At 36.1% G+C, this 65,021-nt stretch overlaps 1 protein-coding gene across 1 annotated transcript; it reads left to right on the top strand.

Moving 5' to 3' along the window:
- The first annotated feature begins 8,962 nt into the window (after positions 1-8,962).
- On the top strand, positions 8,963-64,371 carry LOC131439498 (paramyosin, long form). Its single transcript, XM_058610587.1, has 10 exons — positions 8,963-9,343; positions 10,341-10,397; positions 29,830-29,916; positions 30,002-30,168; positions 30,855-31,854; positions 31,922-32,034; positions 62,321-62,840; positions 62,906-63,001; positions 63,062-63,343; positions 63,406-64,371. The coding sequence occupies exons 1-10, from the start codon at positions 9,227-9,229 to the stop codon at positions 63,613-63,615; spliced, it is 2,649 nt and encodes an 882-aa protein (XP_058466570.1). The 5' UTR covers positions 8,963-9,226; the 3' UTR covers positions 63,616-64,371.
- The last annotated feature ends 650 nt before the right edge of the window (positions 64,372-65,021 follow it).

The following is a 65,021-nucleotide window of genomic DNA, read 5'->3' as shown; positions in this document are numbered from 1 at the left end:
CAGATTCAAATCTGAAAATGTCAAAGTGTCTACTGCATTTCTCCAAGCATCATTGCAGTATTCTGGTCAGAGCTCTGACTGGACATTGCCAACTCAATTATCACATGGCTACTACGAGGTCTGTTCAAAAAGTACCAGGAATTCTCATTTTTCTAAAAAAATTTTTATTTATTCGTCTACATCTATGTGGTCCCCTTCAAAGTAATCCCTCCTAGATATAATACACTTATGCCAGCGTTTTTTCCAGTCTTCGAAACACCCCTGATAGTCACTTTTTGTAATGCTCTGTAGCACTGTCAGCGATTCTGCCTTTATCTCTTCAATCGATGAAAAACGCTGTCCTTTCATGGGTCTCTTCAACTTTGGGAACAGGAAAAAATCACACGGAGCGATATCTGGTGAATAAGGAGGTTGGGGCATGATTAAAGTCTTGTTTTTAGCCAAAAAAACTAATCAAAATTCAGCAGTTTTGGAACGAATTTTGCTGCCACTCGTTTCATGCCCAAAATATTTGAAAAAATATGATGGCATGAGCCAACTGATATGCCATCTTCATCAGTAACTTCTCTAATAGTGATTCGGCGATCATCCATAATCATTTTTTCCACTTTTCCCACATTTTCATCGATTATTGACGTGCTGGGTCGACCGGAGCGTTCGTCGTCTTCAACGTCTTCGCGGCCATCTTGGAAACGCTTATACCACTCGTAAACACTTGTTTTTTCATTTAGGGGTTAGCCTATGTTTGTGCTTAGGGCACATAACCGTTTTTACTATTCAATTTGAACTGCTCTGCACTGACGAGTCAAAGACGAAACGTAAAGAATAGTAAAAACGGTTATGTGCCCTAAGCACAAACATAGGCTAACCCCTAAATGACCATACCTGAATCGGCCAGTATAATCCGAAAACAACGTTTTCGTTCGGCACTTGACTCTTCAATTCTTCCATTGTTTATACTAACAAAAATCGCCGAGCTCAAAAAAACTCGTCTACACCAGCCGCTACAAGACAGAATGTAAACAATGAATACAGCTGAAAATTTCACCATACATTAGGGACATATGTACCAACACAATAAAAAACATTTTGACCACCGGACTCTCCAGACGCGCGCAATTAAAAAATTCCGGGAACTTTTTGAACAGACCTCGTATTCAACGTGCTGAGTATTATTCGTGTGATTTGTGTGAATGCGATTACGGTACTTCATATCATCTGATATGTAACTGTCCCGCATTGACGCAGCTTCGTATCCGGGTTTTTGGTTCTCCATACATGGTTGAGTCTGTGTATGTGGAGCTAAAATTGAAGGATATTCTCTCGTTTCTCACCCAATGTGGTAAGGAGCTATAGTCAGACGGGTTCATCGTTCTTCCTGGAGTGAATGAATCCCTTCTGTATTCACCTTAAATAGGGTTTAGCAGATTGTTTGGCATCCTTTAGGGGGTACCGAATTTACTTCTGCTCGTACATACTGCGAATCGTTCTGCATTCTTCCGGGAGTGCAGAATAGTGTCGCTTTTGTAAGATCTCTAAATCCTCTCGGGGGTTGGAGGTTTTATTAATAGCAGACTGTTCGGGACCTCGTAGAGGTTCAGAATTTACTTCTGCTTCCACTAAATGTGATCCTCAGCAGATTGTTCAGCATCCCTTAGGGGTGCAGAATTTACTTCTGCTTTTATGTGTTTTTGTGTCGTCAATTTTTCCCATCCTCCTAGTCCAACCCTTACCATTTCCTTTCAATCCTTCCCTCTTATATATCGGGAAAATGATGCTAAAAACAAATCGATGGCAAGGCACAAATCTCCAAATATCAAGGGGAACGTGCCATTTGAGCCAATTTGTTCTGATTCCTGATTCCTGATTGAACGAGTTTTTCTCGAAAGCAGGTTTTGAAAGTCCGTGTCCATCGCCATTCAAAAACTACTGCACCAATTTTGTTTAAATTTTGCACACACTTTCTACATATAAAAAACCAGACTCCAACGTTTTCCTTTTCGTTGTTTGTTACTTTGGGGAGGTTTTACAGCTACAAAATGGCGGATTTTTTCGAAAAAAAATCGTAGTTTTCACTTTGAACAACCACCAAAAATAAAAAAATAAAAAAATCAAACAGAAACGTTGGGGTGTAGAAAAACGTGTATGCTATCTAGAGCTGGTGTTGGTAACTCGAAAAACTTGTAGAACTTCCTCAGAACACACAGTTGTATCTGAAAGGAAATTGCAAATGAAAGGACTATAAATTCAATCTTTGAACCAGAGGTGGAAATAAGCCCATTTTGCGCACGAAAATGTGAATCAAGATTTCCGATTGACCAAATAAAAACCATTCAAATATGATCAATAATTAAATACAGTAATCACGTTAATAATTTTAATTATATTAAACTACTTTTCAAACCTGATAATATCGATAATAGGAGTAATTTTGCACATTTTTAATGAATTTAGATTTTTTGAAAATAAAAATAGACATAATAGACAATTAGATTAAAATAAAAGGTTCGCCACCAATATCTAGTTTTAAAAAATAATTTAGCTCTCAAACAACTTGTTGGTTAAATAATGGGTTGCAAGCGCATACATTTAATTAGTACAGCAAACGAATTTGAATCTATTAGATACAATACATAACATTCAATATGTGTAATGAATCTAAAATTATAGTGGTCGATAATGAACACAAAAAGGCTATAAATTTTCATAACTGTGGTCTCACACATACATTCAAATTACCTATTATGTCGAATATATAAACAAAATCAGGAATATATTAAAAAATATGCTCATTTGATAGAACGTTTTGTTGAGAATATACGAATAATTAGAAAGCGATACCCATATGTAGAAGATACTGCAGTTGAATTCTGGAACTTTACAGGTAGTGAAACTGTTAACTTCTAAAATGCTCCTAAATTCAGGGCTGGAAAAATCAAGTTCGAAAAACCATCAAATCATTATCACTAGTGACGATTATCGCTCGTTATCTAATCCTCTTAAGATCAGTTTATCAGTGATCTTTGGATCACATCGATCAAAATCAATACTGATCTTCCGTCACACAAAATCGGTAGTGGTTTTGAGCTACTATTATCACTGATTTCTGTAAGATCAAATCACTGGACGATTCGATCAGCTTTGAGCAAAGAAAATCCACATATGAGCAAGATCAGACATGAGTGCCGATTGATTTACGTCTAAAATCGTTGATCGCAATGAGGGGTGTGAAAATTAGTGACAACAGTAATCCTACAGGAATTAACCACCGCGTGTCAATGAGACTTTCAAAATCTTGGAAAATTTCCAATTTTCTATCTTTGGGAAGTTTAGTGATGGGTGATAAGAAATACTAAAGGAGTATGTACGTCAATGATTTTTGGCATTTTATATTCTTGAGGGTGCTCAAATTGGGGAAAGTTGTCAATTTTTACTTTTAGGAATGCTCCTTTATCACCAGAGTTGGGAAAAATACCGGTTTCGTTACAGCACGGTTTACGAAGTTTCAACGCATGTCCTCGTTTGATACAAACCGTGTTAGATTTCGCAACCTGTTGTTTTATTCTCAATGAAATAAACACTAGATGAAGGGAAATGAATGCTAGATGATGGTTTTATGAAAATAATCAGTTTAGATCGTAATCACATTGATAATGTTAGTTTAGCAGTTTTCACTGCGCAATAGCAATACGGAATGCAAAAGTAGTACAAAAAAATACCACACCAAATAGTGATTATAGCGACAAAAGACTTTGTTTTACTTCCATCTAATTGATGCTGAGGATGATGTTCCTGTACTGTTTAGATTAAACCCAATAAAACGCTATTTCACAAGAATATGGTTTATAAAAGTAACAGGAGCGCAGCGTTCGAATTGGGCCTTTGAATTGGCGTAGAAAAATCCTGCACTCCTGTTACTTCTGTGTATGATATTAAAGCTAAATGGGGTATCATTATTCAGCTGCATAGCACGCTTTGTGCTTGGGAATGTTTTTCTTATCATTATGATTGTTATTCATCGCAGTATGTATGTAAATATTATTAGTTGTTCTCATTGATGATATTACTCCACCACGACTGTATTGCTGAATAAATTTCAAATACATCACGAAACATGGAATTTCGATCCGACCGACGAAGTAAACTCACAAACGAGTCTAAAATTATTGATATCGGATAGTCCATATCCGAGAAAATTGAGCGGTAATCAGTTTTGACGTTTACTTATACTATTATATCACCGGAACCGTAAGTGATTTCATTATAGTAATTCATTATAATATCTACAATAAATATGTTATCTGAATAGATAATACTGACTGTTTTTATTTACTGTGAATCAAAACATTTGCTTATTTCCACCCCTGATTTGAACCTTACAAAAACTGATACTAGATATGAAATGCTAATACTCATTTACGGTACAGATATGTAATGTGCCGTTTTCTGTTTTTTTTTCCTTTACCCCAAAAGTCTTTATCTGTTTTCCTAGTTCAAGCTACTTAGCAAATAAAATGACTGACATGTGCCTTGAATCGTTCAGTTTTCAATAACAACTTGTTAGATTCTATTTTTCATTCATATACTGTTTTAGTATGACGTGTATCTGAAGCAGAAAACAAAAGTGTTTACGAGGGTGTATCTCTAAAAATCGTCGAAACAATTGAGTCATACTAATAATTATAATATCAATAATAATAATAATAATGATACCCGATCGAGATGGATGAAAATCTATTTGATCAAGTTAAGATAAATCTGGATTTACTCTCCAGGCCTTTTGAGTTTGATAAGCTCATTTAAAAAAAGGCAAAGTTTCACTAATTCAAGAAAAGATTTTCCAAAAAGATTAATCATCGTACAGAACTATTTTTATTTCGGATACACATTCACCAAAACAAACACCCAATGGAATTTTTGTAATAAACATCGCCAAAAAGTTTCGCTGATCGCTCAGTAAATCTTGCTTTCGTACCTAGAGCTCTTTCAAATGAGTGAAACGATGAGAGATCTCAACGGAATATATCGCACGGTCACTCACACACTAGAGTCTATCCCAAAACGTGAGTATTATCTGAACTGAGTACGAAGCGAACTCAGTCCAGTACATTGTAAGTGTCATGCGTTCCCATCATTCGCACTTCACCGCTGAAACATGTCTGAAACGGAATTAACATCGCAGTGTATCGTCACCTTTGCACACTCTAGACAGGTTCGGAACGTGAGAGGCATCATCATACCGATCGGTTGGTTCGGGCAGGATACCAAAGGGGGAGCGAGCGAACAGAGAGTTTTCAGTTATCTATTTTTAGACATTTTCACTTTGTAACACCAACTTGAAATCTGCATGAGTCCCGAGAAGGTGGTCGCCACACTTTTGGACCAGCTTCAGCATGTGTAAATGTGCAAATAACCTCGAACACTTCCCAGCAACTTAAATATCGTTTGCTTTTGGGTGAGGTGGGTACCAAGCGAAATGGAATAAATTGGAGCAGCCATTTCTTGGACCGAAATATGGTGCGAGCGAGTTCGACTGACACCGCGCACGCATTCCAGTTGTGCCGAAGAGAGACTTTCCTGCGGGGAAATTAATTATGGCCGTTCTGTTGCCGAAATCTAATCGTAAACTAAGCAACTAAGAAATTGAAATGTCAGAATTCCGACGACAGTTACCATACCTTTGAGACTGTACTCAATTCAGAATGGGATGAAATTCAAATTCTATCTAATTTTGTGGTGCGTCGCTCAGCTCTAAAGACACATTGGATCCCACGTCTTATGGGATTTTCGCATCAAATAGTTACCATTGGGGACTTCTAAAATTCAAGTGATGCGCTTAAACCGAGCATTACAAGTGAATCGATTCTATTTCGATGACCAATACGACAGTTTCCTGTTTTTGAGTAACGAAAATTTGCGAAACTTTTTTAAAAATATTTGAATAAGATCATCTCACTTGTTACAATCTCTATAAAGTAAATATTCTCCTGCCCTCGTCCTGCTTCTTGGAGAAGAAGCAAAGAAATTGTATCCGATTTTATCACAATTCATTGGTTGAAAGTCGAGTAATTTGCAGAATAATAATGCATCTCTACTAATGAGATAACCATTGGTAAAACATCCCAAACACTAAAACCTCAAATTATGCGAATTTAATTTATGCGAAATAAATTTACGTTACCTTTTTATGTATTTTTTTTTTAAATAACGCGATTCAATTTACGCGATAAATTTTTTGCACAATGTGTAGTTCCGATGTAAAGTACACTAAGGTCACACCCATATGTTTTTTATGCGAATTTTTAGAGTTATGTGATTTTTTATGCGAATTTTCAAAGCTATGCAGTTTTGTTATGCGGTTTTTTTATGCGGTACGTAAACTCGCATAAAAAAAGACTTGCTAAGGTCTTTTTTATGCGGTCTTTTTATGCGGTTTTTTTTGTGCGAAGTTTTAGAGTTATGCGGTTTTTTTATGCGAATTTTCAGAGTTATGCGGTTTTTTATGCGAATTTTCAGAGTTGTGCGGTTTTTTTATGCGAATTTTCAGAGTTATGCGGTTTTTTATGAGAATTTTCAGAGTTATGCGGTTTTTTTATGCGAATTTCCAGAGTTATGCGGGTTTTTTTTTTGCGAAGTTTCAGAGTTATGCGACTTTTTTATGCGAAGTTTCAGAGTTATGCGGTTTTTATGCGAATTTTCAGAGTTAGGCGTTTTTTTATGCGAATTTTCAGAGTATTGCCGTTTTTTTATGCGGTACGTAAACTCGCATAAAAAAGACTTCAGTGTAGATGATATTTAATACCAAACTTATGAAGTTAGGATTAGCGTGTAGGATGTACTGATATGTTACCTGTTTAGAATCAAGGTGTTTGAAAAACTGCTCTTCCTAGCAACATTGTGCCCAGGAAGCAGCGATGCCAACCCTACGGATTTATCCTTAGATCTACGGATTCCTGCCTTATCTACGGATCTACGGATGAACTTGAAAACTACGGATTTTGCAATATTTCTCCAGATGTCTACAAGAAATATTAAAATCTGGGGTTTTTATTCTAGACACGGCCAGTGATCCATTCGTCAGAAATCATTTTAAAAAAAGATTCTGGATAACTTGGCACTCACTGGTAATCAGTTATAACAGTAATCGAGAACGAAATGTTTTATCTTTCGTCTGGCTGATTTCAACACTCCAGAAAGTTGAATTGGCAACAATGTTTTAAACTGGATGTTTGAAAGTTTGAAATATTGAGAGTGTATGAATTGCAAAAAAAAATGACAAGGTCAAAATCTTGTTGTTTGTCCTTGCAAAATGTTTTATAGAAGTTTTAAAAACAGTTCACAAAACTTTTAAATTATTTCTCAAAATTGAAATTGTTTATAGCTGTTATAGAAGATGTAGTCATTGCTAAATCAATTACAAAACCATTAGAAATTGTAATTAAAACCTAAATGCATTCGAATTGTTCCTTGGGATTGCCAACGAATCGCCATTTGAAAAGAAATACTATAAAGGACACAGACAAAGTAGGCTCACCACTACCCATCGTCAGTCCTTACGCTCTTAGCCCCTACCCTGGACCAATGACCGTAGTTGAATGCTGCGATCAAAATATTCCGATTGAATGCTTCGATCAATATAATCTCTCTAGTCGTGCAATGTTCATACATGCCTCAATCAAGCGTCTCTAACCAGTGAACTTGAGATATCAATCTATTATCAATCTGTGGCTTCAATCACATATTTGAGTTTAATTTTAGCAGTAAATTGGTGCTTCTCAACGCGGAAGTAAAGATTTTGACAACGATAAATGATAAGATAAGTGACCACACCTGCTTTTTTTCGCAATTTTTTTTTTCGATTACTCTTCATAATCCAGTACAACTTGATAACAAGACTTGATTCGTTGGATAATGTAATCAAACAACACCAGTCGTATTTAAAATAAAAGAAATTTCGAAACCGACGTGTTTCCTGATAACATTAACAAACTATTTCTAGCAGGACGGAGACCTGACTAGTTCAGCTGCTTCTCCGTCCACTAGCACCTGATACACAGAAAGATAGTTAATTTGTGCATCTCCTGAATAACCAATTTTAACTTATATAATCAGAAGAAGTGAATATGAAAAAGGCGATCAGATCAACTTATAATTTTATGCTCCAAATTTACTTTGATATCATGACAATAACAAGAGCAAACAAACAGCTGTCCAATGCTTCAGAGAGTAGTAATGAATATAAACAAAAAAAGTAATTTTATTCACCGGTGGATTAATGAGAACTAGTTACTTGGTGATTGACATTAACCATACATCGCAATTGACCTTTTGCTGTCGATAAATTTTGTTATTGAAAATACAAGCCGTGCTTATACATATAGACATAAATCGTCCAATGCTTCCGTTGAATCGCACATATTTAGCTTTCCAAAAGAAGCCAACGTGTGTGTGTGTGTGTGTTTGTAACATAATTCGCCAACACCTCGACAGCCCCGGTTGGTTATTGCATAGGCAAGAAATGCGGCTTATGAGTAAACCAAGAATATTTATAAAACAATAAAACAATCCGAGCTGTGCTAATTTTAGCTCACCTGACTTGTCCGACTCCCCTACGTTTCGAATGCTCTTGGTCCTTTTCGCGATGCGTGCGCAATGCGGATCTCTGTGGACTTTCTATCGGCTAGCGGCATACCTTTATCGCCCCACACAATAACGATGGAGCGCCGGCGGAACTCAGCGCTTTACCACGCGAGCTCTGCTCGAAACGCGCAAACTCGAAATATTCGGTAAAATTTTCAATGAAAATCAACCAAAAAAATTCTGTTGAGTACAACCTACTAATTCGATGTTTTTCCTCTGAGTAAACACACTTGCGCGTAGTCGCGTTTCGCGATATTCTATGTTTATCTCTCATTCTCGGAGCTCAACACCAACTCACCGGTGGCCATTCCTTGACTTAGTTGATCGCCAACCTTGCTCCGATATTTATGAAACCTCAGTCATATAGTGTGCTCCCAACAGTCGGTTCATTCGGTGCTCAGAACGGATTGGTCCCAAGCTCTGCCGGTGGTTTGAGTTTCTCCTGGAAAAGAATTCAGTGAAGATTCTCCTTGTGTCATCTACGTTCAGTTTGTGCTCATATAAGGAATTGTGTTATTTGTTTTTCCGTGTGCTGTAAAAAAATACATTTGAATCAAGTGAAAATTTCAGTAAAAAATCCGTCAAAATGTCAGCTTCCGCGGTTACGAAAACGTCGAAATATACGTATAAATCCACTGGTGGTGGTTCCGCAGATGTCAGCATTGAGTACAGTGCTGACCTGAGCGCCTTATCTAGGCTGGAGGTGAGTTTTCAGTTACAGACTTTTCAACACATACTCGCAAGTCCCCAGTTTTATGTTCGCTACACCTGACCGTTACATAACATTCTTGAAAATCAACTATCACCTAAATTCTGTCAGAAAAAAAGCAAGTTACCAATGCTCAGTCCGCCTATAAGATGGCATTTCAGTAAGTTCATCGTCTAGTTGCATGCGCTAACTATAGAGTTTCCCGGCTGACGACGAGCAAAAGTGCAAATTCCCACCGAAAGTCACAACTCTTCTTCAAACTGCCATTATCAATGGCAACGGCCAACGTTGAACGCACCTGAAATAGCATTGACACTCTAGCACACATGAGCATGCTTACCGCGAGGAATCTCCTTCCAAGATCCACTTCCCACAAAAAAAAACGCCCCCCACCCATCACAAATAACATCACACTATTGTCACGCTACACGCCAGCAAACACTCTAACCGCAGCGCATTGTACGAACCGAGAAAAAGCCGCCTTTGAAATGGCTAGAGAACCGTTGACAACCCAAAACCGGGGTGCAACCCCGAGCAAAATGCTTTCCGTTCTGCTGCTCGCTGAGTGCCTCTTTGGTGTTTCACCAGTGATCCGTGCGTGTGCAAAACCAGACTACCGTCATCACGTAAAAATGTGTGTTTGATTAGAAAACTGCGGTGAAACGACAGTGAAACAAAAAACGATGGTTTTAATACGATTTCGAGAAAAAAGAACAATGCACAAAACCACAATTTGTGACTGGTGTGAAGAACATTCCTATGTCGTGATACAGAGAAAATGTGATAAAAAAATATCACGAACCGTTGACAACATAAGTGACTGCGATGTTTGACATTAGTAGGGAAAAAAATGGACTGCGAGAATCAGTGTTTGATATATTTTGAATTTTCAAGCGAGAAAAAATTTGAGCTTAGTGAACATCCAATGTTTTTTCATCACCATAACGTTTGGCGCATCTAAGATTTCCGTCTCGTCTCTGCTTGCTTACAGGATAAGATTCGTCTGCTCCAGGAAGATCTCGAGTCGGAGCGTGGTCTCCGCCAAAGGGTAAGTTCGTATTGAGGTTATTCAACAACACGACTGTCAACATTGTGAGGTAACACACTGAATGCAAAAGGTTCCATATATTTCCGTCACTTAATAATTGAAGATCCTTTATTAAGTATTACAGCGACACGCGAAATCTGACAGGTAGAGAGAAAAAAGTATTAATCCAAAAAACAAGGTTTTTAACCCTGACGTCACAAATGTACTCGAGTTCATCTTTGATAGTTCAGTAAGGCTCTATACATTGGCATTGTCATATGTCTGGTTTTCCGAATTACTCGATTATTCATTGAGTATAATTTTCAAACTGTCTGGGTTATCAATCGATTACTCGATTATTTTTCGATTATTGTTATTAAATTTTTCAAATTACCCGATTAGTTTAATTATCAAATAAAAACTGAACTAATTTAAACTAATCTATTAAATTTTAATCGATTATCTGAGTTGTTAATCGATTACTTGAATAATCGACCGATATTAACACATCCCTACCTGAGTCGAGCCGAATTGTCTTACAAACATGTAAACAGTCCTGTTGAATTGTTACAAAATCGAGGACGGTAAACGACGATAAAAATTCTATTTCGGTTTTACACGAACATGAGATAACCTCAGAAAACAGCAGGATGAACGTCGTTTGACAGCTACCAGTGGATTGTTTACATATTTATTCTGATTTATATACGGTACTTAAGTATGTAAATAAACCACTGATAGCAGTCAAACATGAACTTTATTCATCACGAGTTCATTTGTGACGTCACCTTGTATAAAATCTAACTGCATCACACCTGATATCGAACGACGAATAGATTGTTATGTCATGATCATTCTACTGACAACTCAAAACAGATGCTCGTTTTCGACGAGCAAATGAGAACTAATCAAGACAAGCTTTTTTCCCTTTCATGAAAAAGTTTATTAGAAATAATTTATCGTCTCAAACAGACTTTGCATCATTTTACGTGACACTTGAACGAACCTAATTATAGTAGAGGAGACCGGGGCTAAACCGGACACTTTTGGGAATTAAAAAAAAACATTCAATACAACTAGGTTTTTGCCCAAGTTACCTATAGCTTTGTAAAGTTTCAACTCTCAGCTACAATTCCCAACTTGTTGTTCCAAAAAAATATGCAGTAGTTTTTCGTAAAAAGTGACCAACCCAAAACCTGAAATTTCAGAAGCTGCGGAGCTAAGCCGGACATTTCTCGGAATTAAAAAAAAAAATACCCTTTACACCTAGATTTTTACACAATTTATCTACCTAGTTGTGTAGCTTCAACCTTTAACTTTGTGACATGGAAAAACATGTATTAGTTTTTGTTCCAAGTCATCTTAAAGAGTTCGGTTTCACATCTCATCCAAGTCAGTCGATAAAACAAAACCGCTTACGTTCGGGACAGAAGAAACCAAGTACAGTATTGTGTAGTGAACAATAGAATGACCTCGAAATGAGTGAACCAAACGAACCAAAGCTACCGCCGACACGAAAGAATACAATTGTTATTGACTTCAGACAGTGCAAAATTCGACCTTCGATACGAGAACTTGAATGTTTGCTTAAGGAGCAAATGCATCTTGACATTAATCGTGTGCATTTACTTCAATGAAATAAGACAAATAATGTTGTTTACATCCAGGTTTATAAAGAGTTGGATGCAATTCAATTCGCAAAAGACAATAACAATGTGCACTATGTGGAGCATGAAAATATTAAGAACAACATTCCAGTATATATGGAAGATAGTGCTATAGAAGCGCGTGTGCATGATCTTCCCTTAAGCGTCGTCGATCCTTATATTCGCAAAACTATGTCCCAATACGGAGAGGTTCTCTCTATCGAAAAAGAAAAGTGGAAGCACTTTTTACCCGGTATTCTGAATGGCGTACGTTTGTTACGCATTCGTTTGAGGAGGCCTATACCTTCTTATGTGACATTCGGTCAGGATACAAGAATCCCGTAAAAATCACTTGTTACCTATGACAATCAGATGGTCACATGTCAATATTGCCAAAAAGCTGTTCACTACTATAAGTCATGTGATAAACTGGTCATGGAGACAACTACACCAAATGACAAAAGTGCTCCCTTCACACCAACCCCGGTGTGACAGCAGCCACCAACAACAATAGAGCAACGCCTTCAACGAAACCATCAAAATCCCCAATAGAACACAGTACACCAGCTGCAGTTAACAACTTACCCTCCAACCAACCAGCAACTGCAACTAATGTATAACAATGCGCATTTACAGCAACTAGCAACGAACTCAAGACGGAAATCAACAATACCACCGATGCGGTAATGGATGACGAGACGAACCACGAATAAACTGCCCCTCAATCCTCGCAGGAGGAAAATAGAAGCTCCTCTCCCCCTAGAAAAAGGGTGACAACGAGATCCAATACAAACAAAAATTTATCTAAAAACTCAGCAAAATCGGCCACGTAAAGCATGTACCCAAATAGGCCTGAATAAAATAGGTTTTAAATTAAAAAAAAAGTCATCATAAAGTGTCCAACCCGAAATCCAGTATTTAGCAACCGCAGGACCACACCGGACTCTCTATGGGGCTAAACCGGACTATAAGGTTTCACACGAAAATGAAGAACGAATACTTAATGAGGGCAAAAGAAAAGAAAACGTGTTCGAATGGATAGTCTATTGGTTACAACCTTGCGTGAGATATAATCCTACTCGCTGAGAATATAGGTTTTGTCTCGAAACTTCACGTCCTGCAGTTCCAAATAATTGATGTTGAAACTGACTTTAGAGTCTTTGATTGTTTCGCTACATATAATGAACGTTTTGATAGAATTTCTAGTAAATCTAGTTGTCATAAGTGATAAGAAATAGAATTGAACTATTAATATTAATATTTAGGTATGTTTTAAGATACCACTAAGAATTTCAAATCGAAAATTATGTGTCCGATTGAGTCCCACTTTTTTGTCCGCACAGACAATTAATGTTATAGACGCATAAATAATTTTATTTTCCACGTAATCAAAATCACTGCATAATTACTGGATTCAGCATGGAATAAATATTTAAAAGCACTAACCAGACCGTTGTTACAATGCACAGAAATCAAATATACCAAAAAAATTATGAAATTTTCAGAATAAAATTTTAGTAAATAACGTACACCTTTTGACACGAAAACGATTGACGCAAACTAAATTGACTCTGCGTCATCCAGCTTAAGGACGTCTATCTGACACATGAAAATGCGTTTACAAAGTTAATCCATAAATCGAGATGATCACAGGTTTAGAAAATATTTAAGCTGTCCTGTTATATCTCGTGTCTGGTCTCCCCTAATTCAAAACAATTCGGTATGAAAATCGAAAGTTTCGGATATCATTTTATGCAAAGAGTTCAGTGATAAACGTGGAAACCGTTTGGTAATTAATAGAAGAGAAAGTAAACGAAGAGAAACTGTCACTTGCTGAAAAAAATTATCCGAAATTTTCTGGAAGAATACAGTGATCTGACAGATTCACAACGACAGCGCTATTGATCATCTGTGATCACACAACAATCAATCTCTTGAAGAAAACAATCCGTTTTATGTGTTCGATGCGTAAAACTAATTTGTTACCTTCAATCAACTTATTATAAAATTTAACATATTTGATAAAAATGGCACAAATATTTACTCACCATAATTAAACCGATTATTGAGTTTGCTTGACATTTTCAAAGAATGGGAAACCACTCATGAGTTATGATTTACAAAATTTGTTCACTCAATGTCACACCTTCCTTTTCACTCCACCTAATACAATTTCTTTCAGCTGATTTTCCCAGTGTTTTTCTGTTAGCTATAAGATGACGAGAGCATTTCTAATAAATATTTATAATAATTTAAGAATAATTTCTTTAATTGGTACATTGTCGTATGTTGATCACCTACTCTTGAGGAATCCAGTCTCCAGCTGGTGGTCGACAGAGGCTAGTGGGTTGTATCTTAAGGTGAAATGTAGCGTCATAAAATGCGCGCAAAATTTTATCCGCTTCAGTTGAACGAACGCGTCGCACAAAGCGTACAAAGAAGAACGGACACATAGAAACAAGAACTTTTTTCAATGATTGAGCGCAGTGGGCTTACCTCTCGTTATATTGGCTTGTAAAAAAGACAGGACGTAATGGATTTTTGAGTTCTTCACACTTCGAATATATGCAAATTCAATCATTATTGTTAGTGATTACTCTTACACTAGAGCTATAAATCTTGAGTAATTATGAATGATTAACATGAGGTTATATGTATATGTATTGACTAACTTGCTAATCATGTATATGCCTGAGTTTAGTAGCAAACATGGATTCTCCTTCAAAAGAACGATTTAAGACAAGAGAACATTCAAATATTTTCGATATCTTTGCCAGTCGTTCACCAGTCCCTTCCCACTGATGAGATAGAATTTACGTAAAAGTATTCACCATTAATTTTTTTTCGGAAGCGACTTTCGGAATTATATAGCATGATGAGTCTAGAAATGTCTGTTTCAACGATAACGAACCGAAGACCAAACAGCCTCCGGTGCCAGAAATCATAAATAGTTTAATAATTTCTTAGATTACATTATTGGAATACATTCCAATTATAACTAATAGTTCATCATACCATGCAGTTAAAATTATTTAGTGAATCTTTTCTCTAGCACATATTTGGGGCACGAAATTGAACATAAAGTTATTTCGTAGTTCCTTATTATTCAATCGATTTTGAAAGCAAAATCAAGCGTTGATTCATTGTATTCATAATAATTGAAAAACCAATGAATTCCAATAAGTTTTCCATGTTGACTGGCTCGAAGCTGACCCTCAATGTTTATCACTTTGTTTGTATATCAGGTTAATGAACGATAATACTTGGCTTGTATTCATTTCATTCAGTAGCTTGTCAATGTTGAAGTTTTAGTTTTGCTATAAAAATTGCTACAATCTAAAATAATACCTGTTTTACGATATTACACAGCCAAGTATTATTGCTTCAGTGACATCAATGCATTGAACTCAACTAGGGCCTAACGCTGCTTTTTCATTATTTTTTCTTTTTATTTTCTAATAGTAAAACTTTTTAATTAAATTTTTAAGTCTACCGGAACAAAACTCTGGAAGTTATGGGCATACTGCAAAGAGGTACGAGCTCGGCGCACAGGCCCAAGAGTTCTTCTTCGAATGACTTGAAAATTTGACAAAACATTCTTGAAATGTTTTTTTCTTATAAAAAAAACTAAACCGGATAAAAAGAAACGGTTTTCAATCACTTTTTTGCGTTTCTCATTTGAATGGCTGAAAGCAAAAATCGGATTAGTACAACTTAGTTTGGAAAACCCGTTTAAATATTTTTGAATGCAAAAATCGGATAAAAACATTGAGAGCAAAAACCGGACATGGATTTTGTAATGCAAGAATCGTTCAAAAACATATTTTCTGCAAAAACCGAACAAAATAACTTTGAATGCAAAAACCGGAAAAAAAACTTAGCCGGTTCTTTCAAAGCATTCAAAGTTTTTACCGACTGTCGCTGTGGACGAAGCATGGTTTGCTTGTTTGTTAAGGGCAGCTTGATCTATGCTGCTTCCCACAGCGGCAGTTTGTAAAAACTTTGAATTCAAAAACCAGATAAATAAATTTGTTTTGGAAGAACCTGTTAAGTTTTTGTCCGGTTTTTACATACGATTCTTGCATTGCAAAATCCATGTCCGGTTTTTGCTCTCAATGTTTTTATCCGATTTTTGCATTCAAAAATACTTAAACGGGTTTTCCAAACTAAATTGCACTTATCCGATTTTTGCTTTCAGCCGTTCACTTAATAGAAAGAAGAATCACTTTGTATATAAACATTAACGAAGAAGATTTTTTTTTCATTTCGAGTGCAAAGAGTTTTGAGTTGAACTCACTCAAATTTTGAAAAAATATTTTCCCTATTTTGAGTAAAAAATAGTCAAATTTTGGCAGCTTCGTCCCTTCACTCAAAAATAAGTAGATATATGGTAACTGAAGTTAAAAGTGCGTGCACTTTTTATGAATTTGAGTGGTATGGTATGGTATCAATTTTGAGTTATATTCAATGAGGGTCTAGGGTCTGTCTGCTACCCAAGTTTGGCAGTTGTTGTCTCACTTTTTACGTTTCGCCTTCGGCTCATTAGTGTGTCAGCAGTTTATATTGCCCCCTAACGGCGTCGTCCGCTACTAAATTCAAATAAACTGAATATCTTATTAGGCAGCTTTTCAATATAAGATTTCGCGCCGACTAAACAAGCATTGTACCTGAAAAAAAACTTATTGATTAAAGTATAACTGAGTCATCTAGTCGAAAAACAAGAAAAAGTCGCAATGACAATTAATTGTATATTTAAAAAGACAACAGTGAGTTATATTAAAATGCTCATTAAAAAAAGGATGTTTCGTTAATATTACCTAGCATTGAATTCCACAGATGCAAACTGGAATCGTACACCTTATCACTGCGCTGAATGAGATCTTAAATATTTTAAACGAGTAAACAATCTTAAAGAAATTAGATAGATTACAAGACGATTTTTTAATGAGAAGTCTGTTGAAACAGAATGTTGCATTATAGAAACCCTAGAACTGTGATTTGCTTTACTTAACTACACCGAGAATAAAATTAAAATCTGAAAAAATATTTATTTTTTAGTGTGTGTGAGTGTGTGTTTGATCTATCCCAAGCCCCACTGTCTGGCAGCGGTTTACAGAAAAAAAGATGTTTCTATGTGTTTTGTTTATACATCTAAATAACTTTAGTTCAGGATTGTTATTGAGGTGTTAACTCAATCAAATTCTGGTGACTCATTTCGTATACAGAGCAAATCGTGTTCCGAGGTCACCATTCCATCGACCAGCCCCTTCTCACTGCAATGTTTGCATCAAATGGATTCGAACATAAAATACATACCATCGATCCCCTGCGAATTGCGAGCAATCGACGCCTATTTAGTTTGTGCTTTTCGGCTTTGTATACACGATTAACCTTTTCCAATCTTACCAATACTTTAGTTTTCATTTAATTCTTACCAATCGTATCCAAATATTCACTCTTCGAAACCTGCAATTACACTCCTGGAACACTCTACTTAAAACACTAAAAATGGGAATAAAAAAATAATTTACACCTCTTACTGTTACTCATAATACGTTTATGCTTTATACGTCGAATTATGAAATAAAAAGAATGTCAACAAAGAGAAGCTCCTATGCATTTTCCAGTTTTTCTTCGACAAAGTCGAAAATTCAAATCAGACAATTGAAATTGTAAATTAAGTTATGGTCATACTTATCAATTTCGAAAAGCCGCTTAAAAAAAAATGCGATTTGGAATCAGTTTGCGATTTCGATCAAATTTAAAACAATAATTATATGGTCAACATTTCTATAAATTATTGTAAAATGAAATTTTTTGTCGTTTGTTTCATCAAAACCATATAATTCTTTAACAAATAAACATATCGTAAAAGTATGAAACCTTTTATAAAGGCTCTGTTTGATTCATAGATGTATTTGAAGATTCGTTAGCAAAACACTGAAATGTACTTAAAAGTACTTGCTTAAGTGTGTTTCACCATACCAAATTAGTAGCAGATATTTCTTCACTTTTTCAGAACACCATCCATTTAATATAGTAAAAGATATTTCTTCAGAAAGGTCCACGCTAAATATTGGATAATAGTTATAACTACCGATATTGAGGAATTCGAAGCAAACCATTGCTATAGATTGTGGACTCATTTGAATCATATATAATTTCATAACTTATGCGAGCACTCCTAAAATTTATATTATTTATGAAAAATTACATCATGGCCTGATGATTGCTTTGTCGTCCGTGTCATAAGACCGGGAAATTACAAAAAAAAAAACGAACAGGCGGTGACCATTGGGGACTCCGTCAGATCATTCAATCATACCGAATGAAACAACACACCCGTACATAAGAACTCCTCTCAGGAACTAAAAATAGCTGACTTGCATCGGTACCGGAGATCGGACAAGGAATAATATTTTCCAACGAAGAGGTCGTAAAACCTCAGTGCAAATGGTATTTTCAATGTGAACTTCCTCTTTTCACAGCTCGTATCCAGAGATTGCATGAATTAGACGAGCATTTCTCGAATCAACCAACACTATTCCGCGATCGCAAGGTGTATTTGATTTTGATGAGTTTTGCCGGATCGCAAAGCAAAGTGTCGCGTGCAGAAAGGAATTCGTTGCTCTCCTGCAACGTTCTTCTTATACGTGCACAGGAGCGATCAGTGAATGTGTGGGTGTAGGTAGAGAAAAAAAAGTGGACATACCGAATGAATCACAGAAGCTATTAAAATCGGTCTGAATCATATTTGCGCCTGCATACTTTTTCAGTGAGCACAATTTTTCGCCATTTATTTCGTGAGAGCGGTTTCCTGTTGATTTATGGTACTTCTGATTCTAGTCTGGGTTTCGCATACCGAACGCAAAGAAAACAGCCCGAAGATTGCCTTCAAACTTGAGTGCGAAAAAATAATATTATTTTGAAAAAAGTGACTATTTATAAAACCCATCATCTGCCACTGAATGGGGTGGGATACGTTTACGGGCGGGTTAGTTTTCCACTGCCATCAGTGCCGTTCGCGACCACCGAGACGACGATTCTGATTGACACAGTGTACCAATCTGGGCTTATGAAACAGAGTCCCTAAATAGAACGGTTTGTCAAACAACGTCCCAACGTTCGACAAAGTTTCTCACTGCGTAACCCAGATTCAGTGCTTCTCGCAATAGCCACCTTAACTGAAAATGCTGTGAATGCCACATACTTTCAGGTTCCAGATTTGACGTCACGGCATGTTTGGTATATTTATACAGTAGGAATTGGGTGTGGCGTTCAATTGATTTCGGTGTGTCGGTTTTCCTGTAATAACTTTCTCTACAAATGTCGGATTGTTTTGTGGTTTTCGAAGGTTTTTTTTCGTTAAATTTCTTACAAAAATAACACATGCACTTTTTGTAAAAAAAGGCACAGCTGATTTTTTTTCCCTAAATTTCTGTTTGCTAAATTTCTGTTTTTGATTTTTTTTGTAAAAAGTCGATTTCCCCATACTAAATTCCATACAAACTTTACAACTCGGGCGCGAAAATATAGTTTTATCGATCGAGCTAAAATTTTGCTTAGTTTTTATGGGACCCGCCTGAGATGTAGTTTTTGTTTTGCTTATTAAACCAACGATGGGGGCGCAAATAAAGTTTTACACCGGGTGCAAATTTTCCCAAGTACGCCACTGAGATACGTTCTCTCACAATGCCATCACTTTCGCCTACATACGACATAAAATATGCAGTTGATGATAAGATTATAACACAATTTCAATTTACTGACGAATTTACTTTGTTGACGAATCGTTACTTGAAAAAAAAATAGTTACAAGGGACGCAGGCGAAGTGAGCTCACCACCACCTGGAATTTGACCTTTCTGTCTCAACTGACTTCACAGCCGCTTCATAGCGTTCAGAATCTTTGCATGTTTTTTCTTAGTTCGAAATGAGCACGATTTCCTGCGAAAACTCTTTTTTTACAATTTTCTGCTACTGCCATTGTCGACGGTCAGTATGTGAGTCCAACTATTCAACTTCCACAATATCGTCGCCGCACAGTTCGATAACATCTTGTGATTTTATATCTTATAAGATGCACATAAATGGAGCGTCGTATTTTACACAAATTTAATTCAGAAACATGTGAAGTTGTGTGATTTGACAAAATTGAAATAAAAAACACAAAAGATAGATAGCAAACAGCGCGCGACTGGAACCGAGAAACATTAGATCACAAGCACGTGAAACAATCGACTGAGCCATAGAAACACATATCTGCTTCATGAATAATTGATACATATAAACCCATACAGAAGCGCTTGGTAACCAAGTGCAGATTAAACTCAGAGCCTGTAATATTCTGTACGAATGGAATATTGCATCATTTGACAAGTTAAGTAGTTATGAATTGTATCGTTTGTAGAATTATGTCACCTGTAAAATTCACAATTTTTTTTCTGTGCCTCTTTCAATATTAGATGTAGAAGGCATAGTGTTTTTTCAGAGCTTCTTCTAGAGTTTTGTTTTCGACACATTTACATTCTGATCCGTCTAGCTTTGGCTTTCGATTCGATATATGTTGACGACATCATCTCAAAGTTGAACGGACCTGCGGAAGACCATAGCACCCGTGTCGAACTTCGTTCTTTCAATTACATCTTCCAAAGCGATTTTCAAAAGAGAGTCTATCACCTTGCCGTAGCCCGCTCCGAGACACGCAACACGTTACTCTTACCATCGTTGCATCAACCAATCGCGTCAATTTATCACGAAGCCCACATTCGTGCAAAATCTGTCTCAGCTGATCCTGATCGATTGTATAGTATGCCGCTTTGAAGTCAACGAATATGTGATAGTTGGAAAATTCCGCTTGGTACGGCCTTACGAATTGCTTAGGTAGATGATAGACAACGACAAAGGATATGAAGAAAAACCTTGTGATCGCGCGCTAATTGAAGCAGTCTAGCTTATCATCCTTTCTGTGGATAGGACTAACCCAAGTAGCATGTTAAGTTGCTGTCCTGTATTTTTCTACTGATTGTGCAATTTATCAAGTTAGTTTATATCACTATTCTAGTAACTGTTGTGTTATGGAAAAAGTGCAACATATTTTTAGGTCCATCCGTTATTACGAACATTCATTCACAACGATTGTACAACTGATACAAAAACTTATGCCTCGATCCCATCACAAAGGCAGTAATAAAATCAGCGAAAAAACAATTGTGAAACTTGTGGGAACTACTACGTAATGTAAACAAGAAATGGAATGACGTTTACAAAAACATGCAAACTTAATTTCGAATGAATAAGTTTCACATTTGATTTTCAATACAATGGCTCTTAACACAAACTTGGATCTTGTTAAATAATCTGCACATGAAAAATGATAATCCTACATATTGAAGAATTGATCTTTTGTGTTTTTGTAAATGAAAAGTCGACAACGAACTGCATTTTTATGGTGAAACATGTATTCGTACGGCCGAAATTTTCAAGCGCCTTTGAATTAACGTGTTTTACTGATTGTGCACCAATTACTGTAAAAATAACAGTGTATTATTTTAATGAGAATCATTGGAATGGTGTTTAAACTACATGTATTCAAACATTCTTCAAATTTTCAGTCGATTTTAATCAAACTAATATGTAATTAAATCTGAAAAATCTCGAAATGAATTTTGCTTGAATATTTTCCAATATTATAATATATATTATCTAAATAACAGTAAACATTAACATGTTAAGTTCAAGTAGCTAAAAGTACCATGCGTACTCTTAAACAGCGAGAATGTTCATGCAGAACTTGTTCTGTACTTTCAAATTCTCCAAAGGTCCGCCAGTGCCGAATGTTATCCTGTGGAGCTCAAATTTATACTAATTGTAGATCAGGTTATGAGCTGTTGATCGTTATTTAGAGGTTGCAGTTTCAAGCTAGAACACTGGTTAAAAAACAAACAGCATTTGTTGAAAAAATCTGACCTAACCTTCCTTTAATTTATCAGCGTTTGAGTATTTGAGCAGAATAATTTTACTAGAATAAAATTTTGTATCACCATTTATTTCTGCTATAAGTATATCACGTCACTATACACATTGGATAAACCTTAAAAGAACCTGCTGATGAAGATGAAGAATTAAAAAAAATATTTAAAATACGTATCTGTGATGTGACGTTCATTATACATGATTTAAAGTGTTGTGAGATACATAGTGAATGTGTATTGTGGCGTGTTATACTTATAGCAGAATTAAATGGTGATGAAAAATTTTATTCTAGTGACTAACTTTCCTCCCAATCATCAGACCATAGCAGAATTTCACAAAACGAATTTTCATTATTTTAACTACTAACGAGACCAGACTTATACGAGGGCCACTAATTATGTTTCGGAAATAGCGAATAAGAACAAACATTTTGAAGTGAAAATGGCTTAATTGTTTTTTAAAGTATTCTCCATGATGATCGATACGCTTTTGCATGCGTTCAAACCAATCAGAATAGCATTTTTGCCACTGTGAAGATGGTACCTCAAAAACATGGTTTTTGAATGCTTCAACAGCATCGTTAACCACGCAATTTTTTCTTGATATGCGGGAATAAAAAGAAATCATCGGGTGTCAAGTCACGGCTGTATGGAGGATGACCCATAAATTCGACGTTTTGGCCGGTCAAAAAGGCACTGGTTTGAGCCGATGTGTGAGAGCTCACGTTGTCATGATGGAGGATGATTCGTCTTCTCTTGTTCGTTTTCGAATTTTTTCGAAGACTTCTGGCAAACAAATGGTTGTGCACGATTCAGAATTGACCGTCTTATATTGCTCCAGTTCATCGACACACTCTTGTTGAGATAATCCACGTCGAAAGTTGTGAAAATTAATCCAACGAAATTCTTCTCTTGAAATTTCCATTTTTTAGCCAAATTGATTTTTCAACTCACTGTAAAAACCACAAATAGCGCTTGTACATCAAAACGTTCTGAGTACGTTTATATTAAATAATGTCAAACTTTATTTTGGTGTTGCCAGATTTTAGCTATTGACATTAATTTGGCCAGTTCCCGAAATATAAGTGCATTGCGTAAATTGCTTTCTGTTGAAAACCTAATATTACTTGCTGATCGGGTTAATGGGCTTGTTCTATCGCACCATAAGGTATGTAACCCTTAACAGCCCAACAATAATTCATACAAATTCTATTATTTCTATTCATACAAATTCTATTACCTTTGGCAGCATCCAGCTTGAACACCGTAAATGTAATGGACTATTCTCATTCTCATCCTTCAACTTTGTATAATTATACTTTATACCAGCAGATATGTGTTATTCACGAAATGTGTGTGCTAAGTGTATCTAAATATAAACGTTAGCAGCGGTTTCAGTGAAGGCACTTCTCGAAAATATGCTTTCACCTGACTTGGATCCGAAAATATAAACACACGTAGAGGTAAGCACGGGAAGGATTATTTCAATCCGATTCTATGCCTAGTTTTACTAAGTTATAAAATCTTTCGACACCATTTCAGTACCGGAGAGTTTATAAATAAGCATGAAAATTGAGAAACTTTGTGTTTTTTTTTTGGTTTCCAGATTTTGCTACGTGTTTGTTTCCAACTTTGAAAGCCTTAACTTGACCAACTGAATGGTTTAATGGTCTCGCAAGCTGGTTGTAGTAAGTACAACAGGATTCTAAGTGTCAGTGTTATCTTTACTTTATTTTGATATGATTCGAACTAGTAAATCATTTTACTGCTCAATAATATAACAACCCAAAAACGTCCACATTTGATAAGAGAATAAACTTCAAATGTTCAATAAAGCGCCTTACATGTACACTATGCTCTATTAATGTTTTAAAGTGTTAACTCACAAACAAATGTTTTGGTATAAAAATGTCAGTTGAAAAATACCAGTTAGTACCGTAACGATTTTCTATCGTACTTCATTTGTTGATGGATTTTTTTTAAATTTAAATACTGATCGTTTCGGAATCATTTAACTCAAACAAGTATTGCAACGTCATTTTCGTATGTTAATAGTATACCAAGCGGAAGGATCGGTTAGAATTAACCTATGTTTTCACGAACCAACCACAGCATGCCAGAATGGTCATCGTGATCGGTCACGTCTTGTACACAACCCTGTATTATTTTGGAAAAAATAATTCGTTTTACTCATGTTAGCATAATTTAAAATATCATCATGAAAATTCTATATATCTAATCTTTGTGAGCCGAATCGAATGTTCCAACATGGGGATTAGTTATTCGAAAAATATAGAAACTAGATTCATTCAAACTCAAAACCTTGAGGCGACATACATTCTCAGTTTTTGCAATGACTGAGCGGAAATATATATTGGAGAAGCCAAGTGAAAGAAAAACTAACAGAAAAGATGATTTTTTGGAAAAAGATACGCTCAGAGACAGGATTCAAACCTGCGTTCTTATGCATTCCGTGCATACGCGCTACCATTTCGCCACTCTGATCTTGTTTTTAGCCACTCTAAAACTCGAAACAGACATAGTAGCAACGTACATCGAGCATGGTCTACATCCTGGCCGTCACCCGACCGATACCTTACATCCAAACATTTTCTCTGTCCATCAATACATTCTGTTTGACACCAGAACGGGCCCTGAGTACCACCGACTACTCCTGAATTAGTTCTTAAAAGCGTAATCATGAAGTTATTAGCTCAACTATTTATTAATACCCATGCTAGATAATGAGATGAGATTGCAAATTTTTCACGTCTTTTTTACGTAGAAATTTTGCACAGATCAAATTCACATTTAGAAGACCATTTTTCATGTATGAAGAAAACAAATCCCTTAAACAATCAAATGATGGAAAACGTATTTTTTTATATCATTTATTCATACCCGGCTTCAACCATTTCGATCGTCCATCGGGTGAAAAAAAAACGAATTTCTCTTATACAAATTGCTTGCCAAATAACTAACTTTTTCTGGAATTTTGATCAAGACATTATGATGTTCAAAGACATGTTGGAATAAATGTTATTTGTTGAGTAACTTTATCTAAATAGAGCTCAACAAACTTGGTTTTCATTTAGGTGGTTTCTTCCTTGTCAAATCGGATTAAACATTAAGACAATGTTTAAATGAGTATAACTACACATATGGCAAATTAAGTAAAGCTTCCACTATTCGAAAACTGAAAGACTTCACTAACCAACAGATTATCCGTTGGATGAAAAAATATTGCTAAGAACTAAATTAACCAAAAAACAAAACGCATCTCCAACGCTACTATGAATTTGATCCCTAGTTTAATGCATACACTTCAAACATAGTCGAATAATTTGGTATAAACGGTACTCAATTATGCTTCCAGCATCCGATATTATATCACAATTATTTTTTGATATAGTCTGCATACAAAGGAAAGATAAGAAAAGCGACTCTCTTCAATTGCATAATACTTTTTCTCTAAAAAAAAATACTGGTAACCTAGGTGATAACTTTAATCATACAATAGGGCACCGAAATAATTTGTATGGACTTCAAAATACTTGTATCGTTATTGGCAAATTTTACCATGCATAAATTGCCATTCCATAGCATTCCAAAGTAGCACACATTGTTCGTGTATCGTATTTCTTAACCATCTCGTAAGTATTTTGTAATCAGAAAAGCGCACATTGGTTGGTTGATGTGAAACAACAAGCTTCTGAATATTCACTCTCATTCTTGTTCACGTCCGTATCGACCATACGACGAACGGATAATTTCGAACGAATACGAATAAACCATTCTTGTTTTCACTCGAATGAATTCGAACGTGACTCGTTTGCCACAAAATAATTAAATATCAGTAAACTTCTCCATATAAATGCTAAGCTATGATGAAATCACTCCAATTCTTGTGATAAATCATATGCGAAACTGAAGAATGTATGCCACTTTAGTTTCGGTATCGTTCGTGTAGTCGAGCAATAGACGAAAGGCCGTGGTTTGGATTTGTCAGTTTAATGTTTCAAATCAACATTGTAAACAATTTAACCGATTTCCAACAAATTCCTTTTCGAATGTGAAGGTGATTTGCAATCAAATGATAAATTTGTTTTTTGAATAAAACATTTAGAAAGCATAGCAGTCATAGTAAAATGTTTCTTTTTTCTGGAGTACCTTCAAATATATGCGCGGTTCCAAGTTTTTACGCATCAAATTTTACCATATCTATTGGGTACTTTATGGAAAATACGCCATGGGTAAACATGCTTTACTTTATATTCAATGCATGATTTTACCAATGTAATAAATATGTAGAATATCGAAAACACGACAAATGCATCATATTTTTCGCAGATACTGCTGATCGGACCATTGCCCGCTATACTATTTTCAATGCTTCGTTTTTACTTTGCACGAAGTTTAATTTCAAAATTTTATTTACCGACTTGAATAAAATTGATCTTGAGTACGATATTTATTCATTATTTAACAGTAGTCACTTCTTTGATCCTCTGAATCTTCCTAAAAAAAACACCTGCGTTGTCAATCCTTCTTTTGCACCAGAATCGCGCTTGTACACATTCGAGTGAAAACAAGAATGGCTTGTTCGCATTTGTTCGAAAGTATGTGTTCGTCGAATAGTCGATATGGACGTGAACAAATCATCATGATACAAAATCCGCGAAAAAAAACAAGTCAAATAACAAATGATGTCAAACGTTTTGCATTACAACTACAGTCTGTGCCAGAACTCATGGTTTAAAGTTGAATTCCTATGCATGTACGATGTTTGAAAGTGTGATTGATTCGAACGTAAACGGTAATACGAATTTGACATACTTTCGAACGTACCGAATACGGCCGTAAACAAGAATGAGGGTGATATTCCCATTCCCAATTCACTGTTTCAAAAATTTTCATGGATAAACGTGGAAACCGCTTAGTAATTAATAAAGGGTGTACGAACTCAAATTGCATCACAAGAAAATATTTTACAAAATTTACTCATTCAACCGATCATCTCCAAACGTTCAAATCAAAGATATTATTTAACTTCTTTCAATGTTCATTTAATTTCATTACCATATTCAAATGGAGCAAAAAAATTTTTGCGTGAGAATCCATTTTTAATGTCTTCCTCCGATTTCACTTGCTTAGGATTTTTCCGAAGCGTCTGTTTCATGGAAGCCCAGTACTTTTCAAATAGCTGTAGCTCCGGTACGTTCGGAAATTGCAGTCCTTCGGCACAAAGTTAACCTCAATAGCCCTGTACGACTTCAAAACATCTTTCGAATAATGGCACGAGGCTAAATCCAGCCAGAAAAGCGTAGGACCATTGTGTGACCTTTGAAAAGAAAGTAGACGCTTTTGGAGGCACTCCTTTATGTATACGTGACTATTGATTGTACCGGTTGTCACAAATTGAGTGCTCCGTTTTCTACATTAGCAAATTGATTGCCAAGTCATATATTTTTTCTGGAACTTCAAACTCACGATGGGCAGTGAAAAGCAGGAGTCCCGAAAGAAGTCTGCTTTCTATGTACCTATGTCTCGTCATACATAATTAGACGATGCGGTTTTGTCAACATCTGTGAGTAGAGCTTCCATGCACGTGTTTTTCCCACCGTATTCTGCCGTTCATTGCGATTCGGTGTTTTTTTTTCGCGTTTCGCGTCTTGCACGAAAGTTTTACTCAAATCTAGTTATTGTTTGTAACATCTCTTACAGAACTGTTTGAATTCCTCCTGAAAGCTTAAACTACCCGTTTGTGATCATTATCACTACACGGAAATCCATTTGGCAAACAGTGATGGGATTTGAGTTCATGCACCCTTTATAAGAAAAAGTAAACAAAGAGAAACTGTCGCTTGCTTACCCGATCAGAAAACCATATCAGAATTATATTAAAATTGAGGCTCAGACTTGGAAACGCTCAAGTGGGACATTTTGCCGCACCCGCCGTATTCTCCTGACATTGCCCCTTCTGATTACTGGTTGTTCCGACGGATGCAGCACGATATGGCAGGTTTACTTCTTTTGCAGAAATTGAAAATTACCTGAAAGTTGGGAAAAAGTAGTAACTAGCGATGGACGATACCAAAGATATCATATTAACAAGATAGCTCTCACATTTCCCGAACAAATCATTGGCAACATCCTTTTTGCGAGAACGCTGCCCTCAGGCGAGTTCACATCGAATCTCGTACATAGAAGTAGGAGAGAGAAATGTCAAATTCATGTGCGCCAAAATAGCAGCACTGCGCACCCATACAATCGACATGATATATTGAATGTGATGCCGTGCGATGGCGTAGCTGAACTGAAGATTGATTTCGCTCCAAGCTGACTGGGTCTGACAATACTTAGATTAATTTTTTTAATTTCGAAAGCAATGCATTTTTGACCCAGAAAACGGACCGAATTAATTTGTAGTCTCGATGTGATAAAAAAAATTTGTGGTTTGAACATTAGAGTTAAGTTATTAGTGAATGAAAAGGCAAATGAAATACAATCCACAATACATAATTGTAAATCAATTCGGGTACGTGTAATAATATTACACATAAAAATATAGGGCAAATTTAAAAACAAATCGTCTGCCTGACTTTTTAGACTGAGGGAACCAGTTCATTACAATCCAACAATCCAATAAATAAAAAATATAATCAGACACAATCGATACAAATATTTGATATAAAATCGAAACTTTATATCAAATTCAGATAGATTTTGCGTCATTTATAATATCATGGCCGTATACCCGGGCCATTAGAAATATCAACCAAGATCTAACCAGTGGAAATCGAATTGAAACATGAATCATTAAGATCTAAGAATAAGGTTCACAAACTGTAATATGAAGTTAGTTTTAAACAATTATAGGCAAGCTCGTTACAAATACGTTTTCAATTATTCATCTAACATATTTTACAAATATAACCATTCTGTGACAATTAGGAAACATGCAGATTTCTACTCTAGCTTATTCTTGAAACTCGATCTGGCAATTCAAATTACTGCACATAAATATAATTAATTCTATTGCTCATCAGGACTAATTGGCTCAAGTGGCACGTTCCCCTAGTTAAAATGTCTGATTGCTCATAGAATACTGCTGATTTGCAGGTGTGACCTTGAACTTGACCCGCCTTATCTCCATTTTTTTATTTCAAGGTCAGTCTCCGATCCTTATTTCACTCATTACCGGATATGAATATTATTTACTGTATCTTTTCATACGTTTTACAACAGTTTTACATTCTTATTTTGGCTATATTACACAGTCATGCAGTAAAGCTCTTAAATTTGAAACTGTATTCAAGATGATTCAGAAAATGTGGCACACGTAACTACGATAAGAATTCTTAGTTTGAGTAGAATTATTATCCGACTACTATCCTGTATACAAAGAGCTACCGGCAAAATACTTGAAAGCAGTCAAGTTTCACGACGGAATATAGTACCAATAATGCGTTTGTAAACTTATTGACACTATTGAAATAAGTAAACTTCAATAAAACTACCATGACATAGTGTTATATTATAGAAACAAGACATTAAAAAATTGAGCATTAGGATATCAATAATATAAAACAATGAATCGATCCTATAAATTTAATTGTGTTTCTAGATAAAATCGAACACGATCCTATCAACTATTTGACATTTGATTTATAAATTGAATCTGAACATCTTGAATCAATGAAATATATCGCTGTAATAGGAAATGAATGGAATTGGTTAATGCATTCAGTTTTCTGACCAACAACGTAAAAATCCTAGCGAAAAAACTTTAATTAAGTGATTGTAAGTAATTATTTTCACTTCCTATTCATAGATCGAGCGCGAAAGGGCTGACCTCAGTGTACAAGTTATTCAGATGTCCGAACGCCTGGAAGAGGCTGAGGGAGGTGCCGAAGGTCAGGTTAGTCATAAACACAGACGATCTTCCGGAACACTCCACAATTAAATGTGCTTTTCTTTCGCTCTCTATTTCCTCCTTTCCTTAGTTGGAAATCAATCGTAAACGGGACGCCGAATTGAACAAACTGCGCAAGCTACTCGAAGATGTGCACCTGGAATCGGAGGAAACTGCTCACATTCTGAAAAAGAAACACCAGGAAATTGTCAATGATTTCAACGAACAAATCGAATCCGTGACCAAGGCGAAACAAAGGTTTGTATTCCAATTTTATTTAGACCGCCCGGGAAAGCAAATTGGTAATTTTATTACTCAACAATTCTACCTAGTCATCCTGTTTGAACCACGTTCAAACCTACACCTACGCCAGAATGTCTTCCTTGTGACTGCTGTGTAGGTGCGACAATTTTTTTTAATTTAAATCCAATATCCAACAAAAGTGTCTTGGTCAGGAAACTCGTTGAATTGTGAACCGAATGTTGGAAACGTCTTTACGAATTTATTAGCTCATTTTGTTGCACACGTCACTTTCGTATTTCGAAAAGTAAGACTGTTCATCGAGCGGAAAATTACGGTATTAAGGTATGAGCGGTATAAAGAAAAAATATTCTCTTCATACAAAATCCATACGATTCAATCTTTTCATTTCACATTCGCACGGTTAGGCTAAAAAAATCTCTCGGTATTACAGGGATCACTGTCATCATGATCATCACGGCAGCATTCATGTAAACACATCACTGCGAGTGGTGTTTTGTGGAAAATTCGGCTATTTTTAGCCGGACGATCAAAGTATTCGGTTGCCCTCCTACACGGCTATTCGCATTGTTGATAAAATAAATCCACGTTTTCAGCTGAATGCTTCCACGAATGTGTTAAAACTACCAACAACTCAGTTGAAGGCCAATTCGATAATCAATTTTTTTTCTTCTCCCTTTCAGAATTGAAAAGGAAAAATCCAAACTGCAGACTGAAATCTACGAACTGTTGTCCCAGATTGAGAGCGTTTCCAAGGATAGGTCCGTCAGTATTAAAACAATCGAAAAGCTCGAAGTCCAGGTGACAGAACTGAACATTCGTATCGAGGAGCTTAATCGCACTATTGTTGACATCACCTCCCACAAAACTCGGCTGTCCCAGGAAAACATTGATCTTGTGAAACAGGTTCAAGATTATAAAATCAACATCGAAAGCATCAGCTTTTCAAAGACCCAGCTGAACTCTCAACTCGAAGAAGCTAGACGCCGCCTGGAAGAAGATGATCGCCGCCGTTCGATGTTGGAGTCAACATTGCACCAGATTGAAACGGAACTTGAATCCGTACGGCTACAGCTGGAAGAGGAGTCTGAGGCTCGTATGGATTTGGAACGACAACTGGTGAAGGCCAATGGTGAAGCCGGAGCTTACAAATCGAAATATGAAGCCGAAGTTATGGCTCGTCACGAAGAAGTCGAGGAAATCCGCCGCAAGTACACTATTCGCATCCAGGAGTCGGAAGAGCACATCGAATCTCTCCAGGTCAGACTTAATAAGCTCGAGAAGGAGAAGAGCCGTCTTTCCAGTGAGATCGAAATCTTGATTATCGATCTTGAAAAGGCCAATAACGGCATCCGCGAATATAGCAAACGTATCGAAATTCTAGAGAAAACCAATATCGAAATCAAAACCCGCCTGGAGGAAACCATCACCCTGTTCGACCAGTCTCAACGCGATCTGAGACAGAAGACCCAGGACTACCAACGTCTGAGCCACGAATTGGATGCAACCCGTGAGCAGAAAGATCAGCTGAGCCGGGACAACAATAAGCTGCAGAAAGATCTGCATGACGCCCGCAGCTCCGTCACTGAACTGACACGCCGTCTTCATGACTATGAAGTCGAGCTCCGTCGTCTGGAGAATGAACGGGAGGAGCTCACTGCCGCCTACAAGGAAGCCGAAGCCGTGAGTTTACCTTTTAATGCACCCAGCAAAACAGCCCGAGTGACACTAACGAACCCTTCTGTTTCAGGGACGCAAAGCCGAGGAAAAGCGGGCACAGGCACTGTCGGCCGAGTACGGCCAGTTCCGTCACGATACCGAACGCCGTTTGCTGGAGAAGGATGAAGAAATCGAAGTCATCCGGTAAGTAGTTTTTGTGCATTGTTGGCTTATTTCATAGGATTTGACCGAGCGATTCCCAACTTTACCAGCGAAGCGAAACGTGTTAAGGTTTATTTAAACCTTTCTGGTCCGAGTTAGTATCGGCACAGTTCCGTTCAGTAGTTGAAGACGCCAAAAGAATCTCAATGGCTTAACCGATTTTCACTTCGATTTTCAGACCCAAATAAATGGTCCTATGTTACCATAAGTTGCTATTGAATTTTATGAGGTACGGCTTCCGGTTCTGAAGTAACAAAATTAAATTTTCAAATATTCTGAGAAAAAGAAAAATAGTGGGTTATGTTAACTACTGGCTGACCAAACGAACTAACTTCTGTTATGCCGGTTTGCAGTTCCCGGTTCCTGAATTATCGCACTATTTCCAAAACCTGAAAAGCTAAATGTTTAAAAAAATATTTGAAAAAAATTCGAAGACGTTTTTTTTTTCTGAAATTAATTTTTTTGGTTGATTTTCTAATTTTTGAAAAAGTATTGAAACTTTTTTTACAATGTATATTTTTTTAAGAGTGCCAAATAAATTTTCTATAACTTCCTCTTAGACACCATTTTTGTGCACTTTACAGTTTCCGAGTTATCACAATTTGAATCCGTGCAAAACAAATGAATCTTCCTAAAATAATGAGCTGACATCACTTTTGAATGATAAATGATAACGGAAAGTGAACGTTATCAAAGCTAGAGCTAATAAAAATAATTTTCATGGACTCAGAATAGACGAAAATGACGAGAAGTAAATGTCACTCTCTGCTCCGCTTGCAGATAATGAGAACGAGATCCATATTCAGTCAACGACATAAAGCTTGCTTCATTGAGAATTGGAACAAACTTTTGCTCATATTGTGGCGCTTCTGATGGACGGATTTGGAAGTTCTTGGCGCCCACGTGTCGGGAGTTTTGTCAGCTTCACGTATGATTTTTGACATCCCGCAAATCGACTGTACTTTGTAAACAATCAACATGGAAGCCGAAAGAAGGTGAAAAATTGTGCACAGTTATTTGGAAAATCCATTGTGGTCTGCATCTAGGCTAGCTAAAAGCCGAAATTGCTAGCAGCTGAAATTGCTAGCAGCCGAAATTGCTCAAAAATACCGTATGGCGCGTTATCAAACGGTATAAGAAAACATTGACGACGATTCGGAAGCCTTAAGCCAATCGTTGGAGTGGAACTGTCGGCCGGTATCAGAACAAATTGGCTCAAATGGCACGTTCCCCTTGAGCCAATTTGTTCTGATACCGGCCGACAGTTCGAGTCGAGTGAATCAAGTCGTATCGAGCTAGCAAACAGCCAAATCGAACCATAAAACAGAATAGTGTGGTCAGAATTCGTGCTCGGAAACTATATGACCAGGTGCTGATCAAGTTCGACGGGTGTCTTCTGATGGACGATGAAACCTATGTCAAGGCTGACTTCGGGCAAATCCCAGGTCAAAAATTTTACTTGGCAACGGCTCGGGGGGATGTTCCAGCCAAATTTAAATTTGTTTTTGCCGACAAATTTGCAAGAAATTTTTTGATTTGGCATGGCATTTGCAGCTGTGGCAAAAACGAAAGCTTTCGTTACAAATAAGACAATGACATCGGAACTTTACCAAAAAGAGTGTCTCCAAAAACGAATTTTGCCGTTCATTCGATCCCACAACCATCCCGTAATGTTTTGGCCAGATTTGGCAAGCTGTCATTACAGCAAAGTCGTTCAAGAATCCTTAACCCACCCAACTTCCCCCAGTTTCGCCCTATTGCGAAATACTGGGCAATCATGAAGAGAAGACTCAACGCAAATGGAAAGGTTGTCAAAGACATCAATCAGATGACGACCTGGTGGAATAAGATAGCTAAAACGATGGACGAAGAAGGTGTGCGCCGCCTAATGAGCCGTGTTACAGGAAAAATTCGAGAATTACTTCGAAACTGTGACGAATAATTTTATCTGTATTTTTTCTTAAAAGTATGAAGAAAACGCTACATTTATATATAAAAAAATCTTGAATTCAATAATAAATAACTGAAATACAGGCAATTGTCTTTGTTTCAAAACTATCTGAAGCAAGCTTTATGCGGAACAGTAGTTTCAAAATTGTGTCCTTTCTTTCATTTACCCTTTCACCTGTTGGTGCTCTAGGCTCTGGAGTGTGATTTTTCATATTTTAGACACTCTGGTCTAACATCAGAAATTTTAAATATATCGATGAAAGCATGACAACTGTAACCATGAGAGCCGAGAATGCTTTGTCTCTCTTCGTTTGTTTTGGATGCGGTCATTTACGAATGGGACAGTAAAACAACGAATATGAGGCTGTATATTACTGCTAGAGCATCTTGTTTTTGTAACTCCAGCACATGGACTTACCAAAATAAAAAACCTACAGTGCGTATCCCAAACGTTAGACCCACTAAGATGAATGACTAAACTGCTTTGTTGTTTAATTTAACTTGTTTGATAAAAAAATAAATCGTAAAGCATTTTTATTGCGAATGTCTTCTTTCTGAAATATTCACAAATTCATGTTTTCTGTTATTTAAGATAATATAAATCATTTCGTTAATTGAACCTATTTTTATGCAACACACTGTTACGATCAATCTTTCCTAGATTTTTAAATTTGATCTACTTATAAATTAGATCAAACTTATCTGTCAATTTTCTCTGAACCGAGAATATCTGAGCCGATTTCAAAAAGCTCAGAATCGTTTGAAAGCTATTGTTGGACCGTTGATCAAGTTCGAAGATCAAATGGCTGTCACTGACATAACCGAATAACCGCACATTTAGCATCGGCTGAATTTTCTCTAAGATGACTCAACGAATTTTGATAAACTTAGACTTGTTTGATAACTAACTATGTCGATCGAATTAGGAGGGCGAGCATTTTCGGTTCGTCAGTTGTAATCGCAATCGACAAATTACAGTGTTTTTTAGTGCACCAAGTTTTCTCAGAGATTAAGGAAACGATGTCGAAAGACATAGACCCGTTTAAAACCTACTATTAGGTTCATTGATAACACAATACTAATAGCCGATATAGAATCTTATGAATGTTTTAATAAGACTATTCAAATGTTAAGAGAAAATCATCAACACACCAATAGGTGAATAAGGAAGAGTTTTTTTTACGTTTCATCTTTGACTTATCAGTACATAGCAGTTCATGTTGAACTACCACGCCACTGAACAGTTCTACATGAATCGCTTAGCAGACGTGTAGTTATCTCTAATTGAGACACTCAAATTGTTTGCAGGTACAGTGCAAAACTATTTATGTTGATCTGTTATGGCACTAAACAGTTCTACATGAACCTCCAAGTAGACGAAAAGTTTTTGCTACTCGTAGAAAAATTATTGGAGTTTAAACCGAAAAGCATTGTCTTATCTGACGGTTTTATTAGCACTTTTTTCTATAAATCTATCACATTTATCTGCAAAGAGGATCATCAGCTACGATTTGGAAAAGTTCTCAACAGCTTGGCAATTGTGTAGGTCAAGAAATTTATCACCAATGGTGCTAATCGTTTACCGACGATTAGATCAAAGAGTGTAACCGGGTTTACATATAAAAACTGTCAACAAACCGAAATTAATTTGATATAAGCTGTTTGATAGGATTTGTAATGGAGATGAATTTCCCAAAATGTTAACCCTTTAACTGCTCTATTTGGCGAGTTAGGGAGATTATTCTGAGTTTCATTTTATTTACATTTTTCAGAAACCTCTTTAGCAAAAAAAGTGGAAAAAATTAAGAATATTTTAGGTATATTAGGAATATTATGGAAAACCTTTCAGATTTTTTTTCATATTTTTTCAAAATGTATTTTCATATTTTTTTTTAATTTTCACTTATAATTTTAGTATCACTCTAGATTTTACATCAAAAATAAATCATTTATGAGTACATTACGCTGCATTATTTTCAGATTAAAAAAAATGTGGACGGGTATAATATCAGACTTTTTAAAAATAAATCAATCGAAAACCCATGCGTCTCCATCAAATTATTATCACATGGAGACGCATGGTATTTAGGTCTGAAATCATACACTACTCACTTTCAGAACTAAATACGATGTGTTTTCATCTGCAACTTGAGTTCAGGTTTTGGGTATTGAAATAATAAATAATGATAAAAGAATTTCATTCCTAATGTTATTTACACACGCCCGCACGTCTGACACAATTTACCTAGCAATAATGTAGGGAATGCTCTTGTGAGGAAACATGTTTAGTTTTTTTATATAGTGTTAGTTTAGTTTTTTATATAGTGAACTAATAAGTAATTTTTATACCACTTATTGTATTCAAATCAACATAAGTATACAGTAGTTAACTTTATTTACTTATTTTTGCTATATTTAGTTAAAGCTCTAAATAATATTGAAAATATAGTTCTTTTGCTGAAAACAGTATTCACCAAAAATCAAAAATCAAACGGCTTAAGCCCCTGAAGACACACAGTGAGGGAGGAAATTATATAGTCTGGTGCAGTTTTCAATGAGGTGGTGTAGGAGGCCTCGTGAAAATCGAGAAAATTATGACAGTTTCCAACTTCAACATCTTGCGGGACCACCTGGAGGTTTCGTTGATTCAGGCGAGTTTATTGCTATATCCTCAAGAAGACCCTTCTATTAAACAGTTTCGAAAAATCGTATTGTTTTATTACTCTAATCGAAAAATGAATTAACTAATAATATAATTTCTATGTATAAAAATCGAGCTTCACCTACTTTCGCAAAAATAGTTCATCGAGTTTACTTACATACACTTAGTGGTCTTTTAATGGCGTTCCATGGAGTACTTTTCTCACGTATCAGCTCTAGTCCGTGCTGTTCTTTTCTGTGTCTAGAAATCGTCTCCTTACAGCTCAGACTATTACCACTCTTTGTTAGCCATTCAAGACTCGGATACTTCGTGCTTCACCCTCCATTTGATCAATCCACCTTACTCGCTGTGCTCTTTTTTCTTAAGTCTACCGGATCACATTCAAGAACAGTGTGATGACGTATTATTCTTCTTGTATCCTTATACGCGGTAAAAAGTGAATGAATAAACGACCACCACGATATCGTCGACCACCATCAACCACCACGATATGTTCCTCCGCGGCCATCAATACTCTAGAATGATAAATATTAATTGTAAAACAACACATTGTAATTTACAAATACCTTTCCTTCCCCTATCCCCATGATTTCACATCCCCCCCCTCACTTTTGGATACAAACCCTGCGAACGACCAAAATTAGGTTAAAGCCGGGTATAAATAAACGATATAAAAAAACCACCACGATATCGTCGACACGCGTAATTGTTCGAGTAGGAATGTGTTATATTTAAAAGCCTTTTCCTCTCATATATTGTATTCCAACTGATCTACAGTCAGTCCGATCCCAGTTTGATTTATCCGTCTTTATGGGCTTAAGCCGTTTGCTTTTAACTATTTGGATTTCGCTTGGTTTCGAACTTTTCTTGATATTACGCTTGGCGTCTGGGAATACTTTTTCTGCAAAAGAACTATATATTTAATGTTTATAAGAGCTTTTACTAAATATAGCTAAAATGTGAGATTAAAATTGACTACAGTGTATTTGTTGATTTATTTGATTTAAATACAATAAATGTGAAATGACTTTAGTTTTTTAATAAAACTTTAAACCGCATATTAAAACCTAAATATTTGTCAATTCTTTAGTTCCGATTCATGTTTCCTTACTAATTTTTTATGAATTACAACCGTCAGCTGACACACTACACACTGACACACACACACTGTTCACTAGTGCATTTCTTACATTATTGCTAGGTAAATTGTGTCAGGCCTGCGGGCGTGTGTAAATAACATTAGGAGTGAATTTCTTTTATCATTATTAATTACTTCAATACCCAAAACCTGTATTCAAGTTGCAGATAAAAACGCATCGTAATTAATTCTACAGATGAGTGGTGTATGATTTCAGAACTAAATACCATGTGTCTCCATCTGTTGATAATTTGCTGGAGACGCATGGTTTTTCGACTGATTTATTTTTTTAAATGTCTGATATAAAACTCGTCCACATTTTTTAAAATATCAAAATAATACAGTATAATGTACTCATACATGATTTATTTTTGATATAAAATCTAGAGTGGTACCAAAACTGTAAGTGCGAATAAAAAAATCGAAAATTTTTAACATTTTTTTACATGCAGTACATTTGAAAAAATCTGAAAAAAATCAGAAAGGTTACATTTAAAATATTTCTGATTTTTTTCATGCTTGCATCGGTTTGGTTATCCAGTTTTTGAATCACGACACCATCATCTAACCTTACCTTCACTCATCACAGTAGGTCTATAAACTAGACATATTTCACAATGAATTTCAGTTGCTGAAAATCCTTTTTGTGAGAAACGATTATCGCAGACATTGTTTACTGCACGCACAGATTGTCAAATAATTTTTAAGTCATGGCAACATCTGAAATATGCTTCATTGATTGATTTGTTCTATCAATATTTCAATTCCAAAGTATAAAAAATCCATTTTGATTTTTGGTAAAACTGAAAAAGCTACGTAACTTAGGTCCCCGGTGTAGGACCTCTATTAGGTGAAAACCAATATTGATAAATACGTAGACTTTCAACGAGGTGGGGGGATCGAAAGGTACTAAACTTAAGTCTACGTTGTTTAATGAACCATACCAAAAATGAAACCATGAACCACCCATATTCAACTAAGAGAAAATTAACATATCTGTTTTAAGTTTCTAAATTTGAAAGCTGAAATTAGAGTAACCAAGCACTGTGCAACTATGGCCATAGTTCGAATCGTCATGGTATATTAGTAACCAACTCCCAAGTCAACAGTCGAAGCTGATCCTTCATAAATTTATAATACCAACGTTATACGAGCTTCCAACCAATCTGATAAAGAATGATGACACAAACTAGCTACACACATCGCAATTTCTATCTTCCTGAAGTTTGCTAATGAGCAACAAATCAAGTTGTGACATAAATAAAATGACTTGCGTCGTCGAGAACATTAATGCATATTTCACAAAAAATGTTCATATTGCCCAAACGCTGCCGCCAATTGCAATTACTCTTTGAAAACATTCCAATAATCTCATAAAACGATAATTGGACGGTACCTAATGTTTGCAGCGCTTAAAATACTACCAGTAAAATGTCACAACGAATTGCCGCCGTAATTGTTAAAAATAGACTCAAACACGTTTAGTCAGTGGCACTATTTTTTCATTCAGACTACAGACAATGGATCCGATTAATTCGATCGTTGGACATTACTTCATCCCGAAAGCCACAGAATACGAAACAATTTCTCTAATTCTGAAATATCTACAAATTTGGAAACTATTATTCAAATGAACTAAAGTCTATATCGCTGTAAACTTCCGAAGGATTACCTGATATTTGGATGACGCCCTTACGCAAAAGTTCCGCCTGCACTTGATATAATCAAACCTGACCTAAAAGTTAGTGATCGATTAATCAAGGTGAAGTGCAGTTCGTAGCAAGATTACAAAAGAAAATTGTTCAAAGGTGTTTGTTTGTTCGAGAGAAGATTACGATGGGTCTAAATATTAAATGGATCATTATACCGCATGAGAAAGAAGCATATTGTGGCTGAAACGATGCTGTTTTTCGGATTATTTTTATCCTCTGTAGAGTGCGGCTCGTTGCAATTCATTCAGTTATATTACATAATGCTGCCATTCTACTACTATACACTTATGAGATGCTTTCGTCAGATCTCCGTTAGATTCCTGGTCGTGTATTAAAAAATGTTCTATCAACTATACTATAGTAATCATACTTCCGTTGCTCTTTCTGTTGGATTCAATTGATAGAACACAAAATACGCTAAAGTTGTTTAAATGATATTGGTAAATTAATAATGAAAAATACTGAAAGATGTTGTTGTCAATTAGTAACTGCACAACAGAGTAATCAGTTTATTAAGTACGAGACATATTCGAAGAGGAAGATCCGTTCGTTTATATTTGAAAATCGCCAAATTTAAACTTGTGCAGCTATTTCAGATACTGTTGGGATTCAGTAGTCATTTACCTATCTACAGTAAGTAAATAATGTTCGCGATAGTCGTTTTCTTCCGTTAGCTGTGCCTACACATTTAGACAAATCCTTTTTTAATCCACCTAGTAATGATGCCTTTCTCTTATTACTTATATTTTCAAAAACATCACTAGATGATTCTGTCAAGAAATTTTTTTTTTCAATCTTGAATAAAATAAGATACTTTCTTAGGATATGAACTAACATGACCTTTTCAATTTGTAAACAGTTATGTCAAGTTAATAAAAAAATTTTCTTTATTTTTGCATCATCGCACTAAATGATTTAACACACTTTACCCTATAGATCTGGAACCGGAAATCGAACCCGGAAGTCAGACCCGGAAGTCGGACACGGTTGAAATTAAACTGCAACCTATGAAACTATAGGAACTTTTGAGCCTGAGTTTGTAGAAATCGATCAAATCATTTTGAGAAAATTGAGTGAGTCTCGTATTAGAGTTATTGACCACTATTTCCGGTAATTCTGGAAGTCGGTTCGTTTAATATAGCCTACAAATTGAATCAGTTTTGAGACAAATCTAGAAGAGTTTTACTTTTTTTTGCATCGTCGCTCTAATGACGGTGTGCGATTTTTGAAACACACTTTACCCTATGAAAGCATGATGAAATTCAATAGCAACCTATAGGACTATGAGATGTTTTATTTGAGCCTAAATTTGGGAAAACCGGTCAAATCATCTCTGAGAAAAATTAGTCCCATTGTTTGACTGTGTCGAATGGTATAGAACACTTAGCACTTCGGCCCAATTTTCACTAGTTAATTTTTCAAGTGATTGCATAAACTTTCTATATTAGAAGGGCAATAAGTGTACTTTTATAGAAAAGCATGATTTTGTGAGATTATTAACAAGTAGGTACGAATTAAATAAAAGATTTACAGATTTACATATTTTTCACCTGAAAAATATAGATTTAAAAGTGGTAACCCTGCACGGTATACCAAATTGAACAAAGCACGCTGCGAACGGATCAAAGCCGGTGGTGTTTTCTTCCTCCGTACCGACTGACGGAACCGGCGCATACCAGTTTTGCATCGTCATTTTGAATGAGGATTTGAATGTTTTGACACTCATCGCCCTATAATTTCGGAACCGGAAGTCGGATCTGGATGAAATTGCACCGTATCTTTCAAGATAATGAGAGCTTTAATTTAAAGCATGATATAGGAAAATTGGTTTAACCGTAGCTAAAAATCGAAGTGCATTCCGTTTTCGGAGCTTTTCTTCACTATTATCGGTGCTTTCGGAAGCGGAAACTGAGGACCAGTAGCCCTTAAGTAGTTTTATATATTCACTAACAAGATCTGCTAACTAGATGAATTTAGCAGTAAGTGTTATAAAAATGTGCACCTCGTCGCCATCGTTTGTGAAAAATACTCATGAAATTGAAAGTTTTCACTAATCGCGCTGTAAGACCGAAAGCGGGAGTCGGATCTGGATCAACTTTTCGGCGACTTTTTAAAGAATTTTAAGACCTTTTATTTTCATCTTGGTTTGTGCAAATCGGTTGAAAAATTTCCGAGAAAATTGAGCATGCATTTTCTCATTTGCATTTGCACATATTACCTTTGTATGGGTCCATAAAACCTTTTATTTGAATCTGAGTTCGTGAAAATCGGTTCAGCCATCTCTGAGAAAATTGAGTGATATTATTTGTCACATACACACATACATACACACATTTTGTGATCTCGCCGAACTGAGTCGAATGGTATATGACACTTTGCCCTCCCCAGTCAAGCTTCTACATTATTGAAACTGTATTTATACATCGACGTGTACAATTTGTTCATAAGATTTGATATGTGAGCACAGTTCGCATACTGCACAGGCAAAATATTTCAAATTCTATTATAACGAAGTTTATTTGTTTATTAGTTTATTCATATAAAATAATGAAGCCGAAAATGTGCATTTGACATAATTCTTCATTCAATATAATATAAATTTCCAAATATCCATTACTTACCAGTATTAGGTTTGTTTTCTATTATTTTCCTAGAATTATTACACAGCAAAAAATAATAATAAATTTACGGGTGACGCATATGAACATTTGGAACAATTCCTAAGAAATGATATATGGCACAATTCAAATGACGGAATTAAAAAAAAACTACTTGAATCTATATCAAACATACCCATCCTTCTGGACAGACTCGTAAAACTGTATGTTTCAGTACTCAAAAATATATTAAAATGCATAGAATATATGTTAAATCAACTGTAAAAATGTCTCACTTGAGACGGTATCATATGTTGTTCTCAAAAGATGTTGATTACGATTTTTTCTAAGTGTGTAATTTCAAACTAGATTAAACTTATTTTCCCGACTATCAACTGTATTTTTTTCGTCGTGACTAATATAGGTTTCCATTATTACTTCGTAATTTTCACTTATTGCTTTTGCACGGCATGCTACTGCAACCGTATGATTTGATTGTCAAGCATATGGCTGCTTCTGTAGTTCAATTGATAAATACGACGCATTGAACCGCCAACCCGGGACGCTAAATTGCTCCCTGAAATACAGAATCAAAAAGACTTTTTACATCGTATAATTACTGAATATTATTTTCCCGTAGGGTTATTTTTTATTATTGAATATATAATTGTTTCAATTGATAAAGATTTGAATAGTACTTTTCCATATAAAGAAAAAAAAACAGATTAGGGTGGTATTTGGACAAAAATTCATATGTTACTAAACGTTATATCATAAATTATAATGTATAATATCGTGCAAGTAAAAATTTCAAAAAAACCTATTTTAACCTAATGGTGCTATAATGTCTTTCTTATATAACTCATGTTCTTCAAAAAACTTTTCTTTCAATATTGAATAGGAACAAAACAATTTGTTTGGGCATACATTAGTATAAGCTTTTCAATTTGAAACAGCTTCAACCCAAGTTAATAAGAATTCTTCGTTTTTTTGCATCTTCGCTCTAAATGACCCTGTTGATCCGGAGCCGGATGTGAGATCCGAGCAAAAGTCAAATGCAGTCTATTTTTATATACGTAACCCTTTTTTTTTGAGTCTAAGTTTATGGAATTTATTTAGCTGTTTCTGAAAAAATGAAGACACTTCCGGTTTTGAGTGGATAACTGTATAAAATTCTACATTAACTTATGGAAACATAATATTTTCATTTGAGTCTGAGTTTGCGAAGATCGGTTCAGCCGTTTATGAGAAGTTGGAGTGATTTCCGGCTTAAAGCACACGAGCACTTTTCCGGTACTTCCGGAACCAGAAACGATAATCCGGTATACTCAAAGTCAACGTATTTGGTCACAAACTAACCATACCAGATTAATTAAAGAATTATACGGCTATGTCATGTATAAAAACACGCTGCTGAGAATGGAATTTTAACTGTACTTTATCAACCTGTGACTCCGGAACCGGAGGTCGTATCCGGATGTTATATGTAAGACCTTTTATTTGAACCTAAGTTTGTGAAAATTGGATTAGCAATCTCTGAGAAAATCGAGTGCACTTTTTTAGTTAATTTTGCACATTTTACCTCGTAACTCTCGAACCGTAACTGGATCCAGATGAAATTTAATAGCACGCTATGAGACTACAATGCCTTTAATTTGAAACTAAGTTGCTAAGCTAAATAAATCCTATTAGGAAATGACGAGCAGCATGAAATTCGGTACTCAAATTTTCTACAATGAAAACATATTTTCGGGGGAAAAAAACCTTCAAATATACTTGTAGACATAATAGTTAGAAAACAGCTTGAACTGCTTGCAGACAGAATTGACATGGGAACCATTCCTACGAATATAGTATTTAAACATACCAACACATATAAGTCAGTGAAAGTATTTCGAGTAAGACCTGTACTTTTATCATGAATTTGAGCAGGCCCGTACCCAGGATTTCATTTCGGGAGGGGCCCAAATATTAAAAATAATGTTACTGTAGATTGCTTATGTACCTAATTCTCGGTGTGCCTTTCACGGCTGTTTTTAACATACACTTTTCCACTGGAACTGCTATTGTATTACATTTCATTACGTTTACTGTCTTGTTATTTCTGTAGCACATGTCTGAGACATTCTAAATAATTATATGTTCTTGATTTCGGAAGGGGCCAGGGCCCCTCGGGCCCCCCCTCGGGGTACGTGACTGAATTTGAGTAATTATTCTATTTCTATAGTAATCTATATCGTTTTTCGAGCAAATATTTATCAGCAGTATTTTTAGAATCGTTATTCTTTGATCGCAAGAAGTTGTTTGCCATGAAATCAAATTGTTTTTATCGTTTGAAAGGAATTATACTGCTAGGAGCCCATAAAGAGCGATCTAGAAAACAGTTGATTTTTTTTCACAAATTGTCAATTAAATCGACTGTCAATTGCCGCAGAAGTCAATGCGCCCACTTTCATTTAATAGTATCCAACTTATCAAATTTATAAAAATTATATATCGATATAGGGTTATAGTACCAATGGTCTGATAGAGTCGCCAACTTAGTTTACGAATTACTCGGATTTTGTAACGAATAATTGTGATAAAATCGGAAACAATGCTTCCGCTTCGGCTCTAAGAAGCAATACCACTGAGAAAATAGTTAAACAATTGTGGGATAGCCACACGAATAGTCGAAGCCTATTTTCATCTTAGTCTTAGAGTCAATGAATCAAGCAGATGACCCATACACTCAAACGTATGGTTCGAGATTACGAGATGACGACTGGAGATGAATGAAATCACATAAGCCGAGTAGTAGTAGTTGAATCTCACTCGGCTTGTGTGGAGCAGTTTAACGCACAAGTTCAACACTATTTCATCTGTTGAGTTCTGGAGCGTGTTTTACACATGCTGTATATATGTATGTGTGTATGTGTGTGTGTGCACTTTTCGAAGATATTTTTACCGCTCAATTTTCTCAGAGATGGCTGAACCGATTTCAAGAATCTTAGGCTCGTTTGAAAGCTACTGTCGGGCCATTGATCAAGTTCGAAGATCAAATGGCTGTGATTTTTGGTTCCGGAGATATGATGGTATAAACGACGTTACCGGAAAAACACGTTGATTTTTACCGCTCTTATATATATATATATATATATATATATATATATATATATATATATATATATATATATATATATATATATATATATATATATATATATATATATATATATATATATATATATATATATATATATATATATATATATATATATATAAGGTTGCCAAAATTTTGGGATCACCTCTATTTTCTATTTTCATTTTTAGCTCTAGTGCTCAAAAGTTTAAGCACCTGGAAAAAGCCCTCATGCAAAATTTGAGCTAAATCTGACATGCGTAAGGGGTGCTGCTCGGCGGTAAAGTTTTGAAAATTTTCAATCTTGAAAAAGCGTCATAGGGGGAAGTACATAAAATTTCCAAAATCGAAAACTTTTTTGATGCCAAAAAAATTTTTTTTTGAAAAATCAGCTCTCTGGGACACAAAAAAAATTTGTTTCGAGATGACACTAAATCTCGACGTTTCATGCAATTCTAAGCCTTTGGCATCAAAACTTTTTTTCTATTTCGAAAATTTCATGATTTTTTGAAATTTCTCATTTACAAAAAAGAGCCTTTTTTTAACAGCGTAAAATCTAATAAAGATACAAAAATTCGTCTAAGACATGAAATGTGCATCTTTTCCTTGGCTTTCAAATAAGTAATTCCATAAAACAACCTGTATAGTTTATTTAATGAAAAAAGTTTAAAATTAATAAACAAATTAAAAAAATCAAACTTAGGCCTAATTTTTTTTCTTGTTTTAGTTGAAAAAAGAAGCCTAAGGGATTAACTTAACTCAATCTCAAACTCAATTAACTCAATCTTGGCAAAGTTTCAGAGTGGAAAGATTAATACTTTCGGAGCGGTGAATTTTTCAATCACGTTTTCCACCTCCCTTCACCGTTCTTGAGTTTCCTCCGCCCCTCTTGAGAAAATCGATTTTTTGCAAGCAAATGATGTTTTGTGTGCAACGTGTAGGCAGAAAGCGAGTAAAATTGGGTCAAAGGACTAACGTGAGTAATAAAATAGTGATGACATACAGGTTTTAAACAGTTGCAATTTTTCTATGATTTGGTATTTCCGGTTTACAAAAACTCAATACTTCAAACGTGTCCTGGGAAGAGAAAACATTCATTTTTGATTCCTTGTCCCCGTATGGTTCAACATAGTGAAACGATTGTGTTCCAGAAATAGTTTTTTCGAAACGGTTTCTTTGAAATTTCTCTGCTTCTGCATAATCGTCCGAACATATGTATATGACTGAAATATTGGGTAGAGATATGCCTTCCTAGCCTACTCGAACAATTCATTCGCGGTCGAAATTTGACAATCATTGATCATTTGTAAACCTGCGCGACGTGCCATTCTTTTGATAGTTCCTCTAGCACCGTCGCAAGTCCCTTCTCCATGAGCTGTCGCGTTAAAATTCCACTGTTCAAAACGTTGAAAATTACTTCCAACCGCTCTCTGTTCGATATTTATTTTCGCTCAATTATCCCTAGCAAATTGAAAACTTTTTGGTGCTCATCTGTGATCGATTTCAGAAACCTGTGAAAATCTGTGTCATTTTAAAGATCTGTGCAGAAAATTGATTAATCTGTAAACCTGGTATCCCTGGTTAAGCCCGATTCCGAGCGAGATTGAGATTGAAAAAAATTAGGCCCAAGTTTGAATTTTTTTTAATTGTTTAATAATTTTTAAATTTTTTCATTAAATGAACTACAAAAATTGTGTTATGGAATTGCTTATTAGAAAGCTAAGGAATAGACGCATATTTCATGTCTTGGACGAATTTTTGTATCTTTATTAGATTTTACGGTACACGCATTTGACAAAATGTGTGCAAATATTTGTATTTCTTAATACATATAAATATTGGTGAAGTAAAAGTGATCATTTATATGTAGACGGGTGAGTGTGTAAGCATACATACATACATATACAGGGTTCGTAAATGGAGGTTTGGGTGAGTGTACAGGAGTGTCGCACTGAAGATCTTCTTATGCAGCCTCAAGTAACAATTTCTGTTACATTAGCTTATTTACCACAAGAAATTTAGGTGATTGTTACTAACATCTAACGCCTTGCGTTACCCAAAAAGCGCAGTTTTAACTAGTAACTCGCGACATATTGGAGATCGGTTGAAAATAAGTGGTCGTTGCGTTGCAATGCCATGTGAAATAATTTATCTCTGCCATAACATGAAAATAACTTGTTTTCAAGTAAACTAGTTCAAACTAAGTCACCATCGACATTGTAATGCTATCCAATATGCTTTTCTATCAACAATAAAAGAGCAGTGTAGTATTTGAAATTACAAACCTAATACGATGTACAAATTTTATAACGATTTTTAAACTTTCGTGCGATATTTAACTTCAATTAAATGTTTTGTTCCAATCCTTTGCTAGCTCCTATCCGGGGAAATTGTTTTTTCTACGTCTTAACATAACTAAAACAAATCATTGAAAGTCAATGAAGGTTTCATTTGAAGCAAAAATCGGATAAGTGCAACTTAGTTTGGAAAACCCGTTGAAGTATTTTTGAATGCAAAAATCGGATAAAAACATTGAGAGCAAAAACCGGACATGGATTTTGCAATGCAAGAATCGTTTAGAAACATCTTTTCTGAAAGAACCGGACAGAATAACTTCGAATGCAAAAACCGGACAAACAATTTTGTCCTTCAATATATTATGTTCGAGATCACTGTCGTCAATGCTGCGACCACACATCAGCTGAGATCATCAAATAGATAATGACGCTGATGTACTTCCACTGACGGTAAAGCAGAAAGTGAAGGTAAGCTTGCGATACGACGTGTGAGTAATTGCTAGCGGAGGGGTTGCCATAGAGATGTGAGGTGGCAGTTATACTGATCCCCAGTTTCAATATTCCCTACCAGAGTTCAATACGATTTCTTATGATGGTTGAGCCGATTTTCATAATCATAGATTCAAATGTAAGGTATATAGTAATATACAGAACTCGGTAATTTTATTCGGATCTGACTTCCGGTTTCGGAATTACAAGGTGATGAGGGCATTCATCACCTTGTAATTCCTTCGAACTTTAGTCGCTTAAGAGCGATGCGCAAAACGGAAAAAAATTGACTCAACACTGTTTACAAATTGAAAAGGCTGAGCTGTTTAATGCCCAAATGAACTTTCTTGTTTTCATTCAACATTCCATGACAAGTTTTTTAAAAAATTTATTAATATATGAGTAATATGATAAAGGTATCACTACACCACTAGATGGACTAATACAGGTTTTCTATATGCAAATTTATTACTCACATTATCGTTACGTTATCCACACTAGACATAGCCGACAAATCAGAAAAGAGAACGTAAGAAAGACATATTAGAACATATTTTCTTAATGTCTTCTATACATTTTCAAAACGATTTCACAGTTTTCAATGTTTCCAAGAAAAACGAAAAAGTTAGAGTTACTACAGGGCAAGTACAATGTCGTTTTTGCTTGATGCCAAACCTAACCCAGTTTCCACCCTAACGGTTTGTTTATTTGAAGGCAGTTTCGAACCTAGTTTCAACGTCATAAAACTGGTATTCGTGCATGCTTGGATACATATAATCTAATATTACAATCAAATTGTAATAATACTCAATTTGAGAATAGAGCTGATGAAAATTTATAGAAATAGTCGACAACGGCACACAATATTCAGTATTTCGTTCGACAACTAAGTTATCGGAATAGTTCCTGCATATGATGCTCCTTCATACGCATTTAAAATGGCTAACATACTGAGAGTAACTTAGACAAGGGTCAGAATTCGAATAGAATATTTTAATATTTTTCTCAAATATTCGTAATTTGGATAATTTATTTGAACATTATTTGAAATTCAGTACGCAGAATGTCTGTGTGTGTATGGCAGACATGGTCGGGTAAGCAATTTCTTGAACCCGAACCCGACACGTACCCGATCGAAAATGAATAAAGATTACCCGTACCCGACGTGAACCCGAGAGTAAAGTGTTGAGTCAATTCTTCAAAACCCGAACCCGAAAAAAATTTTGGTAGTCGGGCTCAAATACCTAAAACCCGACCCATTTAAAATGATAAAATCGTTACCCGTACCCGTCGGGTTCAGATTCGTGTATGAGTGTGCATGTATGTATGTATGTGCATACAATTTTTCCGGAGATGGCTGAACCAATTTTCAAAAACTAAGATTCAAATAAAAGATCTCTCTTAGTCCCATAGTCTGTCATTGAATTTTACCTATTCTGATCGAATTTCCTGTTTTAGAATTCACTCGATTCTCTCAGAGACCGCTTAACCGATTTTCTTCAATTTTGATTCAAATTAAAGGCCTTATAGTCCCAAAGCCTGCTATAAAATTTCATATGGTTCTGACTTCCGATTCCAGAGTTACGGGGTGAAATGTCCAAAATTAATTTGAAGAAGTGCACTCGATTTTATCAAATTTTCACTAGCTTAGGTCCAAATGGAAGGTCATATAATCTTACCGAATTTCATCCGGATACGATTTCCTGTTCCGGAATTTTCTGGAGCGTGTTTAATATATGACACGGAAAAATCGAGCAAAATATCTTCAACTAGCCGTATAATTCTTTAATTGAACATATTTGATTAGTTATACTGTCTCGTCCAACGAACCGATTTCAGCTATGCCAATTCCCAGTTCTCAGTTCCGGAAATAGTGGTCAAAACTTCAAAAAACGATCCTCTCTTTTTTTCTCAGAGACGACTGGGTAGATTTTCACAAATTTAGACTCAAATGGAAGATGTTGTGGTCTCATAGATCACTGATTACTTTTGTTCGGATGTGATTTCCGGTTCCGGAACAACGTGGTGAAGTGTGTTTAAAGTTTATAGTGTCATTTAGAGCTAAAATGAAAAAGAAAACGAAAAACCCAATAAAAAAGAATTCCTGTAAACTTGACTTAAAGTTTTCTTTAAATTGGGAAGGTTATGCTAGTGTATGCTAAAAGAAACTTTTATGTTTTTGTATAAGATTCAAATATAAATTTAAAATTGATATTAAAATATTAAAAGATGAGTTAGAGAAAGGCATTATTACACCACAAGGAGATTTCATTTTTGTTTTATACAATTTTCTAAACAATTGATTTTCTGTCATACTGTGAAACTTTGAACAGTCGGACAAAATATGATAATAAAAAAGCATCTAAATCCTCTGAAGCAATTATTTTAAAGCTTTATAGAGGATAGAAGGACCCGCCGCATGGTGCTTCTCACGCGCGCTGGGTTTTACGGAACTTTGCTTTGCGAGTCTAGTATTTATCTCGTAAAGCAGAATCGAATAGTATATTTATTTTTTGATAAAAAAAAACAAAAATACTACAAAAATAATCGAGTTTAACATGGTGTTTGATTCATTTGACCTAAAGTAAAAAAAATGTCTCATTGTCCTAGTAATATTGGCATTCTAGATCATTTCTTCTTAATTGCTTTAGCCAATGGATGGCAAAAAACCAAATTCTTCAAACGAACCGCATTCGTCTTCAGCCACAATAATAAACCTCTAGACATTTACTCATCATTACATTTGTTTTCTGCAGAAATAAGTCACTCATTTCAATAGTAAACTCATTGAAGTACTCGTGAGATTAAGGAAAGGAAGACACTCTAAATTTTTCCTAGCACCAAAAACATAGAAAATAGGCAGAGAGACAGCAAATTCTGCCTTACGTTTGCGTATTGCTGCGAAAGAGGGGAAGTCATTTAAAAATACTTTCAATGGCACCGTTGCAAATTCTGAGCAATCGTTGCGAGCGACGCGAGAGGCTCATCCCCACCCATGTTTGGGAGGCGAACTATGGGCATGCGATGCACTACTACCAGCCAATGATTGATTATCTCGATGCAAAACGTCGTGGCAGGACACCGGAGAGGATTCCTTATCTCCCGTACACCGAGGAGCGCGGACTAGAGCGATTTCACGCGAGTCGATTTGCCTTTCGTCCCTACACTGCCGGGGAAATCTCGGCCCTGTCAGAAGAAGCGGTCGATAAGGCGGAAAGCTATCTGCCCGATTACCGTTTCGATATAAAGCGCTCAGTACTCAGTGTAACCGCGACCGCCGACGCAGCTAGGCTGAAGAAACACGTTACACCGGATAGTGTACTTGACCGTTACCGAAACAAACTAGCTCAACGTACATCCCAGCAGCACCAGCAGGAAACTCGAGAGAGGATGGCCTTGACAAGAAAAACACAATTCTACAAAGATCTAAAAGAAGAAGTGCTTTCCCCAGAACTGAAGAAAGCCGTCCGTGGTAAATCAGCCTATCAAATCTCTAACATCTTACTCGCCGAGAGTGCTAAGAATCGTGCCTCCGAGGAACGTTCCGTGAACAAATCCACCCGGAGTTCGTCAGTTGCTCGTCAATATGGAGGTCGCGCCAACAGCGAAGTCCGTTACATCATTAAGTCATCCAGTGTGAACCTGAATGATACTTCCGAGGAAACCTCCCAGCAGTATAAGGCCGTCCATACCTCGGTTGACAATGTTCGCCGTGAAATTAAAAATTTCGCTGTCAAGACCGAGGAATTCTTGCACGATACCAGGTGATGTTATGATTCAGCCTATCAATAGATCCTCTAGCATCTAAGGATAGTGAGTGTGTGTGTCCAAATTTCTAGCAGTGATCCTGTCAGTAGTGATGTGAAATTTCAAATCTAAATAAGGCAAGGAACAACATACTTAGTTCCGCTCGTCTGTCTGTCTTTCTTCCTGACATTCATCACGGTTTGTTCCGATTCGTGAACTTGTCTCCTACCATAAATGCGATCTATTACGTCAAAGCAAAAATTTCAAGTGAAAAAAAGTCCGTAGAAAAAACAGCACACCGATTTTAAAGCAAAATAATCTATTTTTGTGCCCACGGGAGAGATCCGTTCGTAATGATGGTTTGTGCGCTCGTCGTTCGAAACCACTTGCTAGACCGTCAGATCCATCGTAATCTTCCTCTCTTGTTCGTCAAACTCCCGATCAGTCAGTTCAGCCTCCCCCCGGCAGCAATCAACCACAGGGAGCAATGGTTTGCTCGGTCAACTCTCGAAGTGGCATTGAAATCGCTGGCATAGGTAATTAAACTTATTGTGTGGTAATCTAGTTCAACGACGACATCAATGATTCTGTATGGATGTATGGATGTATGTATGTATGTATATATGTTCTGAACGTCTATGATCCTCCTACATTGAGATCAACTGTCGAGCATTCCATCGGTAACTACCAGTGTGAGTACTCAAAAACATGCTTATGCCTCGTTGTGACCACATTTTTCAGTTTATGATACATGTATTTGTAAGCGTCAGATATAATATCGGTTAATATTGAAGAGTTTTTTCATAATTATCAAAATTTGGCATATGACATTCAGTACTCTGCAACTGATTTGAATCATTACAGTCGCCTCATCGCTAAGAATAACGACATGAAAGATTTTTTCCATCTCATCTGGATTCATCTGAGTAGCAGATTTTTAAGTCGGATGTTCCACTCTGTAAATCAGAACCATCAAATAAAAAAATAGTAATATTGGTATCCTTCACTAAAACAATTTTATGACACAAAAATTAGGTTAGATGTTTAATTGGCCTCTCGGTACAAAAAGCAACCAAGCCCTGTGTGTAGGAGTGTGAATCAAACCCGCGTGAAATGCTATATTCAGCGCCCACTTTTTCTGTTATAAATAGGGTTGTTATACCAACAGTCATCTTATTAGTAAAGTCACCACGTTATTTTGCGAATTACACGACTTTCAGTCAGTCAGAATTTCTATAAAATCAAGTACAACTTCTTCGCTTCTCCTGTAGGAAGCAATATCTCAGAAAAATTAGTTGGACAAAAGTGCAATATTGCTGCTATGATGACGCTAACATTCGAAACTAATGCATTCATGCTCGTCTTTCCCTTTGAACCAATGCGTCGAACAGTGATAGTAGATCTTCTCCGACCAAAATCGACGACGGTCCGAGGTGTTATTGAAACCTATTGACGCTGCGATTAAGATAGGTTAGGAGATTGAAGGTACCAATCTTTCTCCGGACAGGACCAACCTAGAGGACTACAATGTGGAATCCGGCGTCAAAAAACATCCAAGAATAGATCCACTGGGTTCCGGCTTCCATGTCGTAAAATGCCGCCATTGAAAGATTTTCTTACTTTCAGTTATCAGATCTTTCCAATGTTTCAAATCTGGAGCCAATTTTTCACTAACCATCACATCGTTCAACAAAACAAAATTTGTTATTATTATTTATTCTAAATTATTCAAGAGAATACATTCTTGTATATTTCTTTGAGTTTGTAACAATAGTTTCATCTGGAAAAAGTCTTTTTCTCACTTTATGTTATCTCTCATCTTTCAAGACTATAAATTGAACTTAAGAATTAATAGAAGAGAAAGTAAACAGAGGAAAACTGTCAGTTGCAGATGTGGCCTTTTGAACGTCTCAGCAATAATTTGTGCGAGTGTGCTCAATGCGAGATTCTTGCAGCCATCTAGTCCAACAATTTTTAATTACATGCTTGACATTTATGATTTTCACAAGTGCCAGGAAATATAAAGATCGAAATCTGTTGAAACGGAAGGTTAAGTGCTACTATATACTGTAGTATTATCACATTATGTTTGTGTGAAAGCCGGAATGAAAAGCAGTAGGTACCGAATCTTTGAAACATGTCAATTTATTCGTATTCACGTGCTCCAGTTGTGTCTGTAACATTACCCACTCGTCTTTTTCATTAGAAACAGTGTTTCATCAACACTCGAAATTCTTTTTCCTCCATAGTAGAAGTAGTGTCACTGAAAGCACAATAGCTAACACACAAATGAACCGAATGTCATGAAATTTCTAAAAATGATATCTGAAAGATGTAAAGGGATTTTCAATTTGAATCTGTCGGACCGAGGACTTATTGACCGATATTTTAGAAAGTTTGAGCAAAAGTATATTTGAAAGCATTTAATAAGAAATCCGACAAACAATTCTTTCCTTACTAAAATGTCGTAAGGGGACAATTTTGAACAATCAAAAACTCTCATTGCTCAGAAATAAGTTAATCTACAAGATTTAGATGTCAATATCCAGTAACGAAATTGGGTAAAAATAGATACTTCCGTACAAATCTAAAATTCTTATTCTTCTTCATTTACTGGTTGGCACCTCACCTCACTGAAGATGGCGCTGATTTGTGGCACAGTAACTCGATCAAGATATAATATCTAAATTATTTATTTTTTTAATATTTTAACTACAAACGCGACCAATCAGCACTTACTACAAAAACCTATTTTTGTTATAAACTTGTTACGGTTTGTTGATTGGGACTTTCTTTTTACTGGACTTCTAGCAAAAACTTCGCTGTGTTGCAACCACAGACTAACAGACATGACAGTATGAGTAAATTCTTATAAAAATAATTCCACCTATATTGTACTGCGCGAACTATTTACTATCGGTACACCCCTTGTGTTATGTAAAAGTTTTTTTAACTAGTTGGTTTCCCCTCGTTTATCAACACCGATCAGCTGCTACCTGATCCCTGATGATCAGGGATACCTGATTACATCATAATATTTGAAAATGAATCGTCACAATAAATTATTAGATTACGTTGATAATATATTTAACTTTTTTAGCGATGTTGGAGCGTAATTTGTTTTTCTCAACGTTGTTCATCTAGACTAATTTTGATTGTGTTGGTAATTTTCACCCGAAATTAAGTGGCGGCAGCAAGTAGATATTCTAACACAACAGGTTCGATTTTGTATTGCGTTGGAGGATGTGAAGTAGGCACAATTCTGTATATAGTTTTGGCAATATGTATTAAATCCGTATCCTGCATGAAATTCTCATGGACGTATACAAATCAATACATTACAGGTAATTCTGTATGAATCGTAACTCTGTTGGTAAATGAAAAAAATAAACACAGCTCAGATGACAGACAGGATGTTTTTGTTAGGGTAACGTAGCGCCACCATGACATATGCGAGTACTGTCCCAAATAGAGGAATATTCGAAATGACCGTTAAAATGATTAAAGAATCTAATTTGAGTGTCCTGTCTGTTATTCTGTGTTGCAACCTCCATTTTTCACCACCAAAGTTGCAATTTGTCAGTTAACACTTGCTGGAGCGCCCTATCCTTGTCACCGGGTTGGTACTATGAAAATGACTGTCAAATGTTTCAATTTGTCAGTTGCACGCTAGCATCATGTGCAAAGCATTTGATCTATCACTGCTTGTAGAACACATGAAATTCATGAAAATAAACAATCAACTCATTAAATGAGTGTAAAAACTGTTGATATTTAGTGGAAATCATGCTATATTTATATGAAATGCACTTAAAAACGATTGTTACCTCTAGATTCTATATACATTTCCTGTGAATGTCACATTATTTTCCATATAGATTTCAATTGAAACAGAGTTGACCGATTCAAGTATTTTGCACATACATTTGTGCTGTACTCATTCCCACTAGAAATTGAAGTGTTTCACATGTGTAGTTTCACACAGTGTCGATTCAATAGCAAAACAAATCACATCCAAAGGAAAAACACATCAAAGCTAAGTGAAAAATAATCTAATCTGGCATCTTAGTGAATTTGCACATGAAATCTTAAAACAAATCGCTTTGGTTATGTATTGATATGAAAAAGCTTATGAAGTGGTGTTTACATAGGAATCGATCAGACCCTGTCAGCTTGGAGTGAAATCAATCTTCAGTCCAGCAACGCCACCGCACGGCATCACATTCAACATATCATGTCAATTGTATGGGCGCGCAGTGTTGCTATTTTGGCGCGCACGAATTTGACATTTCTCTCCCCTACTTCTATGTACGAGATTCGTACGAGGCACCATGCTCGCTGAAAAGGATGTTGCCAGGATGTTCGTGAAATGTGAGAGCTGGATATCTTGTTGATATGATGTCTTTGAATATACTCAATCAAAGACAGGCGACTCTCTTTTTGTATTCTCTCTCATTCTTTGTTTTTGTTTCAGTTATAGAGGTTTTAACCTTAAGGTCATTCGCCACTTCGGTCAGAAAAGTTTTACGACCCTATATGCGGGATTTGGAATCGAACCCAGGTGGGCTGCGTGAAAGGCATCGACTATCCCATCACGCTATACCCGTCCCCTCTCTCATTCTTCTACTCCCTGTTGAAGTAGAAAAAAATAAAAATAAATCTATAAAGTTCATCATTCTTTGTAAAAAGTCATCGGACTTGAAGTTTATTGGAGTAAATGAACATAATTTAATTTTTATGCTATCCGTTTATTAATCAGTCACATAACAGGCAGGAGAAATGAGGATAACATCAATTGCTTCGGTAATCAATGAGCGTTTTGACGGGCGAAATATCGAGAGAATTTTAGGTTTGAGTAACTGACTTCCAGACACTCAATACATGGTCCTATATAGAGCCAGGTCGGCAGCTGTCCATGTTACATAAGCTTTATAGTACAATGTTGCTAGTTGATAGTGACAGATATCAGCTCTGTTCACCAGGGGAACGAGTATAGCGTGATGGGTTAGTCAATGCCATCAACGCAGTGTACCTGGGATCTGTCCCCAACCCCACACATAAGGTCAGAAAGCTTTCCTGATACGAAGAGGCGCATGACCTTAAGGTTAAAAACTCGTTAAAAAAATCAGAGTCGGACCGGCCTAGTGCGGGTTGATATTTGAAAGCGATGAGGAATTGTTGACAGTTTGTTGGTTTCGAATGAAACTGTTAGCGACTGTCAATTATACGAAAATTGTACTTGTTTTCTTATTTATTCTTAGTGGCATTACCTCACTTGAGACGGCGTCGGCTATAACTCGTTGATAATTTTAATATTCCAATAAACTTTCACTTTCTAACGGTAGAAGCTTTCTTCTTCCTTCTTGTTGGTGTCACCTCACTTGAGATGACACCGGTTGATGGCACAGCAACTTGGGCTATATTACAGTTAACTTTCGTGCCAGTGCTCACCCCTTGAAAGATTCACCGGGTGTCCCGGTAGCAGAGATGCTAGATATTTTCCTAAAAAAACTGTATTAACCTCAATGAAAAATCTGTATTTATCTTTATTCACTATAAAATCGAAATTTTTATAGTGCAATATTATTCCAACATTTTATTGTTTTATAATAAGAAATTCAATAAGTGTTCATAATTTTTGTCTCAATCTACAACGGCAAGATTAAATGTTTCCAATTTTACATCAACAATCAGAATCAACAAGATATTATTTCAATTTCATATACTTTCAAAATGTTGACTTGGTAAATTGCTGTGGGATCTCAGCGTTCAACTTCACATACCAACACCATTTTAAGATTTTCAGATCAACTCGTGCTTCTTCCAATGATTACGAAACTTTTATCTCGTCACTGCTACCAAAGAGAGCTCAGACGAAAATGAAATCGATTTGTTCCTTCCAATTTTTTTGTTAAATCTGTATAAATCTTTACTGAGTTTTAAAATCTGTACAAAATCTGTATTCTGCATAAAATCTGTATGCGCATGTATGGCATCTCTCCCCGTAGAAGCTTTGCAGAGTTGAATCTAGCAACATTTTGTTTCTTTTATGAACTTTTACAAGTAGAGATGCCAGACATTATCACATAAAATCTGTATGACCCTATTTAAAAAATCTGTATTTACTAACAAGACGAAATTTCTACCAAGAAATGATGTTAAGCGAATTTTAATGTTATTCCGATACATTATATAATTAGAATAAGGAAATTCAATGAGCATTCATACACAGAAAGAAATTATGAATTTTACAGGTGACATAATTCTACAAACGATACAATTCATAACTACTTAACTTCTCAAATGACGCAATATTCCATTCGCAAAGAAATTTACTAGCTCAGAGTGTAATTTGCACTCGGCTAGCAAATGAGACTCTACGAATTTATATGCCCGATTTACCAGTCAAGCAGATATGTGCTTCTGTGGCTCTCTCGACTAACTGGTGTGCTTTGTGATCTAATGTTTTCGGTTCAAGTCGCGTTGTTGCTGTCGATCTTTTGATTTTTATTCCATTCCTTTTAAAACCATGTAATTTTCAAATCACACAATTTTATATGTACTTGAATATAAATTTGTGTGAAATATGACGCTCCATTTATGTGCATCTGATAAGATGTAAAATCACAAGTATTTTTCGAACTGTGTAGTTCATATCACAATATTTTACATTTTCATATTTCACGCGTACGAGAAAATACAACGACGAAATTGTATATTTGTGAATTTTTATCAATAAAGTTATCGGAATCACTAAAAATTGAATGAAGTTTGACAATGAAGTTTCATAATGCGGTGGCTTTTATGAATATCAGTTCTAATTTGTCGACCCTGGTGGGCCGTTCAATGCAAAGGGGGTTGGTCTCACAAGACAGTTGTCATATGTTCGAGTCCTGAGATGGAAGGATGTTTTTGATAGGGTAATCAGTAGGATCGTAGAACATGCAATCATTCTTAACGCTAAGAATTGTCTGTTGAAACAGAAAGGCCAAATTCCACAAAAGGAATGTAATACGAGGATTTTGCTTTTTCTAATTTGTCTAAAGTTTTAAATATAATATAAGTTTAATTTAATGCTGATCATCAAGTATCTATTTTATTTTGTAATATGTCCATTCATCAAGCATTCATCTCGTCACTGCTCCCAAAACTAATAAGACAGTTCCGACGAAAATATTAGATTTGTTTTGCCTACTTCTAATAAAATCTGTATAAATCTGTGCTAAGTTTAAGAAACCTGTATAAAATCTGTATTCTGTATGGGATTTGAAAATGTATGTAAAATTTAAAATTCTATATAATACAGATAAGTCTGTATAAATGGCAGTGGCGTATCTAGGGGGGTTGAAGGGAGCATTCGCCTCGGGCCCAACGTTTATTTTGAGTACGGCAAATCAATCCTTGGGACCTTCTTTTTTGCTCACAAAATTGATCCTTCCAGAGATGGAATTGAGGAAACTTTTATTTTTTTGGTCACTAAACCAACGATTGGGGCGTTTTGCCTTTACTTTATTACTCTATTTGGAAGATCAATACATTTTTGCATGCGATTGATCCAGTTTCTGAAACACTTTTCCCGCTCCGAAGATAACATTTTCCAAACATCTACCGCTTCTTCAGGCGTCGAACACTCTTGACCAGGCAATTCGTTTTTTGACATTTGGGAATAAGAAGATCGCATTGAGGATTTTATTTGGGTTATATAGCGAATTAATTGGATTTTATGAACGTTCAGAACAATTTACTCTACGATGCTGTTGTCAAATTTGACGTATTGAAATAAGTGTTGTCGTGACTCAAAACTTCTCGAGAATACAACGTACAAACTAAATAGTTTCCTAGAGTATTTTTTTAAGACACAGAGGTTCGAAACAACACGTGGAAAAATATGTTGTGATATCAGCCTGGTTCAGAAACAAAACAAGCTCCTGATACCAACAATCCAAGTGTAGATGAATGAACAACATCATAAGAGAAACAAATTATATTTCAAAGCGGCTCATACACGTTCAGTTTTCCAAGTATAGTTCAAATAAACCTTGGACGGAATAAATAACTGAACGATTATAAGAACTGAGCGTGTGTGGCGTCAGGTCAGTTTTGCGTTTTGTCTCCATGTCAGTTTGATCAGTTTTTTTTCATGGAGGTACATTATTCTGATTATAACAAAAAATAACGGACTGAACGATTAACTGAAGAACTGTCAGTTTTTTTAATGAAACTGAGCTCAAGAGCTTCAGTAAAAAAAACCAGACGTTTGGCCGGATGAACTCTTCAGTCACTTCAGTTAATCGTTTAGTCATGACGTCACACACGAAAAACTGTCCGGAAAACTGAACGTGTATGTGCCTCTTAAATGATTTGGGTCAGGCCTTCCTGTGTGAGGGTGCACACAGTTTGTGCAGCGACGTGATTTTGAGGACGCACAAGTGTCCGCATCTTCCTGGATTAAAGCATTCATATTAATAGAGCAAACGATTAGTTATTAAAATCATTCCCAAAATCGCGTTCACACTGATGGTAACCTTAGGCAGCTTTACAGGTTTGGAGTTTTGTGGAGTTCATTCTGTTTGTGCACAGTACATAAACGGTTCAAACGAATGCTTTTTTTACATAATGGAAAATAAACCTCCCGCCTAACCAAAAGTTCGGCTGAATGGGACTGATTTGGCTTAAGCATCCCGTTTCTTTAATTAATCATCCACACTTGAAAATTCGCGCGACGCAACAAAACGAATTTCTAAGCTGATTCTAGAACACAATATTCAGCTTCTATGCAGCAAGACAGTGGATGGTTTAAGTAATTCTGGAACTTCTGGTTGCTTGGGCTACAACAACTAATAACCAGGTATCGATTAATTTCGAAAAGATGGATTCTAGTCCAATTAAGGTTTAAAATATCGACAATATATGTAAATTATTGAATTTATTGAAGAACTTCTAAGCGGTATCATTGATTATATTAGAACGAAAGTAAAATTCAATCTCTTCGCTACATAGAAAATATAGAAAAAGAAAGTTTACATCCAAAAAGGAACCAAACTATTCGAAAAAAATCATCAATCAATTTTCCAACTAACTTCTACTTCTACTCATATTCTCTTTCTGTCATTTGAATTAAATCGGAATTCTAATGATCACTTGCGACATCAACAAATTTACACTGAATCCAAAATATACCCTGATTGGACTGTGGCAGTTTGCCAAGCTGATCATTCAAATGTTGACACACAGTTCATTTTCGAGCCTGTATATCAGTTTTCTGTTTGTAGATACTTAGTTAATCCTCTTTAGATTCAGAAAAAGTTATAATATTTCAAAATACTTATGATAACCACAAACAAGCAAGACACAAATTTCTCTCATTTTTCAAGCATATATTTTTACACACTAAATGTTTACATCTTGTTGGGAAGCCCATATGAAATTGGTTGTCTGTATGATTCATAATTAAGGTACCGTTAACTTTCAGTGACATATACGTCATGCCATGGCCAACTTTTCTACTAAAAAAAAATCAATATGCTACTACCGACTAGATCGGCTGTACATCACAATCCGTTGAATTTAGTCGAGGAATAAGTAAAAAATTGAAATTACTATTGGTATAATTACCTTGTCAAAAAGAAAAAAGCAAAGTTTCTTTCACATTAAATGTCATTCGGTAAACACAGCCAAAAATTTTCAATTAAAGTGTGTACTTGAACAGTTGAATTCCATGAAACTCATAAATTGAAATGTCAGGGAATCAACCACAGTAAAAAATCAAACATCGAACAGATATACTTTCATGATGTTTTCCAACCACAAATTATAACACTTCAATGTCAATCTCATTTCAAGCGAGCGCATTCTAACGTTCGCATCGCACATGAAAAATGTACTCTTACCGATTGTTCAGTCTAACAAGTGAATCTAAAGAATTTTCTCTCTTGGTTCAGTTGTTGACAGGCTTCAACGTTTATAAAAAGACATAGCTGAGGTTGTTTCCCAGATCGTGCCAGGATCTAAATTTTTGTTTGCTCCCATGAGTTATTTGCCATACCTTGAAGTTTGTTTTTAAACGGTAATTTCTTTATTTCTTTTCTTCCCATTTCTACCAAGTGAAAATCTATCACCCACATAAAATATTTGTAAAATATTAATCAGACTCATTTGTCACTGTCTTTCAACATCAGTTGAGTTCGTCTTATTGTTAACGTAAGCTCGCACCCCTTTGCTCAAAAAGAAATTAATTTTTAGAATAAAATGCATCTTCAATGTGATTCGAGAATAAACAAATCAAACATAAGTAAGTACAGATTCGATCATCGAAGCACATGACTCACTAGTGCAGCTGATGTCACGTTCACAATATTAAAACAAATGTACTAGAATCCGAAAAATCTACGCACGAATCAAGAGTGGCTTGATCAAACGCTCGGTCAAGCGTCCTTTAACCTAGCAGTAAGCGACGAAAGTTGATGCTCTCGCTATTTTTAACCGAAGCGTGTTGACAGAGGCATATCCACAATGACTAATCGAGTATTTCCCATTGTTTCTTCCTCTTGCGTAGCAAGCAAACCAGCATTGAAATCGAGCAGCTAAATGCCCGCGTTGTTGAAGCCGAAACCAAGCTCAAGAGCGAGGTGCAGCGCATCAAGAAGAAGCTGCAGATCCAGATTACCGAGCTGGAAATGTCTCTGGATGTTGCCAACCACACCAACATTGAGCTACAGAAAACTATCAAGAAACAATCGGCTCAGCTGACCGAAATCACAGCCCACTACGAAGAGATTCAACGCCAACTGCACTCGACGGTCGATCAGTACGGTATCGCTCAACGCCGCATCCAATCGCTATCCGGCGAATTGGAGGAAATTCGCATCAATTACGATGCTTCTCTACGCTCGAAACGCCAGGTTGAGGTTCAGCTGGAAGAAGCCACCTCCCGCATCAATGAGCTCGTGGTTAGCAACGCCAACTATTCTTCGCTCAGAGCCAAGTTGGAGCAGGAGCTCCAAACTATTGCCAGTGATTATGAAGAGGTGTCTCGTGAGCTGCGTGTCAGTGATGAGCGCTACCAGAAAGTCCAAGTATGTAGTCGTGTAACTTTTCAAATCTTAAACATGATCAATAATGAAGTATAACCTTCAATTAGGTTGAGCTTAAGCACACTGTTGAACTGCTCCACGAAGAACAGGAAAGAATTGTTAAGATTGAAACTATCAAGAAGTCCTTGGAAGTCGAAGTTAAGGTACGATATTTTGCTGCGTTTCCGTTCGTTCAGATTTAATTGCGTTCTATTCCCCGACAGCAACTTTCAATTCGTCTTGAAGAGGTTGAAGTTAATGCAGTTGCCGGAAGCCGTCGTATCATTAGCAAACTGGAGGCCCGTCTGCGAGACATCGAATCCGAACTTGAAGGTGAGAGAATGAAGCACTCGGAAACCATCAAAATTCTGCGCAAGAAGGAGCGTTCCGTCAAGGAGGTGTACATTCAGATTGAGGAAGATCAGAAAAATATCCAAATCTTGCAAGACGCTCTGGAGAAGGCCAACCAGAAGATTGCTGCCTACAAGCGTCAACTAGTAGAACAGGTATCTTTTCGGAAAATTTCACTCGATATTGAACCAGTATCAATATTGGCTAATGTTTTCAGGAACAATCGTCCCAGCAATGTGTCACCAAAGTGCGCCGTTTCCAACGTGAGCTGGAAGCCGCCGAGGATCGTGCTGATGTGGCTGAGAGCAATCTGAATTTGGTTCGTGCCAAGCACCGCACTTTCGTCACCACCTCGACAGTGCCTGGATCGCAGGTCTATCTGGTTCAAGAAACCACCAGAACCATCAACGAGACGACATCATCCTAAATCGATGGAGGAAGAAAAGTTGTAGGCCATCCAAGCCATGTGATCCAACAACATCCGGAAGATAAAGGCGAAGCGCACCAAATGATCTTTCACTTTTGTTATAATTATGTTTCCGTTTGTCCTATGTTTAGATCTTTAATTTTCATCGATGTTTTTATTTGTTCTTCTTGGTTCTATGTATTATTTGTTTCTCTCTCGCTTTATCACCCAAAACCGTTGTTGTAGCAATGATAATCTCTTTATAACAACATTAGCCACCATACAAAAGCAGATGGCACTAGTCACACACAGAGACAAGGTCACCAGACGGAGAAATGTGAATCTCTTGCAACGAAAAAAGAAATGAAAATAAACAACCGCAAACTTATTTATCGAATACTCTTACTAGATGAAGGAAATGGAATCAATATACAAAATGGGTGCCTTGGGAACGAGAAACAATGAGTAAACCATCTTTTCCCATGAAATTTATTCTAAAGAAAAGGCTTTGGAATCAGTTTAAATTCATTATATTACTTTTTATATTATAATTCTTTGTAATAAATAAATATTATAAACAGAAACACAAGAAGATAGTGAAACGAATCAGAATGAGAAATTGTCCTTGTAGCTTTCATATATATATAGTAATCAAATTATATAAGACACACTGTTCATTTCATGCGTTGACACATAATTTATTGGAGTGAATGGCGAATAGTGTAAGCATTGAAACAGAGAGCTATAAATGTAATAAAAAATAAGTAAAAACAATAATTTTACTACCGAAAATTACTTTCTAAAACTGTTCAAATCCTTGTTGGGTGCATCTTCTAATGAAAGTTTATTGAAACTCCATCCGTATAAAAAGTCCGTTGTCTAAAAAACTTGGAGACAAACTAGATTATTTAATAGGAAGTGGGAAAAGTGTTAGGGGAAAGTATTATAAAGCGTCCCTGCTGGCTAAAACTCCCCCTTCTAAATAAAAGTTTTATCACTAACAATATCTTTTCGTAGGGTCTTTCTGCTATGCAAGTTTGGCAGTTGTCGTCTGTTGGAAAATATGACAAAAAAAACTGAAAATATCATTAGGCAGCTTTTCGATGTAAAATTTTGCTTCGTTTAAATAAGCATTTTATCCGTATAAAACGTCTAGTGGTCGGTTGCTACTTATACCGTTTTCGTTTATTGATCAGAGCAGCCCGAAAGCTGACCCAGAGTCGCCCAAACAACGTTTGATATGTTTGTTTTAGCAACCTGATGTCGCTCTAGATCGGACTCCAATCGCGTAGTTTCGCTCTGAAAATTTTCTCGGGTCGCACCACGCATCCAGCCAGTTTGTTTATTTTTTCTTTTTTTCACGAGTTGTTGTTTAGGGCGCGTACCACGTGTTCGTTTTACTCGGAGTCAGAGTAGCCCGCGTCTAG

This window comes from Malaya genurostris, chromosome 3, assembly GCF_030247185.1.
Source record: "Malaya genurostris strain Urasoe2022 chromosome 3, Malgen_1.1, whole genome shotgun sequence".
Taxonomy (NCBI): Eukaryota; Metazoa; Arthropoda; class Insecta; order Diptera; family Culicidae; genus Malaya; species Malaya genurostris.
This window is presented reverse-complemented; position numbering and strand designations above follow the sequence as displayed.

Bases quoted from the DNA above. Each gene is read 5' to 3' on its own strand.
- LOC131439498 (XM_058610587.1), top strand. From the start codon at position 9,227: ATGTCAGCTTCCGCGGTTACGAAAACGTCGAAATATACGTATAAATCC. The intron at 31,855-31,921 runs GTGAGTTTACCT...CTTCTGTTTCAG, and splicing joins CCTACAAGGAAGCCGAAGCC to GGACGCAAAGCCGAGGAAAA. The intron at 63,344-63,405 runs GTATCTTTTCGG...TAATGTTTTCAG, and splicing joins AGCGTCAACTAGTAGAACAG to GAACAATCGTCCCAGCAATG.